We start from the raw sequence: 72,089 nt of genomic DNA on the forward strand, positions 1-72,089 counted from the left end.
TTGACTTGGCCAAGGTCACACAACCATTAAGTAAATGAGAAAGGATTTGAACTCAAGTCTTTCTGATTCCATCCATTGTGCCACCTAACTCCCTGTTTTTTTCCTCAATCCATTAAGAAAAATTTGCTCAATTTTAAAGGGGGGGAGAGGCAACTACTTCTTACCATTCGGTATATCCCATGGCATTCCCACTAGTTAAACTCCACACAGAAAGTAATAATAACAGTAGCAAGCAAGCATCTATATATTTTCTAAGGCTTGCCTGATATTTTGTATATGTTCTCTCATTTGATCCTTGCAACATCTCTTTGAAGCAAGGGTTACTGTTATTATTCCCATTTTTCAGATGGAAAAAAAAAAACTGAGGTACAGAGAGATTGAGTGACTTACCCAGATTCACAACTAGCTAGTAGTTGATGCGGTATTTGAACTCGAGCCTTCCTTATAATATTAGTCAGTGACCTCATACAGGGCAAAGATCCCAAAGTCAATAGGTAGCATTAGGCTGTTCAGTTCTCCTCCCTCTCCTCACTTCCAATCACACTATATAGCCCCTTGCATGTTCAAAAAAAAAGTATGGAAAGAAATGAATAATTCTTTTTAAAAGAGATCGAAATTTGCATAGCAATGGCACCGATAAATTTATAACAAAACAGATATTAGGGGCAGCTAGGTGGCTCAGTGCCTAGAGCACCAGCCCTGGAGTCAGGAGGACCTGAGTTCAAATCCAGCCTCAGACACTTAATAATGACCTAGTTGTGTGGCCTTGGGCAAGCCACATAATTCCATTGCCTTGCAAAAACTAAAATAACAAACAGATATTGTTTGGAAGGCAAAATATAAAGAGTTTGTGGGTTAGGAGTCAGGCACCAGGGTTTGTCAATCAGATGTTTCAAAACTAGCTCTATGTGACCTTGGATAAGTCAGATATAACATCTCTGACCATCAAAATCTAAATTTGTAAAATGAAGTAGTTAGTCTAGAAAACCTTAGCAGGGCCCTTCCATTTCTACGTTGGTGTAGTTTTCTGAGTTAGAAATAGGAACCCAGCCTGAGGACATACACCTTTCTCAAATTATCTCCCATCAGTCTTTCCACATTTTCCCATGCATTTTTAATTCTGAGATGTTTTTCTCTGGAGCATAGTTGTTTTAGAGAGCTACTGTCTGCACTCTAAGAAGTCTGCTCCCAGAGTTCACTGAGCACAAACTTACGTGTAGAAGCAAACAAAACAAATCCAAAAAAACGAAACTTCTTCCACTTTTAGCTTTAGCTTCTGTCTCTAGGTCAAGGGCAGGGCGGCCCACATAGCCCAATTTATAGAAGGAAAAAGAGTCACTCTTTGACTCTAGGGGATCCTATGAGACCTGGGCTTACCCTTAAGCTTTCAACCTCTGTGACTAGAAAATGTCCAGTTGATCCTCCCCCCTCACTCATAGTAGCAAATAACCACCAGCATTTGCCAAAGGCCTCTGGCTAGAAGGAACTTCCACAGGTTATTGAGTCCATCTCTTCCCTAGATGTTTTTCAGGGAAGAAAAATCATCCAGTTATTAAATTCCCTCAAGTAAGTCCCTGATGTTCTCTTGTAAACTCAAGTCAATACCTAAAACCCCTCAATGTCAAGAAATTCTTCTTTTCATTTTGCAGCTCAGCCTGGTTTGCATTCCAGTGGTGGTGGTGGGGAATAACAGGTCATCATACTTTGAATAATGTACCACAGTGATCGTTATTAAGGACTGGGCGTGAGGAATTTGGGTAGAATACTGTCCTTATTTTCTACTATCTCTTAAAAAGAAGAAGGGGGAATATTTAATTAGCTCTATAAGCACCACATTTTTTTTTAGGTTTTTTCAAGGCAAATGGGGTTAAGTGGCTTGCCCAAGGCCACACAGCTAGGTCATTATTAAGTGTCTGAGATCGGATTTGAACCCAGATCCTCCTGACTCCAGGGTTGGTGCTCTCTATCCACTGCACCACCTAGCTGCCCCTTAACCACTACATCTTTCACCATATCTTATTAAGTCTGCTATAGCCCACATCTACTGAGAGCTGGTACTCAGGATATTTGGGGCATTAGCCTAGAAGAGCATTTGGAGCATTGAATACTACAAAATAAAGATTGAATTTTTCTTCAGGGAGCAAGAGAGATATTTAATGGGAACTATAAGCCACATGAACTTCAGGGAATATTCTTAGCCCAATAATGACCATACAAGCCCAGTATAAATTGACACATATTAAACAAATGTACTACTATCCAGGGAAAATCCTAGCTAGGTACAAATGTACAAATCTATCAAAAAATAAATGAATACAATTCCTTTTTTAAAATTAAAATCTCTTTTTGCTATTATGAACTTGACAGACATCAATAAATGTAATCACTTCCATATACAAGGGAAATAGCAGATTATATATGATACCATATATCTCTATTTTTTAGAAAAGCTCTTTAAGAAGGCATATAATAAATTTAGCACAGTTGTTCCAAAACTTTCTGAGTTACTTTCCTAATTTCCTTCAACTCTTTTTTGTGTGTTTTTAAATGTTTTATTGGCCCTTTTCTTCTTCTTTTTTTTTTCCTTTGGCATCATGATCTTTCCTTCCCCTCTCTTCCTCCACAAAACCTCTCCCAAAGTAACAAATAAATATGAATGTGCAATCAAATTCATAATTGGTTATCTGAAGATGCAGGTCTTATTCCACTCTTCCAATCCACCACTTCTCTGCCACCAAATGGGAAATACATCCCAACACCAGGATTCTGAAGTTGTGATTACTCATTGTTACATCTTTCAGGGAATGTATAATTCTTAACAATCATAAAAATGTCAAGCTTGGCATTATTTCTGCAAGAGGGATGGCAATGAGTTGCTTCTTTAGCTTAATTGAATTTCACTTGAGACCCTGTAGACTTCCCAATTCCTAGTAGAAAAAGAAAAAAGGGATGGAAGAAAGAGCCTGCTGGCTACTGCTTCACCTTCCAACAGAACAATTTTTTATTAACCAATATCTACAAAGAAACTTAGGATCTATTCTCCAAACAAGAAGAGAAGCTGGGCAAAGAGAGATGAACCAAAATGGCCCTTATTTCTTGACCTTTAGACTTAGGAGAGAGAACAGATAACCAAACTTCTGATCTGCTGAAATACAGGAAGAGAACAAGGTCAAAATAAAGATTGAGACTTTTGCCTTAAAATCCAGTCTGCTGTTTCTGATCTTGGGATGCTTTTCCCCTCCTTTTCTACAAGGGAGGCAATATCCTGCTTTCTGAATTCTAAACCCTTTTAGCCTTGAAGGTGAATGGTGGCAGATTTCTTTTTCCAAGGAAGGAGTCAGATTTGAGTTGAAGGGATCCCAATGTGTGTGAACAAACAGAAAATGGTCTCCTTAAATCCCATCCTCATGTCTCTTTGCAGATTACAATTTGAACCAAGTTAGGATTTGACTTTAAATAAATAGAATAGCTCCTCCCTTGATCCATGACCCATAGAGAAGTATTCTTTCCTGAATGCTTTGTCTTGGTGTCAATTGATTCTCCTCCATACAGCCAATTAGGAGCCTATTGTTAACTCCTATATTGCCAAAGATGACTGAGCAGATGCTCAGAACATCACCTTCTATCAAAAAGAAATAATTCTAACTCTTTAAATATTTCCTCAACTTATTTTTAAGACTCTTCTAAACATCTTTGGTGACTAACCTTACAACTCTCTTAAGGTCTGCACATCCTTCTTTAGTTTTATAAGTGATTCATAAAGATACCTTTGTGTCAGTATGTTCAATCAACACTCTAAACGATTTAAGCACTTGGTTAGCTAGGTGGCTACAATGCCCGGCCTAAAATCAAGAAGATTCATTTTCCTGAGTTCAAATCTTTTCTCAGTTATGTAACCCTGGGTAAAGTCACTTTACCTCAGTTTCTTCATCTGTAAAAAAGACCTTAATGGCAAACCACTCAAATATCTTTGCTAAGAAAACCTCAAATGGGGTCATGAAGAGTTACACAGGACTGAAAAGAGACTTGAATGTGTACTTATCGTGTACTGAACATTAGCTGAAGATCATGAAAGGATTATTTATGACTCTTCCACATTATTTTTGATTCTCCATATGGAGCCCATGACTAGGCTGGTTTTAGTAAATAGAAATATTGTTTTATTGAAAAATGGTGATCTTTTTCAACTCTTGGATCTCTCTCAACCACTTGTATAGCCATACACTACTTTTCCTTTCCCTATTTAATTTCATTTAATGTCTCCTTTTGTTTCTCCAATTTCCTAAAGCTATTTGGAATTCTACTCTTAAGAGGTGTCATTGGTGGAATTCTTCCTTTATTATCTATCATCTCCATCACCTGATAAATACACTTGGGCCATAATCAGAGTCCTTTGTTAGTATCTTCCTTATGATAGTATGTCCAACAAATTTATAAGAATGTTAAATCATTCCCTTATTGATAAATGGTCAAAGGATATGAAAAGGCAACTCTCAGATAAACAGATTAAAGCTGTCTATAGTCATATGAAAAAATGCTCAAAATCAAAATTGATTAGAGAAATGCAAATTAAAGCAACTCTGAGATACCACCTCATACCTATCAGTTGGCCAATATTACTGAAAAGGAAAATTAACAATTTTGGAGGGGATGTGAGAAAACTGGTACCTTGATGCTTTAGGGGTGAAGTTGCAAACTTGTCCAACCTTTCTGGAGATCAATTTGGAATTATGCTCAAGGGGGAAATAAAACTTTGCATACCCTTCTGATTCAGCAATACCTTTATTAGGTCTAACCCAAAGAGATCATGAAAAAAGGTAAAAAACCCATGTACAAAAAATATTTATAGCAGTTTTGTTCATTGTGAGGAAAAATTGGAAATTGAGGGAATGCCCATCAATTGGGAAATGGTTGAACAAATTGTGGTATCTGAATATAATAGAACATTATTGTTCTATAAGAAATCATGAGAGACAGGACTTGAAAATAGTCTGGAAAGATTTGCATGAACTGACTATTAAGTGAAGTGACCAGAATCAGAACACTGTACACACAAACAGCAACTATGATAGACATTCATTTCAGCAGCTCAAATAATCAAGACAATTTTAAAAGCCTTATGATGGAAAACACCATACATATCAGAGAAGGATCTTTGAAGTGTAAAATGCAGACCAATACTTACTATTTTCAATTTTTAAAAAGTTGTCTTATCTACTTTTTTCTCCATTTTGATATAATTCTTCTCTCACAACATAAATAATATGGATCTATGTTTAGCATGGTTATGCAAGTATGACCTATCTTGGATTGTTTTCTGATAGGGGAGAAGGGAGAGAAGGGAAGGAGGGAGAAAAAGATAAAAACTCAAAACCTTGCAAAAAAAGAATACAAATAACATTTTAATACATTCAATAAATAAAACAATTTGACTTTAAAACAGATAGCATAACTAAAGGAAATAACCATGATACAATAGTATATTTCTCAAGGGACACAAATCACATCCATAATATGTAATGTATTAGAGGAAGCTTGGTGTCTTGGTGAATAGAATGCTGGATCTAGGATGAAGGAGATCTTAGTCCAAATCTAACCCTAAAAACATACTAGTGGTCTGACCATGAACACGTCACTCAATTTCCATTTTTGTAAAATAGGGATAATTTACTTCTCAGGGTCCTTATGAAGATAAAATGCTTTGCAAATCTTAAAGTCCTATATTAAATGCTAGTATCAGTAATAATAGTGAAACAATAATAAATTATGTAATCCTTGATTTGCATAGAGACAAAACAGTTAACTAAAATGGTAAAAGAAAATAAAAAACATCCATTAAAGAATTATCATGAGGATCTAATGTGATAAAATATATAAAGCATGGTGTAGACCTTAAATTGCTATATCAATGCCTGCTGTTAGTTTTATCATCATCAACATCATCACCATCATCGCCATCATAATCATCATTATCGCCATCATTATCATCCTCATCACTTTCTTGAGTTCACTCCAAACATCTTAGCCACAGAAGCAGCTCAGCAACACAGAGGATAGAGAACTGGGTGGAGTCAGGGAGACCAAAGTACAAAAATAGACTTTTTGTTTCAGATTCAGAAATGCCTCAGACATTTATGAGCTAGGTGACCCAAGACAAGGCATTTAATTTCAGCATCAATTTCCTTAGCTGAAAACTGGAGATAAAGATAGCACCTACCTCACTGGGTTGCTGTGACAATCAAATGAGATAAAAATCTGGGAAGTGCCTAGTAAATAGTAGGCATGTAGTAGTAGTATCACTATCATCTTCACCATCATAGTCCTCCAGACCTATGTTGCTATTTATTCAGAAAGTAGCAAATTTCAGACTTCTGATCTAAAAGTTTTTCTGCCCACATGATGTATTAGAAGCATAATAAAAAGAAACAACTGTTTCATAGCAACATTGTCAGACAATGCCATGGCTACCACCTAGAAATTATACCTAGAACTATTTTTTCTCACTTCATTTCTTCCCATTGTATTTCTATCCTTTCTTTCTCTTCTCCCCACCTCCCTCATATTATTCTCTTCCCTTCTTCTCTCTAGCACTCTTCATATGTTCTCCTCTCTAATAGATCATGGTATGAAACTGAAATGTATTTACTTTTTGATGCATTTATTTAATGAATGAAAAATTCATTTTGTGTTTTGAATTTAAAGAGTAAGTTGAATTTTTATATTTTTAATTTTTAAAAATCCACTCAATAATAAGCATTGTTATATGTTTTTCTTTCCTTTTTTCTTTTTTTTTTGTGAGTGGCCATTATGGGGTAAAAGGTCTCTCAACCATTACCAAAAATGATGGAAGGTGGATTATTGTTACTGTTATATCTGATCTATCCCAAACTCTTTCATAATACATAATTAAATTAAATTTCTCTTCCTTACTTCTCAGAAGCTAGTTAAACTTATCCTTAGACACAGTCTTTTTCAACAAGCAGATGTTTTCATTGACTAGTGTCCTGCGACTATTTTCAGATGACTTTTTTGGTCTTTTGCCACCAGTAAATATACTTATAGGACAGAAAGTTCCTTCCTGCTGGTTTAGAGTTCACCAGAGGGCTCCTCCTAGCAACTTCTGGGCTATGTAGTGATAGCATCATACATTTTTTATATTCAAACAGACGTAGTGCTTATTTGGAAAGCAGCCTAGGGTTTTCGGTTCAAACCGCATTTCCCTAGTAATGTCATCCTCTTTCAAGTTTCAGACACTTCTGTGTCTATACTGCTGAAATGTACACAAACGACAACAATTTTTAACCTGTGTGTGTGTGAAGTCTCAGCCACATTTGTGTTTTTGGTTTGACAAACACTTTGTAAGTGATACAGAGAGCATAGTTTTGATTTTGTTGACAGCTGTGTGTGAATATTTTTGCTATTTTAAGATGTGAACAGGTTGAAAATTTGTGTACACAGGCAACTGAGTACATTGTTATTGGCAAAGTAGCATTTCCTTGTAACTTAATAATAGATCTTCAATTTAATTCTAACTTATTTTCAGTGATACTATCAGCTCAGAGAATGTTATCATAATAAATATATCAAACCAATAGCAACAACAAAACGATATTCAGTTCTTGGGTGCATCTGTGATCTTGTCAATATGAATATTCCTTCCAAAGACGTGGTTCACAACCCACCTTTTCTAGTCTTGTCCAAGTTCTCTCAAGTTCAATTCCACCTATCTCTGTGTGTACTGGGGGAAGGGTTTCTCTCTGTCTCTTGACTCCACAAAGATGTACAGTGGAGAAGGGAGACTATTCATTGATTGCCCTTAATTTTCACCACATCACTAGCCCTCTTCTTTTGTTCATAAATTTCATTTATGACCATTTATTTATACTACTTCTCTTTCATAATTTCTTATTTGTAATGTACCACAGCATACTAACTAATATACCATTGGTCTGTGGTTGATCCTTGATTTCAACAAAGACTATAATATGATTTTTCAGCTCCATAGCAACAATGAAATAATATTGGTGCTTGCTTCAGAGGAGAACCTTATAGTTATTAAGGAAATCTCAGGTCCTCCTGACTCCAGTGCCAGTGCTCTATTCACTGTGCCACCTAGCTATCCCCTATCTCATTCTTTTCAATTCTGCAACTAATTCATTTTTATTGTGCACACACAGGAACACAGATGTATATATAAATGCATTTATATAATACATATATACTTTTACACACACATGTATTTATAAAGAGAGCATGTGTATGTAAGTTTGCAAATATATGAATGTTGGTTGTCCTATCAATTGTGCATAAGAGTCTAAGAAATAGGCTTTCTTCTTCCACATTGCTTTTCCCATGTTGATAGTTGTCGAATTAGCTGAAAGTGGTGATAAATATTATTTTCTAGGGCTTCCACAAATAGGAGCATCTGGAAGGGAGGTTCTGTTCCTCTAAGGACTCTCACCTCAATTTGAACTTTGTGTTGTATCTTCTCCATGATGTTATTACATCTTCAGTGAATTTGCATCTTCCTGTGGCACAGTGTCCTGAATATAATAGGTGCATAATAAAATTGCTTGCTGACTGACTATTTTATTCTTCACTAGATATTAATAATCATAGACTCATAAAACAAAGATATTTCTGTTATTGCACCATTTAAGGAATCTTGAGTAATTCTGACATATGCTTGGGAGACAGAACACAGAAGGAAAGTCTCTAAAGAGGTTGTTTGCTTTACTGAATCAAATGATTTTTAAAAATAATTAACAAACAATAAGCACAAGTGAGATCCTACATTCTCTACAATCTTTCATTCAGTTGTGTGGTTGTGTGATGAAAGGCAATAGATTGAAACACCTACTTTGCATAGTACTGTGCCAATACTGGGAATACGAATAGATAATCCCTGTCTCAAAGACATTCTGATGGGGGGAAACAAAATGGAAGGAGTGTCATGATTCAGGGTTAGGTTAGATGACAAAATATGTATATAGAGCCTTCAGGACACAGAAGTAGGTTACATAAGTCCAGTGTTCCTCTATCTTACCAGAAGAACTGTAGTTATGACTCTCAGGACACAAAAGGGTATATATAAATGGTCGTATTACTCAAAAAGGGGAGATTCTGCTGAGCTCTGAAAGGAAGAGTTGGAACCAACATTAACTTTTTCAGATTGTTGAGAGCTTATTATTAATCCAAATTTAGTAACACTAAAATGCAATTTTCTAAATGATTGCGGAATGACCTAGATTTAAAGGAAATTTTACCCAACAAAGAGAGTTGGTACAGATAGGAAATATCTTAAGTACTTGCAGGACCAAGCTCAAATCTATTTGTTGAATGATTTGTTGAATTCTGAACAGGGCCAAGCCCCAGCATGTAGTTTCAGACTGAGCCAGTGTAGACTTGATGTAATACATACTATGAAGCCTGAGAATACAACAACCTTCATGTCAGCTTCAGTTCACAGCATGGATTTCTATATCTGTCCTTTATAATAGTACTAATGAATAAGCATGCATCATGTGTATCTGTGGCCAGAAGGCTTGATGAAAGTGAAAGCTACTTTAAAAAAATATGGAACTGGGACTTCCTAGGCAAAACTAGGAAGCTCCTGGAGCTTTTTCTGATACAAATTTAAATGAAGGCTCTAAACAGACCCTAAAGTGACAGAACTCACAAAAATACAGAGTGAAACAAGCTTTCAACTCAAATTATCAGGGAAGAATTTTAGAAAATATCTGTCTCATGTGAGTTAAAAAGGAGTATAGCTCAGAGGAGGTGAGAGAACTGGAAGCCAGCAGGAGAGTCTAAATGGACCAACAGCAGTACAGCAGGCCAGCAATGAGGGTCCCAATCCTAGCTCAGAAGGCAAAATTGAAGCCCAGAAATGCTGGTTTAGCAGGCAAAATATGAACATTTGAGATGCCAGAGGAACAGACCCCCTGACCTCTGGCACAAAAATCTTGGGACTATACCCTCTGTGCCCAGGAGCAGAGTTCAACTATCAAAATAAGTAAAAATAAAAAAAAGTGCTAATAATAGAAAGCTACTATTCTGATAGCGCTGATAAAAAATGCCATCTTAGAAGAGGAAAGCAGTGACAAAATGCTTATATGTGAAGCCTTGAATGATTTAAAAAAGATTTTTAAAACCAAAGAAGAGAGAAGAAAAATGGAGAAAAGAAATGAGTCATGCAGAATTATGAAGAATTGACTGAAGAAAATAATATCTTTAAAAAGTAAAATTAACTATATGGAAAAAATAAATCAACTCCTTTAAAAGTAAAATTAGCTAACTTGAAAAGGAAGTCAATTTGCTAAAAAAGTAAAACTGACTTGAAACTACTAATTACAACATAAAATCAACCAACTGGAAAAGGAAATGGAAAAGCTAACTGAAGGGGAAAAAAAACCCTAAAAATTAAAATTGGACAAATAAAAACTAATGATTGTATAAGATAGATACCAAGATTCCATCAAACAAAAACAAAAGTTTTAAAAATAGAAGAAATTGTAAAGGACCTCTTGTAAACAATGTTGACCTGTAAAATAACTTCAGAGAGATAACATTCAAATTATTGGTGTGCCCAAAAGGCACAATTAGAAAAAAGATTCTGGACAATATCTTGCAGGAAATTATCAGGAAGAAGTCCTAATATCCTAGAACAAGAAAATAAAACAGTTCCTTGAAAGAATCCATCAGTAACCCCCAGAAAGAGATCCCAAAATGAAAACTCTAAGGAATATTATGGTCATATTTCCGAATTCTCAGCTAATGGAGAAAATATTGCAAGAAGACAAAAAGAATCAATTTAATACCAGGTAGCCATAGTCAGAATTACACAGAACTTATCAGCTTCAACATTAAAGGATCAGGATATGATATAACAGAGGGCATTAAAGGCCTGGATTGTGATATTACAGAGAGCAAATGAGTTTGGATTACAACCAAGAATCAATTACCCTGCAAAGCTTAGCATAATCTTTTGGGGGAAGAGATGAATTTTCAAGGAAACAGAGGACTTTCAAATTTACCTGATAAAAATACCAGGACTGAACAGAAAATCTGGTCTTCAAATACAAGATTTAAGAGATGTATAAAATGATAGACAAAAAGACAAACAATATTAGTCAATAAGATTTATCCATCTACATCCCTAAAAAAAGAAGACAATACTTCAATTTTTAAGAATTGCATTTCTTTTGGGTCAGTTGAAAGTAGCATACCTAGACAGAAGGTGATTAAAATATGAAGATACTTTAACTCAAGTAGTTTGTGTTTCTATAAGGGCAGTTGGAGGGAGTATACTTGACCAGAGCATGTGGGTATAAATTGATTATAATTTTAGGATATTTTAGCTTATGAGGGTTGTACTTCTTCTGAGACATTTGGAAGGAGTTACTGGAATGGAGAGAAAGGGTATAAATTGATTATGATGTGATGATTCTTATGGCTATTGAGAGAGAATATGAAGTGACTATGATGTGCTGATGATTATCAATCAATCAATTAATCAACCCTTGACAATTGCCTTTGTAAAGTACACATGAAAAGAGCATACTTTGAAAGAGGGGATGGGTTCAAGACAGGTATAAAACAATTAAGTAATAAAAAAGAATTGTTTTGGGAGAAGAAGATGGAGGCATTAGAGGATAAGTAATGAAGTGGCATAAAGAACCTACTATGGTAGAGGTAAAGAAGGGAAAGTGTGAAAACTTAGTAAATCTTGTTCTCAACAGATTTGACTCAAAGAGGGAAAAATATACATTATCAATTGGGTTTAGAAATTTATCCTAGCCAAAATTTAAAAAAAATGGAAAAAATAAAAATTTTAAAAACACCACAGAATCTGAATGGATACTAAGTTCTAAGTTCATTTTTAAAATCTTCTCTTATGTTTTTATTCCTATCCCATGTTTCTTTCTTTTTCCTTAGTTCTAATTACTCATACAGAAAATGATTAATACCTAAACATGTTAAACACAACTGTACATGCAAATTAACTGATACATGCAAATTAATTTGATAAATTTTATCAGATTATTCACCATTGAGGGGAGGGGGCGGGAATGCGGGGTGGTAGAAAAATGTGTAACTTTTAAATATACATATGAATGAATTCTGAAAAACTTTCAAAAATGTAATTGGACAAATAAAATAAAATATCGATTAAAAAAGAATTTTATCCTAGTCTATTGGGTAGTAGGAGAGGAAAGGGAAAAAAAGGGGAAGAAAGGAAAGAGAAAAATAAAAGTAAAGGAAAAAAGTCAAAGGGGAAAGGGGGAAGGAAAGAGAAGAGGTGGTTAGAAGGAAGGGCAGATTGAGGGAGGTAAAAGAAACAAAAAAAATTTGAGGAGGGATAAACAGAAAGGAGAGAGAAAAGAACAAACAGGGCGAAGATAAGATGGTGGGAGTTACAGATTTAGTAATCATGACTGTGAATGTGAATGGATGAATTCTCCCATAAAATGGAAGCAGATAGCTCAGTGGATTAAAAAATCAAACTCTTTCAATATTTTGTTTAAAAGAAACATATTTGAAGTGACGTGTTAAAAAAAAAAAGCAGAGATAGGAATCCTAATCTCAGACAAAGGAAAAGCAAAAATAGACCTAATTAAAAGTGATGAGGAAATCTCATCTTGCTAAAAGGCACCATATATACTGAAGTAATACCAGTACTATGTAGTGTAGCATCCATATCCTTAAAAAAGCTAAATTAGTTACAGGGAGACAAAGACAGCAAAACTATATAAATGGGGGGGGGCACAACCTCTTCTCTCTTAGATTAATATAATAACAAAATAAACAAGAAGGGTGTTAGGAAGGTGAAGAGAATTTTAGAAAAGTTAGATATGGTAGAGTTCTTGAGACAATTGAAAGGGGATAGTAAGGTACATACCTTCTTCTCAGTGGTATATCACACCTACGCAAAAATTGACCTTGTATTAGGGCAAAAAATCCTCACAATCAAATGCAGAAAAGCAGAAATTTTGAATGCATTCTTTTCCATTTATAATGCAATAAAAATTACATATAATAATTTTAGAACAATAAACTAGAGATTTGTTGGAAACCACATTAGAAATACTCTAATTTTAAAGAATGAGTATAATTTACAACTCCATTTAAGATAATAACAAAGATGAGATGCCAAATCAAAACATATGGGATTCTGCCAAAGCAGTCAGTAGGGGAAATTTTATATCTCTTAATGCTAACATGAATAAAATAGAGAAAGAGGAGATCAATGAATTGGATATGCAATTAAAAAGCCAGAAAAATAACAAATTAAAAATTCCCACTTAAGTTCCAAATTAGAAATTTTGAACATCAAAGGAGAAATTTATAAAATTGAAAATAAGAAACCTATTGAATTACTAAATAAGACTGAGCCTTGCTTTTATGAAAAAATAAAATAGATAAACTTTTTGTTAATCTGACTAATAAAATTACTAGTATCAAAAATACAAAGGATGAACTCACCACTGAAGAGGAGAAAGTTAAAGTAATAATTAGATGCAATTTTACCCCAACCATATGCTAATAAATCTGACCATCTAAGTGAAATAGATGAATATCTACAAAAATATAAACTTCCCAGAATAACAGAAGAGGAAATAAAACACTTAATGATCCCATATCAGAAGAAGAAATTGAACAAGCCATCAATAAACTTACCAAGAAAATATCTCCAGGGCCAGATGGATTTACAACTGAATCCTACAAACATTTAAAGAACAATTAATTCTGATTCTAAATAAACTTTATGAAAAATTAGATGAAGAAAGAATTCTGTCAAATTCCTTTTAGGACACCAATATGGCCCTGATACCTAAACCAGGAAGAGCCAAAACAGTCAAAGAAAACAATAGACCAGTTTCCCTAATTGATGAAAATTATCACTAGGAGGTTACACTATGACCATGAAGGAGTTATGCTAGGTGTGCAGATACCTGAATATTTGAAAAAATATCAGTATAATTGTCCATATCAGTAACAATATTAAAAAGAAATCCTATATTATTTCATTTCATGCTGAAACATCCTTTGACAAAATACCCCACTAGTTCCTATTTAAAAATACCAGAGATCACAGTAATAAGGGAGGTTTTTCTTCAGATGATAAACATTATCTAACTAAAACTATCAGCCAGGATTATATCAGTGGGAATAAAATAGACTGAGATAACTTAATAAAAATGACAATACTACCTAAATTAAACTACTTGTTCAGTGCTATAGCAAACTACCACAAAATATTTCTTTTTTTAAGAAAGATTTTTATTTATTTTGATTTTTAAAATTTCCCCCCTTTGTTGCTACCCTCCACCCCACCCCCCACAGAAGGCATTCTGTTAGTCTTTACATTGGTTCCATGTTATACATTGATCTCAGTTGAATATGATGACAAAGAAACCATATATCCTTAAGGAAATAAAATAAAGTATAAGATAGTAAAATTTCATAATAATACAACTTTTTTTTTTCTAATTTGATGGTAATTGTCTTTGGTCTTTGTTCAAAGTCCATACTTCTTTCTCTGGATACAGATGATATTCTCCATTGCAGATAGTCCAAAATTGTCCCTAGTTGTTGCACTGAAAGGATGAGCAAGGCCATTAAGATTGTTCATCACCCCCATGTTGCTGTTAGCTGTACAATATTTTTCTGGTTCTGCTCATCTGGTTTGGCATCAGTTCATCTAAATCTTTCCAGGCTTCCCTGAATTCCCATCTCTCCTGGTTTCTAATAGAACAATAGTGTTCCATGACATACATATACCACAGTTTGTCAAGCCATTCCCCAATTGAAGGACATTCACTTAATTTCCAATTTTTTGCCACCACAAACAGTGTTGCTATAAATATTTTTGTACAAGATACCACAAAATATTTCACAGAACTAGAAAAAAATATTGGAATAGAATGATCTGGAGGAAGAATAGGTCAAGAACATCAAGGGAACCAATGAAAAAATGCATAAGAACATGGTCTAGCCCTATCATATCAACACTATATTATCAAAATGTCAAAACTATGTGGTTATGGTTAAGAAATGTACAAGTGGGTTGATGGAATAAATTAGGTAGAAAAGAAACTATTAAATGTATATTTTGATAAACTCAGAAACTCTAATTTCTGGGATAAGAACTCACTATTTGACCAAAAAAATGGGGAAATTGAATATAGAATGGCAAAAACTCTGTATAGACACATATCTCATACCCCATCCCAAGATAAGGTCAAAAAATGGGTATAGGATACTATTAGTCAATTAGGAGAAGAAGGAATATTCTATTTGTCAGACCTATGAACAGGGGAGGAGTTTATGAATAACCAAGAGATAGAAAAATAATAAATTGAAAAATGGATAATTTTGACTAAAGTAAATTAAAAAGTTCTCACTTTTATTGGTTTTAATAAACAAAACAAATGCAAAAGTTTAGAAGAAATGTGGAAAGCTAAGAAACAGTTTTCACAATTAGTGCTTCTGATAAAGGACTCATTTCTAAAATATATAGAGGACTGATTCAAATTTAAAAGAATGCAAATGAGGGACAGAGTCTAGATAGAGGAGTAAAGGCAGAAACTTGCCCAAGCTCTACCCCAAACCTTTCCAAGTTACTTTAAACAATGACTCTAAACAAATTCTATAATGACAAAACCACAAAAAAAGACTGAGTAAAAAAATTTTCAGTCCATGGCAACTTGGAAAATAGGCTGGAAGGATCTGTTATACCAGAATGAGAGAGGAGCATAGTGCAGAATATTTGCTCTTCAGATATGATACTCAAGTGAAGTATAAAAGGGTAAATAGGAAAAGCAAATCATAAGGGACTTAATCATGTTGAATTGCTTATATTCCTGAATGGGGAGATGATATTGATAACTGATATGAACTTTCTCATGTATTAGGGCAGTTAGGAGGAATATCAATAAAGAAGGCATGGGTGGGAGTTGAATATAAAGGGTTAATATATTAAAAAGATAGAGTGAAGAGGTGAGAGAAGAATGTCCTGGGAGAAAGGGAAAGGGGAAGTAGAATGGGTTAAATTATTTCATATAAAAGAGGCAAGTGATATTTTGCTTTTTCTTGGAGTGGTGGGGGAGCTGATGAGTGAGTGAACCTTACTCTCATCAAAATTGGCTCAGAGAGAGAATAACTTAAGCACTCAAGTGGGCAGAGAAATCTATCTTACACTAGAGAAAAGTATGGGGGAAGGAGATGGGAGAAAGAGGTGAGAACTGATAGAAGAGAAGATAGATTGTGGGAGGGTGTTGTCAAATGCAAAACACTTTTGTGGAAGGACAGGGTGAAAGGAAAGAGAAAATAGAATAAAAGAGGGTGGGGGAATAGGATGAAGATAAATACAGTTAACAATAGTAACCCCAAGGGAAAATATTGAAACATGTTTCTCTGATAAAGACCTCATTTCTCAAACATAGAGAACTGGACCAAATTTATTTTAAAAAATAAAAGCATTTCCCTTATTGGTACATGATTAAAAGACATGAACCATTTTGAGATAAAATTATCAATGCTACACTTGGTCATTTAAAAGAAAATTTTTAACTCTCTATTAATTGGAGAAATACAAATTAGAACAATGCTGACATACTACCTCATACCCATTGGGGTAGGCTAATAGGACAGAAAGAAAAAATTATAAATATTGGAGGGCATATAGGGAAAGTGAGACATTAATGCACTATTGGGGGAGTTGTGAAATAATTCAACAATTCTGTAGAGCAATTTGAAATTATGCTCAGAGGACTCTAAAACCATAACTACCATTTGTAGCAATGTCACTACCAGGTCTATATTCCAGAAAAGATGAAAACCAGGAAGGAACAAGACAAAAAATATTTAAAGCACTACTTTTCTGGAGGTAAGGAACTGGAAATTGAGGAGTGTTGACAGCCACTTGAGTGAGTTTGGGCTAGAAAGTCAAGTTATGACTAAAATACCCAGGCTTTGGTGACCCTTAAGCTGAAGGCTCTCCATAGAACTCTGCTGTGACAACTGTGTCATTCATGGTCTCACTTGTTGATAGCTCTGTTCCTCAACGTCTTGACCTGGGTTACATCCTGCAAGGTTACATCCTGTCCAAGTTAGAGTTACATCATTTTTTTTATCTTGGTTCTAATTTCATGGTTTTCCTGCTATAAAGAACTGTTTGATACTATCAATAAATGGCTCTGCTAGTTGTCCTGCTAGCATCTCCACCCAAGTATATTCATGTTTCTTTTTTCTCCTGAGCTGAATTAATGCCCTGGTGGATAGGGGAATTCAACAGAGGAGATGCCCATCAGACAGGGAATGGTTGAACAAATTGTGGTATGTGATTCTGATCTCTTAGAGCAGGATGCCCTAAGTAAAACCTGGAAAGGTTTACAAGAGCAGATACAATGGGAAAATATACTATTTACAGAGTAACAGTGTTACTTTGCTACATTAGAAAAAGTGTAGGAGGATCATCTGTGAAAGACTTACCTTTTTTCAACAATACTATGACTCAAGACAACTCTGAAGGACTTATGATAAAGAATACTATCCATTCCTAAACACAAATGATGGTGTCTGAATACAGATTGAAGTATAATTGTTTTGCTTTATTTTTTGAGAGATTTCTTTTTTGGAGGGTAGGAGGGGACTATGTTTACTTTAACATTTTTAACCTATATCAAATAATTTGCTTTCTCAATGAAAGAAAATGGAAAAGAAAAAAAGGGAGAGAATTCAGACTCAAAGTTTTAAAACTGAGTGTTAAAAATTTCTTTTTATATGTAACTGGGGAAAATAAAATAAAAAATTTTAAATAAGAATATAAATCATTCTTCGATTACTAAATGATCAATGGATATGAATAGGCAATTTTCAGATGAAGAAATTGAAGCTATCTCTAATAATATGGGAAAATAAGATACCACCACATATCTATCAGATTGGCTAAAATGGAAAATAATAAAAATGATCAATGTTGGAGAGGATGTGGGAAAACTGGGACATTAATGCATTATTGGAGGAGTTGTGGACTGATCCAACCAACTGATTCTGGAGAGCAGTTTATAACTGTACCCAAAGGACAGGCCTTTGATCCAGCAATACACTACTAGCTCTATAATCTCAAAGAGATCATAAAAGGGGGGGGAAGACTCATGTACAAAAATATTTATAGCAGTTCTTTTCATAGTGGCAAAGAATTGGAAATTGAGGGGATGTTCATCAATAAGAAGATGACTGAACAAGTTATATCATTTGGATGTGATGGAGTACTATTTTTCTGTAAGAAACCATGAACATCCAGACTACAAAAGTCTGGAAAGACTTGCATGAACTGATGCTGAGTGAAGTGAGTAGAACCAGAAGAACATTGTACACATTAATAGCTACAATGAGAAATGATCAAATAAGATAGATGCAGCTCCTCTCCACATGTCAGCACTCAAGGACAATTCTCAGAGACCTGTTATGGAAAATTCCATTCACATTAAGAAAAAGAAAATAAAACAAAAAAAAATATGGAATCTGAATGCAGAGCAAAGCATACTGTGTTCACTTTTTGAAATTTTCTTTAATGATTTTTCTTTCTCTCTCATGATTTTTCCCCCTTTGGTTCTAATTCCTCTTTCACAACATAACTAATATAAAAATTGATTAAGTAAGATGGTACATGTAAAACTTGTTCACTATTTTGGGGAAGTGTGAGGGAAGAAAGGTAGTAGAAAAAGTCTAACTCAAAAGCTTGCAGAAGAATGAATGTTGAAAACCACATTTGTATGTAATTAGAAAAAACATGAAATTGAGTGAAAAGTCAGAAGATAGTTCTATTCCTATTTCTACAATAGAGATGTTTACTATTATTTTGATTTAATTTCTCCAAAAATAAACCTGAAAATGATAATTCCCAGCAAAGTTTTACCAGTAAAAGGTGTCAAGATCTTTCTCTGAAAGGTACTGATTATTAGAGTATTTATAAACATTGCCTCACCCTATTCTTGGAATGGAAATAAATATCTTAACACTGAAGTCTGTGACTGCTCACTAATGAAGTGTTCATTCTCTTATTTATACAAGTTTTGAGTTTATAGCATTGAGCACATTTCTTCAAATATTGATCTGGAATTTTGTCTTATGAACTTAGTCTTGGGAGAACAAAGCATCATATACTTTATATTCTCACTTAGTTGGTATGAGATTATCTTTTGCAGTGACTCACTATGGTCTGCAATGTTGATGTTGTGTGTCTCCAAAAAGGTTTAGCTGAACTCTAACCTGACATGGGAAATTTGGAGCACTTTTATTCACTCAAGACACAGGGGCAGAATTGCTGCCAAATTGGATTCTCACCCCAGCTACCAATTGTTGATGTGGCTAAAACACCAGCTGCCATCAGCAGAAATGTCAGATGTAATTGTGAAGCCCCAGGATGTAGCAAACCAGAGCAAAGCTGCTCTGTATGAGGCAGGTGCATTAGTTAATTTCATATGCTAGGGAAAAGTAATCTATCTTCTAGTTATCAAACTTAGAAACTCACCCAATATTATGAGTTTTCTATACTATTCTACAGTGTTAGACACTTAAGTCTAAGAGATCACTGAATCTCAGTGGTATCTTGCCACATTCAATGCTTCAAGTCATGGTCCCACTATTTGTTAGCTGTGTGACTTTGGGTAAACTATTTACCCTCTGAATTTCAGCTTTCTTATCACTGAAATAAAGATAATAATATTTATACTACTTATATGAGAAATTATAAGGATTACTTGAACTACTTTATATGAGAGTGCTTAATAATCTGCAAAACACTAATATATTATTATAGATGATTAATCAGTAATCCCAATTATAATAAATTACTTAATGAAATTGATGAGAGATACAATTGATAAAGGCACCCTAAAGGTTATAATTATTAAGGATTGAAATCATTGAGGGCAAATAAATTCATTTTGGAGAGCAACATGGATATTCCCCCTTTTACCTTTGTATTTACTCATAGTCAATGTGTTAGAATTTTTCAATGTTGATTACCATTTGGTGCAATCCTTCCATTTTAAAGATGAGGGATCTGAGGCCTCAAGAGGTTCTTATATTTGTTGACATACATAGAGCTGGAAGAGATCTCAGAAAACATCTACTCCAATGCTTTTATTTTACACAAAGGAAAACTGAAGTACATAGTGTTTAAGTGACTTCTTCCATTGTATTTTTGGACACACTGATTAATTAGCCTTTTATGACAGGAAGAACTGATGCTTCTTCTGCTAATAATGTGACTTTAGGAAGTAAACAAGCATTCACATTGAAATTATTGTTGGTACCAGGACAAGGATTCACATCCTGTCTCAGATATACACTAGGTATTTTACCAGAGTTAAGACATAATCTCTCAGGAAACATTTAAAGACCATAATAAGAGATGAGTTACTAGGCTCCATTATGTTAATAGAAGGGAGTAACTTTTATACTAGAAGTTTTCAACCTTGGAAAATCACAGGAATAAGAAAAAAGAGGTAAACATTAAAATTGAATTTATAGCCAAAATCATATTGAGATAAATAATAGTCAATTTATTATTATTATTATTATTATTATTAACAATGAAGTTTTCTATGTTATTTTCATCATCTCTAAATAACCATAAAGTCAGTTTGCATTATGAACATACCAGTTCTAGATATGTAGTACTGGTCACTGAGTTTCCATTGTTCCTCTATGATTAAATCTGGTAACATGGACCTTTGTCTTTCTTTTTTTTCAAATTCATATTTCATAGGTTATATACTGTCATCATTTCATTAATAGAAATGTGAGATTTGTAGGTGTGGCAAAGTTTTTTTCAAATCTATAGAGTTTCTTATCAAAATGAGGGTTTCCATGATGTTGGGGAGACACAAACAGGACTTGGAGACTTGATGAGCTTAGGTCAAAACTCTTGGCAGGATCCCAGAAGCAGTATACAAAAACAAGATAAGGGAGCCAATATTGCATTTGGGAATCCCAATGTTAGGTAAGGACAACAGAGAGGTATCATAAGATTATAGGATTTAGACACCATAGGGATTATCTGGCCCAGCACCTTCCTTTTATAGAGGAAGAAGCTATTACATCAGGGAAGTCCACTGGGATGGAGGCTGCAGGTGAATGCTCCAGATGGCTGGCAGAAACACAAAATAAAATGTAAGAGGAACCTTTTAGTAGACAGTCTGTCAGTCTCTAGGAGGCTGTTCTTTCAGTAGGTAGCATACAACCAACTTTGGTGATGGAATTTGGACAGAGAAATCCAGATCTTAAACTGGAGTCAGAGAGACCTGAGTTCAAATTTGGCCTTAGACTTAGTAATCCTACCTTTACTATAATACAGTTTTCTAAACTATAAAATGTAGATAATATTAGCATCTATTTCCCAGAGTTGTTAGGAATGAATATAATATTTGTTAAGCCCCTAGTGCAATAGATGGCTCATGGTAGAGGCTATATAAATGCCAGCTATTATAATGACTATTAAGTACCCAAATAATATAATTGGCATATATTACAGTATTTGATTTCTGGGAATAGGTTAATGGTACGGTTATTGGAAGTTGAAATTTAAAATCCGAAACAACCACTAGGAAGAGAGCCCTGATATTCAGTTGCTGAGTTTTGGATCCATATTTCCTCTGTACAAGGACCAGGGCAGTCCTAGAAGTAGTCTTTGGACTAAATCTATGGAAGGGTTACATTGTTCTAATCATGAATGATAATGAGATTCCAGGTTTAGTATGCCATATTTTACATTCAAGTAATCATTGATGACTTGGAACAGCTAATGCCTAAATACTACATGTCTATCTATTGTCCTTTGATTTTGATTGCCAGAGTTTTATGGATTTAATGGATAAGAACACATGTGAAACAATCTTGAAGCTCTTCAAGTTCAGTATCAGGTCAGCATTAGCACTGGCCACCAATGAATCCAATAGGGTTCTTTTTTATTTTTTAGGATTTTTGCAAGGCAAATGGGATTAAGTGGCTAGTTGGCAATGCTACAATAGCTTCTGCCCTCAATGGTGTACAATCTTCTGGGTTGGATAGACTAGCCATATACATAGAGCTAGGATCTAATTTCATGTGTGCTGAGGCTTCAAACCATGTATATCATTTGGGGGAAGGGGACAATCATTAAATAACTGATTATCTCTGGCGAGTCTATTGAGTTACCTTTTCCCATAAGTCTGAAATTGTTGACTTCGAAAAAATGAAGTATGACCAGAGAATATATGTCCAGAGAAGTAGGTCCAGGAGTTACATTTGTTAAGCACCTCACCTGTTATCTACTTTGTCTTATATTAGGCATCAGGGAAATAAAGACAAATACCAATGGTTCTTACCCTTAAAGAGCTTACCTTGTATACATGTTTACATGTACAAAGTCATTTCCGAGGAAGGAGAGTTCTGCCAGTCTGGGATAGATAAAAGTAAACGTATTTAACAAGGGACATTTTTTCTCTAGAACTATGTTTAAAGACCAGAAAAGATCTGAAATGAAATATTGTCCACCTACAAGGGAATGGAATTTACCTCCATTAACAGGGTGTTCATATCCTCCTAAGCCAGCAAAGACCAATTTTGTATAGGTCAAGTGATTAGAAGTTTCTTCTTATAGCAAACCCAATTTTGACTCACTCTCTATTTTCCTTGCCATGGTCCTATCACTGCCTTCTGGAGAAAAGGAGAATACATCTAATATCTCTCTCTCAAAGGATAGGAATAGAAGTTAGGTCTGATAGTGAATTCCCATATGGGAGGAAGCTTCATCTACAATGCAAACTATAATGCAGAAGGTGTTGACCTTCTCTGCAATTTATGGTCCCAAAGAGTTGCCTGGAGCATTGGAAAGTTGAGTGACTTGCCCAAGGTCATGTAGGTAGCATGTGTCAGAAGTAGGACCTGAATCCCAGTTTTCCTGGCTTTTAGTCTAGCTCTTTACTTTTATCATGCTACCTCCATATTTCCAGAGGATTTTTCTTCAAATACTTCATCTGCAAATTGATTCAGATTCAAACATATTACCTATTATTCTTGTGTTAATTTGTTTCCCTTCCATAAGCATTTATTAAGAAAAAACACTGCTAGCTTACATTCCCTCTCCTAAGTTTTCCTTTCCTTAGTCCAAATTGTCCCAAATTCCATTAATCTAACTTTATATAGAGTGGTTTAGAATCCCTTTTTGCCAAACTAGTTGTCTTTTCAAAATCTCTTCTAAAACATGCTGCCCATAAATGAACACAATACCAGAGATATATATCTAAGGCAGAATACAATGGAATGACCATTTTCTTCATTCTGGAAACAATACTTCTATTAATATATACACTAAAAGTACATTAGTTTTTTTAGCTATATCACATTATTGACTCATAGTCAGTTTGCAGTTGACAAAAAACCCTCCGGTCCTTTTCACACAAACTGTTGTCTAGCTCTATCTATCTATATTGTCCTATACTTATTCCGGTGATTGTTTTTTTATTCCAAGTATGTTTTCTTTTTACTCCAAGAATTATCACAAATAAATTTCATTTTTCATTTATCATTTTTTATTATCATTATCATTATTTAACATTTATCATCTTTTCCTCTGATTCCAACTAGCTGAAGAAGCTAGGTGGCACGGTAGATGAGTATTGAGCTTGGAACCATAAAGTTCTGCATTTGAATCCTTTGGCAGCCACTTAACTGCCATCTGCCTCAGTTTCTTCATATGTAAAATACTATGCAAATACTTATAATTTTTGTTACTATTACATTATTATTGTATTTTAATTCATAAAGTAACTAGTTCTTTTTTAGCTTTTAAACTATTTATCTAAAGCTTGTCATCAGCAATCTTAAAAAAGTAAGAAAATCTTAAAGTCCTACATAGATGCCATTATTATTGTCGCTGTTTTTGATATTATTACATATGCCTTCATTTCAGATATCAATAAAATTATTGAACATAACAGGTAGAGAGAGCATTCTATGCAATCTACTGGCTGATTTCAACCAGCATTTTCTGGATCTGATGTATCTATTCACATAACTCTTTCTATCTTATCTATAAGAAATATTATAGATGTCAGTTTTGTGGAAACCCAGATATATTTAGTCTATAGTATTTTTCTGATCTATCAACCCCATCAAACAAATGATCAAACAAAAGAAGCTAGATTCACTTGACAGGACTTTCTCTTTATGAGTTTATGCTGACTTCTAGTTATTATCACTTCCCATTCTTAGGGCTCACAAACCCTCCCTTTAATCATTTCTGGGATTTCACCAGAAATGAACATGAAAGTTGCCACACCATTGCAATAACCATCAACTATCTTCCTCTTTTTGAAAACCAATAAATGTTCCAATCTCCAGTCCTCCATCTCCACTCCCATTTGTCACAGTGTTTTTAAGATGTAGGAAGAGTTTATCAATGACATCTTTACGTTCATAGAGTATATAGGCTGGAAATACTATCATCTCTCTGACCATGAATTTCAATTCCCCATTAACCATCTTTCTCCTTAGTAAGCAGGACAGTAATAAAATAGGAGATGAGGAGTTCTGTCATTTATCTGTCATTTGTTTTCAAAATTCTATAATCTCCAAGAAGTTTCAGTAGAGTAACATTTACTCTGTATAGGAATGGTTCATAGTCCTATAGGTAAGGGAGGTGCTCCAGTCACAATGTAGTTTCCTCAAATGACTCACTTGTTGATGTCTTCAGTGGGTATTCATCATCTTTGATAGCCACTTTTCAGGCATGTTCAACTTTTTGTGATATCTTTTGGAGATTTTTGGCAAAGATACTAAAATGATTTGCTATTTCCCATTCTAGTTCATTTTGCAGATAAGGAAACTGAGGCAAAGAGTGTTAAGTAGCTTGCCCAGGGTCATTCCACTAGTGTCTGAGACCAGATTTGAAGTCTACAGGCCCAGTGCTCTATCCACTGCACCACCTACTTGCCCAATGTATTCTGGAATTTTATAATTCCAAAACTACATTTCACCACCAAAATAGCCAAGGGAAAATCACATTCCCTTGCAACCTAATTTTGATACAGAGCTATAGGAAGAAATATTCAGTCCTTCTTTAGACAGCCTCTACTTTAGAAACTTAGAGTAATTCTCCTGATAGTCTTGTGCCTCTATTTAGGTGTTATGCAAATTTCACTGAAAGGCATTTATTTTTATTTGCCTTCCATTCATTTAGCTTCCTTTGGCAGTTGTGGTTTGAGCACTGTGGATGATTTGTCTAATTTATGTTTCCCTAATTGGGCAGCTAAGTATTCTTGTACATATTAATTTTGCACAGTTTCTAGACATTTCCAGAGGAGTCAAATAAACTAATTAAATAAACTAACATTCCCTCCAATTATGATTCTTCCATCATTCATCTACTTCTGATCCCAATACCCCCATGTTCCCTTGGCATGCATGACTTAGCAGAATAGGAAAGGGGGCAAGAACAATACTTACAAAATTGGAATGTAATGTATTGAATTATGCTAATAAGGCTGATAGTGTGGGCAAATGGTGCTGACAACATGGAAAGAATTGGACACTAACCAGTTTTGGATCACTTCTTTCTATCTCCCTGTTTGAGGTAGGGTAACATGAATACTATCACTCATTTCTCAGAGGTCTTAGAAGATTCTTTGATTCAGAAGCAAGTATTTAATTTATTTTCTTCTGATTCTAGTATCTCACCTGCCTGAAGGCAGTTAGACATTTGGCAGGTACCCTGTAACTTTTACAAGTTTTTTTTTTGTTTTGTTGGGGAAGTGATAACAATAGTTTATCTCACTGCAGGAAACTGGATTTAATAGCTAGACAGTATTGGGGTTTTCTTGCTACCAAACCCTTCTTATAGAGATTGGCACAGGGTACAATCACATTTCTCATACAGGAGTCTTAGTCATGACCATGAAATTTTTTGACAATCATTTCCTCAATATATTCTCTAAGCACAAAAGTATAAAGTGAACATAAAGTAGGTTTTACAACTAAGGAATATGTGAAATCATGGATTCTCCGGGAAGGTGGAGAGCTCAGAAGACAAATAATCTAACCTAAAGGAAAAAAAAAATAACCTGACAAAATTCCAAACAAATTGTCCGAGTGAAAGTGTGTTGAGAGCAAGGACTCATTGTGTCTCCAGCAAGAGACATCAGGTGGAGTAGTAGAGGACTGGCAGGAAGACTGTGGCTCAGGTCTTATCTTTGCCACAGGCTGTCTGTGCCCACCAGCAAATCATTTAGTCTCTCACATATCCCAGCAAATTCCCTAACACACAATTGTCAAATGTGGAGTCAGAAGTTAAGCAGGCCTCAAAATTCTGGCCAGATCTCTGGTTTAAATGTAAAATGTATAACAAAATAAATTAAAACATAATAGAATGTAGAAATATTTTTTCGGGTTTTTAATTTCAATTTGAGGCCCACAAAAATACTTTTCTATTTGTGAAGGGCAACCCTACTCTAATACTTTGTTTTGTTTTGGAGAGGCAATGGGATTAAGTGACTTTTCCCAAGGTCACACAGTCCGTAAATATCAAGTGTCTGAGGCTAGTTCTGAACTCAGGTCCTCCTGACTCCAGATTGGTGCTCTGTCTTACCACCTAAATACTTCTTACTCTAAGCACTTTTAAGTTGAAAACAAGTTATATATTTGTTTTAGTGAAGGGTTTTTCCCACACTCGTATTTCCATACTTTTTTTTAAAAAGCAGGTTTAGATTATAGAGAGTAGATATTTAATAAATGTTTATAAAATTGAAATTGAACTGTTCTGTTAGAAAATCTACAAAGAAAGAATCTGTAATTCCTAAGGTAGCCCATTCCACTCCACAAACATTCAAATTATTAAGTTTTCCCTTATGATAATCTGCTTCTCTGTGATTTTCACTCCTGAGTTTTTAGAACTGCTCTCTGAGTAAACTGATAAAGCAAATTAACTCATTATTCTTCCACACACAGTAGTCATTCATAACCTTTGCCTTTAAATATTTAATGATTTTTCAGGTACTACAATCTTTTCAGAACATTCAAAATAAAAGACTTTCCTGGAAAGTAAATTCAAAAGGAAGAAGGATTCTATTAGGGGAGAGAACATCTGATAATTTTAAAAGTACTTTGCTTAAGAGATAGTCATCAAGTGATTAAAAAAGTCCTAATATTATACTCCTCCTTCACTGGAAATGTTGATGGATGAAATATGCTTACTATCTTTTATCCACAACTCAGTTATGTTTTCCAAAAGCACTGGATTCTACCCAGGTTTTGGAAGTTTCACTTCCATGCTCACTACCTGTATGCCTTTAGATAAATCACAACACCTCTATGAGACTCAGTTTCCTCATTTTGAAAGGAAAGGGTTAGACTAGATGACGTCTAAGTTCTCTTCTACTTCTAAATCCTGACTTTTTCCCAAAACAATTAATCCACAATCTTCATGCTCTCTCATATAAACCAGACACCCAAAAGGAAGCAATGGAAGTCTATGTGTTGCCACCTGCTGGTTAGGTTTCTGTGGTTTTACTGGCTTTATTTCAATGTTTGAAGGTCATATTCAAAATAGAAATAGCCATAAATCAACTCAGTGTGAGAAGATAGGAAATGATCCATTCTGTTCATTTCTCCACTTCAACTTGTAAATTGGAGTATTTAGCTCTGCCACTGGAACTGCTTTATTAAGTGCCTTGTTTATTTTATCTCATTGATTATGCTATTAATTTAGGGATTGACTGCTAAAATGAACAAAGAGGAGAGAGAGAGAGAGAGAGAGAGAGAGAGGAAAAGAAAGGCAAAAGACTACTGACTGGTGTCTACAGGGGGAAGTGACACCACTTATGAGACATACACCTTGAGGCATCTCAAATTAGTCTTGGCAGGTGCATCATAAAGGGGGAGGGAGGCAGGGACCAAGCCTCTGCTGGTGCCAAGTTTCTTGGCCATTGTAATTAAAGTTACATTATAAAAAGCTCCTGCTGTTTCCTTCTTTTGGAAAACGCTGACAGAGACTTCTTCAGACAACTATGACAGTGTTTCCAACACCTCTGCATTTGCTATTCAGGTGGTGACAACCAACAGTATCTACCTTTGCATTAGGGATTCTGTAAATGAGAGAGGGGTAGAAAAATGCCCTAAATGTGAGAACAGAAGGTAGAAAGGTATGTCCTCAGTTCCCAAGTCAGTCTTTGCAAAAGGTAACAAGGCATTGAAGACACTTTAGGTCAAAGGTGAGGAGGTAGGATTTAAGAATGACTTACTCATTTGGAGAAATTCAAAGATATATCTCTCTGTCCTAGGACTGGTCAAAAGAGAAGGGTTTTAATGTAAATGTCCACCTATTTACACTCACTTACTGAACCAGACTCCTAGAATTAAATTAGAGATGTTGTCTAGTTTCACTTCTTTTTTTAGATTTTTGCAGGGCAAATGGAGTTAAGTAGCTTGACCAAGGCCACACAGCTAGGCAATTATTAAATGTCTGAGGCCGGATTTGAACTTGGGTACTCCTGACTCCAGGGCTGGTGCTCTATCTACTGTACCACCTAGCTGTCCCTCTAGTTTCATGCTTTACTGAGAAGGAGCCCCTCTCTAAAATACTGTGGCAAAGTTCTTATCCAGTTTCTACTTAACCATATCACATGATATCTCCCCAAGTCATACTTTTCTTTTCTGAATAGATCCAATTGTTAGAAAACTCTTCTTTTGGACTGAGCTAACAATCTGCCTCAGTGGAAATTTTTCTGCTGTTTTTACCCCCTGGAAGCAAATAGCAGAAGGCTCATTTTCATTTCTCATGCTGGCCCTTGAAATATTTGAAGATAACAATGATCCCTGCTCTCCCTCTCTTAGATTTTTTTCTTCCTTCTTCCTCCCTCCCACAAAACTTTCTACTCTGGGAACTGTCATCCCACTTTATAGAATCACTCACTCAACAATATTTATTTAGCAGCAACTATGTCAAACTAGAGAAGGAGAGAGAGAAACTTAGAGAAGGAAATGGAGAAACCACTTCAATATCTTTGCCAAGAAAATTCCATGGGCAACACTGGCATGCTATAGCTCAGGATCCAAAAAAGTCATTCAGAATTGAACAGTAACAACAACAACAATGTTAAACTGTTTCGTGTTACATGTTGGTGGAAACTGTGGAAGGGAATTCTGCCCTCAAGAAGCTTAGAAGCAAGGACTATTATGTGGCAGGTTCATAAATCTATTTATTCTCTCTCTCTCTCTCTCTGTCTCTGTCTGTCTGTCTCTGTCTCTATCATTTATCTATCTATTCTTCTATTCCCACCTATCTATCTTTCTGTCATCTATCTCTTCATCCATCCACAAGTTTATCCTATCTATTCCAGTCATCTATCTATCTATAGCTATCTATCTATCTATCTATCTATCTATCTATCTATCTAATCCAAAAGGTAATATTGAGCAGGTTAACTCTTTGGGAGGGAAAAAAACAAAAAATATCCTTTCCAACTCTATCTAAGAATCCTTAAGCATAATTTTGAAAAAAGGTCTATCATTGATTAAAAGAACTAGGCCTCAGGCAATTGCAAAAATTTGGTGAGATTCAGATGTTTGAAATGGCAAAGGATTTGCTTTACTGACTTTCAAGAAGAAAAATATTTATTTGAATGGCCCACATTTGAAACGGGGAGTGACATACTTTATTTTGCCCCAGAGGGACAAGGAACTATGGGTTGAAACTGTAAAGAATTCAATGTAGGTTTGATTTCAAGGAAAATTTCCCAACAATTAGCCCTGCCCCAAAGTGCAACAGGCAGCCTCTAGTACTGGTAGGATCCCTCTGCTTGGAAGACAAGAAGAAACTGGAAGATGACCATTCAGGTACTGTTTTTTTAGGTTTTTGCAAGGCAAATGGGGTTAAGTGACTTGCCCAAGGCCACACAGCTAGGTAATTATTAAGTGTCTGAGATTCAGGTATTTTTGATGTGTAAGTTAGGCCAAATGGGCCCTGAGGACTTTCAACTCTTAGATTCTAATTCTTTGATTCTGTATTTGTAATGGCTATCCTGTTAAATCACACAATCTAGGTTTAGGAAGGAAACCAGTTCTGACTTTTTCTTTGACTAGTGACCTTAGATCTATCATTTACTCTCTCTGTGTTACATTTATTCATTTATGCTTTTTTTAAATGGGGGGGAGAATAATAATGCTTCCCCTTTGCAGAAATTATAGGGATGCTTTGAGAGATGTACTACTCATCTTGTAATAAGGAAGATAGAAGTAGCCTAGAATATTCAAATGCAGATGGTAGTTGAAAAGATGGCTTAGCTCCATCCCAAAGAGCTCCTTCCCTCTGATCTGGAACATAGCTAGCCATTCGCTCATTAAGAAATGAGTTGTATGGGGCAGCTAGGTGGCACAATGGATAGAGCACCAGCCCTGGAGTCAAGAGTACCTGAGTTCAAATCTGTCCTCAGACACATAATAATTGCCTAGCTGTGTGGCCTTGGGCAAGTCACTTAACCCCATTGCCTTGCAAAAAAGAAAAAAGAAAAAGAAAACAAGACAAAATGAGTTGTCTAACTTATGTTTGGAATCAGCTTTGGAGGAGAGACTATTATTATATAAATGAAGAAAATGTTATACAAAGGTGACTTCCACTTCCTGGGTGCAGCCAAGATGATGGAGAGAAGCTGGGAAGCTTCAGGTGCTTTTCCCAATTTCCCTCTAAAACAACTTTAAGTGATGCCTCTAAATAGACCCTAAAGTGACAGAACCCACTAAAGATAGAGTGAAACAACTTTTCAGTTTTAGATATCTTGGAGGAACTTCAGGAAAGCTCTATTGCATGTGGGTAAAAGAGGAGTGCAGTCTAGTGTAGGTAGGGGAAATGGGAAGCCAACAGGAGGCCCATAAACCACAACACAGATCCCAGCTTAATGAATCAGTTATACAGCAGGCCTGTGGAGAGGGTACTAGGCTCAGCATGGAAGACATAATACAAGACCCAGAAGGCTAGTGTATCAATCAGGACTAGAGTAGGCTACCCTAAGGACCCCAGTGAAAAAAGCCAGGTACCAGACCCTGGCCCCCAGCACAAAAAAGCTTGGATCTGTGCTCCTTGAGTCCCAAAAGCAGAACTCAACTTTAAAATTAACAAAAAAAAAAAAAAACCATAGAAAGCTACTATGGTGACAGGGAAGATCAAAATACTCTGTTTAACTCTCAGATCTATGGAAAGGGAAGCTGATTATGACCAAGGAAGAGATGGTGAACAGCACTGAAAACAAACTAGATAATTTTAATTACATTAAATTAAAAAGCTTTGCACAGACAAAACCACTGTAACAAGATCAAAAGAAATGTAGTAAGTTGGGAAACAATTTTAACAACTAGTATTTCTGACAAAGAACTCATTTACAAAATATATAGAAAACTGATCAAATTTATAAAAAACAAGCCAATCCCCAATTGACAAATGGTCAGAAGATATGCAGAGACAATTTACAGATGAGGAAATCAAAGCAATCCATAGTCATATGAAAAATTGCTCTAGGGGCAGCTAGGAGGCACAATGGGTAGAGCACTAGCTCTGGAGTCAGGAGGATCTGAGTTTAAATCCAACCTCAGACACTTAATAATTACCTATCTGTGTGGCCTTGGGAAAGCCACTTAATCCCATTTGTCTTGCAAAAACCTAAAACAAACAAACAAACAAAAATTGCTCTAAATCATTATGGATTAGAGAAATGCAACTTAAAGCATCTCTGAGATAACACACCTCTCAGACTGGTCAATATAAAAGGAAAGGACAGTGATCAATGTTGGAAGGGATGTGGGAAATCTGGGACACTAATGCATTGCTGGTGGAGCTGTGAACTCATCCAGCCTTTCTGGAGAGCAATTTGGGATTATGTCCAAAGGACAATAAAATGTGCATACCTTTTGATCCATCAATACCACTATTGGGTCTATTACCCTAAAGAGATCATGGGAAAAGGGTAAAAACATCCCTTGTACAAAAATGTTCATAGCAGCCCTGTTTGTGGTGGCAAAAATTGGAAATTGAGTGAATGTCCATCAATTGGGGAAAGGCTAAACAAATTATGGTATATGTATGTTATGGAACACTATTTTACTATTAGAAACCAGGAGGGATGGGAATTCAGAGAAACCTGGAAGAATCTGCATGAACTGATGCTGAGCGGGATGAGTAGAACCAGAACAGCTATGTGGGGGTGATGATCAATGCAACAATCAGGAACAATTTCAGGGTATATGCAATGGAGAATACTATCTATATACAAAGAAAGAATTGTGTTAAAAAAAAAAAAGAAAAAGACTATTACCTTTGATTTAAATTTTCAAAAAGGTATCATATAATTTTCCTATCTCTCTCATATATAAATATTTACATTTTCCTTAAGGATATGATTTCTCTCTCAACACATTCAATTTTGATCCATGTATAGCATGGAAACAATGTAAAGACTATCAGACTGCCTTCTGTGGGGGGGTGGGCGGGAAGCGAGATTGAGGGAAACTGAAAAATTCAAAAAACCATAAAAAATAAGTAAAATTAGGTGCGGCTAGGTGATGCTGTGGATAGAGCACAGGCCTGGGAGTCAGGAGTACCTGAGTTCAAATGCAGCCTCAGACACTTTCTAATTACTTTGCTGTGTGGCCTTGGGCAAGCCACTTAACCCCATTGCCTTGCAAAAACCTAACAAAAAGTAAAATTGAATAAATTGAAAGAGAAAACAATTCCTTTAAAAATAAAATTGGACAACTTGGAAACAGAAATGCAAAACCTAACTAAAGAAAATAAATTATGAAGAATTAGAAGTAGGCAAGTGGAAGCTAATAACTCTATGAGACATCAAGAATGTATCAAGAAAAACCAAAAGATTGAAGAAGAAGGAGAAAATGTTAAGTTACTCTTAGGGAAATAAATCCTAGAAAATAAATCCAGGAAAGATGCTTAACAAATTATTGGTCTACCTGAAACTCACAATCAAAAAAGAGCCTGGACAATATCTTTCAGGAACTTATCAAGGAAAACTCCCTAATATTCTAGAACAAGAGAGTCAAATAATCCTTGAAATAATCCATTGATCACCTCCAGGAAAAGATCCCCAAATAAAAACTCCAAGGACCATTGAAGTCAAATTTCACAATAACAGCTAAAGGGAAAAATACTGCAAGCAGCCCAAAAGAAACAATTCAAATGCCAAGGATCTACAGTCAGGATTACAAAGGGCTCAGATACATCAACATTAAAGGATTGGAGGGTCTGAAACATGATATAACAGAAGGTAAAGGAACTTGGATTATAACCAAGAATCAACTGCCCAGAAAAATTCAGCATATTCTTTCAAGGGAAAAGGTGGACATTCAAGAAAATAGGAGAGTTTTCAAATTTACCCAATAAAAAGATCAGAACAGAACTGAAAATCTGATCTTCAAATTCTAGACTCAAGAGATGTGTAAAAAGGTAAATGGAAAGAAAAGAAATAAGACTAAACTGATTACAAGCTTATATGGGAAGATAATATTTCCAACTCTTGAGAACTGTATTTCTATTAGAACAGTTGAAAGGGCTATATTTAGACAGAACATGTGCTTATAAGTTGATTATCATGTAATGGTACCTGTTTTTTAAATTTTATTTATTTATTTATTTTTCTAGCTACATGAAAAGATATTTTTCTTTTTTTCCTTTTTGTTAGTTTTTTTTTTTTTGCAAGGCAAACGGGGGTTAAGTGGCTTGCCCAAGGCCACACAGCTAGGTAATTATTAAGTGTCTGAGACAAAAAGATATTTTCAAAAAAACTTTTTCTGGTAAGATTTTGAGTTCCACATTTTTCTCCCTCCTTTTCTTCCTTCCTCTAATCCACTAGACAGAGCATAATCTAATATAGGCTATACATAAATAACTATGCTAGTCATAGTTCCAAAATAATCATATTCTGAAAGAAAAAATCAGAACAAAAAGAATAAATCTGAGAGAAAAATCGTAAAACAAATTTTAAAAATTGAAAACAGTATGCTTTGATTTGCCTTCAGACTCCATAGTTCTTTCTCTTGATGTGGATGCTATTTTCCATCATAAGTCTTTTAGAATTGTCTTTGATTATTTGATTGCTGAGAAGAGCAAGTCCATCATGATTGATATCTTAAAATGTTGCTGTTAATGTGGATAATGTTCTTTTGCCTTTGTTTACTTCATTAAGCATCATTTCAAACAAGTCTTTCCAGGTTTTTCTGAAGTCCAGCTGCTCATGATTTCTTACAAAACATGAATACTTCAGATGTGATGACACTTGTAATTTGAGAATTGTATTTTTATTAGGACAGTTGAAAGGACAGAGGATATATACATGAATACAATAGAGAAAAAGGAGAATAATGAATTTGTCTTGCAACTAAATTGATATTTGTAATCAATGAATTGATGTTTGCAACCAAAACTAAGAGTTTTAGGGGGTAAAAGTCCAATAAAGTAGATAAACATTTGGTTAATTTGATTAAAAGAAAGAAGGAAACCAAATTATCAGTATCTTGAATGAAAAGCATAAATTCATGACAATGGAAAAAAATAAAGTAATAGGTCAGAACTATTTTGCTAAGTATATGCCAAAAAATCTGACAATCCAAGTGAAAAGGTTGGATATTTACAAAAATATAAATTGCCCAGATTAACAAAAGTGCAAATAAAATACTTAAATAACCCTAGTTCAGAAAAAGAAATTGAACAAACCATCAATGAACTCCCTAAGAATAAAATCACCAGGGCCAAATAGATTCACAAAAGAATTCTATCAAACATTTCAGAAACAATTAATTCCAATTCTGTAAAAAGTATTTGAAATATATAGGTGAAGAAATTCTGTTAAATTCTTTTTAATGCACCAATAACATGCTGATAATTAGGAAGAGGCAAAACTAAGAAAATTATAGAATAGTTCCCCCTATGAATATTGATACAAAAACATTTAAATAAAATATTATCAAAGAAGTTACAGCAACTAATCATTAAGATAAAACAATATGATCAGACATACAAGGATGATTCAATATTAGGAAAACAATTGTTATATTTGACTATATCAAAAAGAAAACTAACAGAATCATATGATTATCTCAATAGAGTTTGAAAAAGGTTTTGACAAAATAAACACCCATTCCTATTAAAAACACCAGAGGTCATAGGAAAAAAATGGAGTTTTTCTTAAAATTATAAACAATATCTAAAACCATCAGTGAGCATTAAATGAAATGGGGATAGCCTAGAAGCATTCCCAATAAGATTAGGGGTGAAGCAAGGATGTACATTATCATCATTATTATTCAATATTGTATTAGAAATTTAACTTAATAATAAGAGAAGTAAAAGAAATTGAAGGAAATAAAATAGACCATGAGAAAAGAAACGTGATCTCCAGATTGGCTAATGTGGTAAAAAGAGAAAAATGATGGATGCTGTAGAGGATGTGGGGAAAACTGGGACATTGATGAATACAATAGTTAGTTGAGCTGTGAATAGATCCAGCCATTTGGAGAGCAATTTGGAACTCTGCCCAGAGGACTATATAAGTTTGTATACCCTTTGATCTAGCAATACCACTGCTAGGTCTGTATCCTAAAGATATTTTTTAAAAAAAGAGAAAAGGATCTATTTTTAATATCTCTTTTTGTTAAGATTTGGAAATCTTAGGGATTTCTAAGGGATGTCAATCAATTATTTGGAAATTGGCTAATCAAGCTGTGGTATATGATTGTGATGGAATCTTATTGTGCTATAAGTAATGACAATCAAGATGATTTCAAAAAAATCAGGAAAGATTTACATGAAATGATACAAAGTGAAGTGAACAGAACCAGGAGAACATTGTACACAGTACCAATAATATTGCAGCATGAAGAACTTTGAATGACTTACTTATTCTTAGCAGTACAATGAACCAAGATAATCCCAAAGAATTTACGGAAAAGCATATATGTGCCTCCAGAGAAAGAACCGATTGTTTGAATACAGACTTTAGCAAGTTGTTTTTCACTTTCTTTTGAGTCTCCTTGTATGAGAGGACTAATATGGAAATGTTTTCCATGATTGCACATGTATAACCTGTATCTGATTGCTTTCTATGTCAGGGAGGGAGGAGAAGAGGGAGGAAGACAGATATAGAATTTGTAACCCAAAACTTTTTTAAAATATTTAAAATCGTATTCGAATTTTATTGGGGGAAAATACTTTTTTAAAAAAAGCAATGTGATCTCAGAGATTAAGGCATCACTGTAATGACTTCCCCTCTCAAATAATCATTCACCTACTTTGGATCTATCAGAAATGTACCTAAATATTTATCTTTTATCTCCCATATTTGAATCTAAATTACAAGGGGGAAGGAATAGTTTTTTAAAATTTTTTTGGCATGCTTAGCTCTTAGCACAGTGTCTGGAACATATTAAGAACTTAATTAACGTTTGATCACTTGACTTGACTATGGTTACAGGTCGGTTTCATTAGGCCTAGCAGTTGTTTTATATACATCTCAGCTAATTTTCCTTTTAAGTCTGATTTTTTTGTGTGCTTTTTATTTCATTACCCACCTAGTTAATCCTCCCAGGAAATCAGCTGATTCTTCAATCACTGGGCAAATTTGTCTCTTTTGTCTCTTCCCTGGTCCATCACTCTACCAAACTTCAACCTTTCACTTTTTTGTCAAAATTAGGGAGCAGTTTGTGACTAAAGATTCATTATTTGAATTGACAAGTTTCCACAGCAGATTGCAGCATGTTACTATTTTTGCAACTGGCTTTAGCAGACAGGAATGCTTCATGGGCTCTATTATTAGTGGTTTTAGAAATAGCAGGTGAGCAACTCTACCTCTGGTGGGGAACAAAGAAGACCTTTCATACTGGGACATTTATGGGAATTGCAGGGGATGGATGGAGGCAGGAGGTACAGTGAAGACACAGATACCATAGAAGTAGCATAGACCTGGAGAATGAACAAGTATTAGTCACAGATTAAAAAGGAGAATTTTATATCTTCTCCCCACAAAAAAATCTCCTGTAGTGTTCTGGGGTTTTTCCTAGCTCTTTGTTGTGTTCCCCGAATCACAGGTTTGGGATTGGTGGAGGAATCTTGGAGGCCATCTACTTCAAATCACATGACAATAGGAATCCCTTCTACAGAATCCCTGATGAGAAGGTATACACCCTTAATTTGAATACACATAGTTATTGGGAGGAATCTACTATGACTTTCCAAGGCAGATGATTCCACTTTGAAAAACAAGTCTTCCTATGTCACCCAGGACAGAAGTGCAGTGGCTGCTCAAGAGCCTCACTAGCCTAGGTTGACTCATCCCTCCTCCAATTAGAGGGACTTAGCATATAGGTGCAAAGTCCCCCCAAAAAACAAGCTTACAGGATAACTCTGTAGATATATGAAATAATTATTTTGTGACTGATAATTTTTGACATCTATAGGCAAATCATTCTTAGTTCCTTTAACTGATCCTACATTTGCATAATTTCAAACCAACACACCACCTTCATGAACAAAATACTCTCACTAAACCAGGGCATTGTACTGTGGGATTATCAATTCTTTCATTCAGTGCATTCTGCTTTGTAAAGTAACTTACTATTTTGTTAGCGTTGTTGCTAAAATTTTGAATTTATATTGAGTGGTATATTTTAAAATCTTGGGTTTTATTTTCCATTATTAATTTTTATCTTGTCCTCTCTATTCTATAATTCTACAGAAAATTTGTACTTATTGAACATATGTTGGACTTTACATTTATATCTATTAAATTTCTTATATATTCTTAAAATTGTTATATTAGATCTAATGTTATAGTTTGTCAAAAACGTTTTGAATCCCAATTTGGTCATGCAACAATCTAGTTATATACACCAGCTTTGTGTGGAATTTTCAAATTGCATAAGTATCTCATTAATGCTTTCATTCAAAATAGTTAAAATAGATGTTGAACAAAAAAGGTCAGGATCAGATCTCTGGGTTGTTTCACAAGATACTTCCCTTCATATTGACATTAATCCACTAATTAACACTCCAATGGGTGCTATCCCTCAAGTGGCTACAAATCATCCCCACTCTCCCTTCTTCCAAATAATTAATAAGTATTTATTAGGGACCTGTTTTGGCCAGAGATTGTTAGATAATATGAAAAAGAGAAATGACACAGCCTCTGGTGGGGCTTATATTTATTGGAGGAGATACTGTATACATTTGTTAGTATGTATAAAATATATACAAAAATAAAGTAGTTTTTGGATTTGAAAGGTTTTTGGAAAGACTTTGTATAAAAATTGGGATTTTAGCTAAGAGTTGAGGAAAAGTAGGAATCCTAAAAGGGAGAGGTTAAAAGGGGCTTCATTTCAGGCATGGAAGACAATTTGTCTAAAGGTATATTTTTTCATCCTAGCTACCAGGACATCCTGATATATTATGTCTAAATCTTGCTGAATTTCAGTAATAAATGAGTCAATAGGCATTTATTTCACTTTTGCTCTGTGCTCTGGCCTGGAGAAAGAAAGTAAAAGTAAAAGTGGTCTTTACACTTAAGGAGCATACATATTAATGAAATCAGATCATGTATCAATGAATACATCCAAGATACATGCTGAGCAGGTGAAAGTAGTGGTACTACCATCAATACTATTATCATTGACTGTCTAGAAACTCTATCACAAGAGGGAGTGCAAGTTGTCCGGCATGACCTGTTCTTGATGCACTCGTCCTGTCTCTTAGTGATTACTAAATTTGAAAGTAATGTTGAATTTGTTGTTGATGTTATATTGTCAAAGAAGACCAATGACACCACTGGAATAGTATCTTGACTTCATGTGAATTGGATTTAAGTGAGGCAAAGCTGGGCAGTCATCAGCCTCACTCTCTCTTCCAGGGTCATCAAAGTTTAATGGCAATGTCTGGTGATGGACTGGGAAGAAAGAAATGTGCCCTCTATTTGAAGTCATTTTTCCTTTTTTAGGACCCAAATTCACTCTAATTCTGTTAATTCTGTCTCAATAGCCCAAACAATAAGCCATAATCCCATTGCCACTGCTAAAGATGCCATAAATCAAAAAATGGAAAGTACTCAGCTTGCCATTTGGTGATTTTTCATGTCATGAATGTCCTTTCCTTTGTTCCAGTCTTGCCCTTCTTATCCATTCTCCTGTTATCCTTAGATCCCTTACAAAGGAGTGATTGAACCTCCATTTCACCTAAGTTGGCATCTTGTGAACTCCTTCCCTAGGAGGCTAAACATCTGTTCAGGTATTTCTACCTGCCTTTCTAGGTGAAATAAGATGCTGCCTAAAAGATGTATTCTACTAAACATCTTGTTAGCAAAATTAGCTTGACAGCTGGGCCGAGCAATCAGTTGTCCCAGGTCTCCAATGTACTGCTCAGAGCTCAGGTTAGCCATGGATGAATATTCAGTTTAACTGGATTGTTTCTAAGTATACCTGCTACCACAGTGGCGATACCCCACCAGATTTTGATTCTATAGGCTATTCAGGTTGTTATGTTAGCAAGGCAGTTAGAATTCAGGAAAAATTGGTTCAGTGATAGCATGGAAGTTCCTTAAATTAGCCCTGAAGTCAAATCTTCCATAAGAATAACAGATGCAGTATTGTATTAACTATGGAGAGACTGGTAATGGAAAGTGACTAGAAGTCTAATGAATTCTTTTTTCTCATAAATTTTCCACCTTGCTATTCACAAATATTTTGGAAGTTTCTAGGTGCGTAAGCATTGTTCTCTTTTTTTTCATTGCTTTTTATCCAAAGGGCAAGATTAAAAAAGGAAAACAAGAAAGCTGTATGCTTCCATAGAAAGCTTCCAAAGAGCAAAGGAGTTGGGGAGGAGGGCTTTAATTAGCATGATTAATCAAAAGATAATTATAGCTTTATTCAATTTCTTTTTCACTATGCAATTGTATTGCAGACTTCTCTAGAAAACCAAACCTTATAAAATAAAGTAAGACAATCAGACATTCGCTGTAAACTTCATTTTTAATGGTCTCCTCAGAATTAAAACAATTCAAACAATTCATCTGTCAAAGAGTATGTGTTAATGGCTTAATTTAGACCTCCAAGAAGGTAAAACAAAACAAAGGATGTTTAGCAAAGTACTACCTTTTTTTTAAAAAAAAAAAAGGTATTTTAATTATACACAGCATGAATGTGTGGGTGTATATATATGTGTGTGTATGCGTGTATACATATATGAGTATATGTTTATTTATATGTATATATAAATATACATAAATGTACATAATTATATGTATATACATATTCCCCAGAACTTCTGGGGTAGGATCCTGGGTGAGATGAAAAGTTAGTCTTTCGTGATTTTAGTGAATATGCCTTACTCAAAAGACCAATTTATTCAACTATGGTCTAATTTAGTTATTTACTTGTTGAACTATACCATAGGACCAGGGTGCTTGAAAAAATTTCTGACTTCTGATTAGAAAGTTCTTTTTTAAATATAATTGAATTCAATTGAAGTCTTTATGTTATTTTCAGCAAGACACTATATATTAATGGCAGGGGGAGGAGTTCAAAACTCATATTGTTACCTGTTTGTTGCCTTCTCAGCTCAAAAGAAAGATCCCAGTGATTTTTGTGTGCAGTGGGCCAAGGGATCACTGAAGGTGGCAAATTCTGATCTAGCGTCATCAAGAAATGCCATGTGACCTTAAGGGGATGGCATCTATGACCAGTCATTTTCCCAAGACCCAGCAGAGTGTTGCTGACTCATTGTAGCCCAGATTTCAATATAGCACAGGTCTGTCTTGGGTCCTATCCAAGGGACTTTAATTATTTTTTTGTCCTGGATGGACCAGGACATCGAATGAGCACACTTATAATCCAGTTCTATGCATTGAACCTTGAGCTAGCATTATAGCATGGTTCTAGTATGTTCATATAGCAGTGGCTCAGTTTTTTCTATCTTCCCCAAGTTTTAGCTAACTGGACCATTAGATCATGCCCCAAGCTGATATTCCATCTCCTTTTCCCATTCCTTCACCAATCTTCCCCTGTGCCTGGAAAGCATTTTCTGATTGATTCTCTACCCCTTTGAAAACCCAAGCTTGTTTAACAAAGTTTAACTCAGGTGCCATTTCCTATAAGAAACCTCTATCAATTTCCCCAAGATGTTTGTCCTTGTTCCCTCCTCAAATTCATGTATATTTCTTTATTTGGGTGAGAATCATTCATTCTCAAATACAGTTCAAGTTTCTCAAGGCCAGAAGGTATTTTGTTTTTCATTTGGTATCTTTGGTACCTTAAGTAGACAGAGTGGAATTTTTGGTGGCACCTTCATTGAAATAAAGGCACATGATATCTATGTCTCACCTTATAGGAGTCAAATATATTGGGTCCCTTTGCCCTACGTGCTCTAGTTTGTAGAGAGTCTTGTTTTAATGCTGAATTACTCAATTTCTCCCTTGAGGAATTCTAGTGAACCAACTGTCCAACTTTTTCTATCTCTTAGGGTGTCGACAATTCCTACCTTTCAAGTTGAACATTCTTTTATTCCTCTCCAAATTTCAGAATTAAAAAAAATATTATTGTTTAAATATATATATATATTGTCTTCAAAATAAAATTTAACTTTTCATGAGCATATTTCATATTAATTTACCTTCCCTAATGTCAAAATGGATATCTTGAGGCAAAGTCCATTTATTCTATATCAATATGCTCATTGCTTCTCATTTACAAATGTCAAATCTTATCATGCACCACTGTCTCTGGTTGATACTTCCAGAGATTTGAGGACTAGTCCCTTGACCATCCCATTAAGGTGTGGTGATAGATGATGGTCTCGAAATGGACTTTAGGACCAGAATTAAATTCAGCAATTCTCTAAACACCATAAATATGCAAATGCTAAAAGGAAAATCAGAGCCATAATAAACAAAGAAAAATATAATGACTATTAAAAATGAAAAGACTATAATAGAACTTTTAGGAAGACATGGAAATTGATGGAAAGAACTAATGAAATAGTTTTTCTGAGAACTCATTGGCCTCCAGCTGACATTTCTCCCCTTGCTCCTTCCAGTCTATGAGTTTACCACATGGAGTAAACAGAATCTAAGTGTGTGGACACACCTGCCAGGGTGATACCCCAGAGGATCCATACTGAGATGACTTGTGGGCTGACTGTTAAATTATGGAAGATCTCAAAATTGTTTGGAATTAGAATATATAGATAAAAACACCAAAATTCCAAATTATCCAATAAATGTACATCTCATAAACATTTCTTTCCATGAAGCCAAGGGAGTTCTTTAGGTTCTTTGTAAAAGACAAATCAACCCTGTCCCTCCCTCCCTCTTCCTTGCCCTCATCCCAAGCCATGAATGTCAGATATCTAAATATAAAGAGTTGTTGACAAAAATATTTTGGAATTTGAAGGTTTGTAGTTTTGCTTTAAAAAGTTAACCAAGTAATCATTGACTGTCAATTCCATTCCTAGAGCATTATGACATATTTCTTCTGTGCTATCTTTACTCCTTATTTTGTATTGTACTTCATTTTGCATGTATTACTTTTGCATACTCATCATCAATGTTGCTATTGCTATTATTATTATCATCATCATCATCATCATTATCCCTAGTAATTTGCACATAGAGGTCATTTAATAATACAGTTAAAACAAAAAAAAATCTCTTTAGCTGCATCTGTTCAAGTAGAATGGAAAGTGGAGCTTTTATCTGAAGGAAATTAAATGACAAGGTCTTTGTTATTCCTCTTAATTGTTAGAGCCTTTCCACCTAAAGTAACCTTGAACAGGGAAGGTACTGAGGGGGAGGCAGAGGAGGAAATTTCAACTCTTATTGTAAAGGGTTGAACACATAAACCAAGACTGTACCAGGTGTATACCCCCAACCCTTCACAACCAGAGGTGATGCAGAGGTGAGGCACATCTCTGCCCCCTTTCTGTTCATGTCCTTGCCTTATACCTTATTTGTATATTATGTCAACATTTATCTGTGAACAAAGGAGTGCATGTCACTTGGTATAAGAAATTATCTTGATAGTTTCATTTCGTGATCACTGGTGAAACATCTATGCTTCTACTGACCCTATACAGAAATCTAATATTGATCAAATAAAACTAATCTAGCCCTCCACAGAGTATCAATTGGACTCTGATTTTGTGCCACCATGCACATTTCCTCTCTCTCTCTCTCTCTCTCTCTCTCTCTCTCTGAAACACGAAAATGATTTACACTCTTCAAAAGTTCAAAAGCATATTTCAGCAGAGCCAGGATTGTGGCACAAAGCTAACAAGCTTACCTACCAAAGGTGAATGAAGCCTCTACTCTGACACTCACACTATAGATCCCATCAAGTAAAAGAGAAGATTCAAAGAAGTTTTCAACTGCAGACATTGTGGAGGATCTTCATTGAAGGTTTGTCTCTGGGGCAAAAGGGGAAGAAAATTCCAGGAGGCAGGCGAGCAGGGAAAGCCAACAGGAGGTTTTAAGCCACAATGCAAACCAGATCCCAACAGCTTAATAAATAACAGAGGTCTTTGCAGCTGGATAACAAGCCACCAGGGAGGATCCCAAACCCAAACAAAGTCTGAACCCTGAAAACATTGGGGTAAAAGAGCATTGGGTCTGGAACAATCCTCTGTTAAGTCAGGACCTGGACATGGGGGGGGGGGACCTTTGCAATGGCAAGACCTGGACTGCATAGACAACATCTTGGCCAACAAGAAGCCAGGGATCAGACCCCAGCCCCAGCAAAATAAAAGCTTGGGTTTATACTCCATATATCCCAGGAGCAGAAATACAACAACAAAGATGAGCAAAAAAACCTAAAAGAACACTTACTATAAAAAAACTACTTCACAGATATAGATGACAGCAATACCATGTCTCAAGAAGAAAGCAGTGAAAAATCATTCCCAGGAGTAGTATCAAAACAGTCTGTAAACTGGATTCAAAAACAAAAGCTCATCGAAGAGCTTAAAAAAGAATTTAAAAACCAAAGAAGAGTAGAAGATGAATAAAATGGAAAAAAGAAATGGAAGTCATGCAGGAAAATTGTGAAAAATTAACCAGAGAATTCAACACCCATAAAAAGAAAATACAAAAGGCAATTGAAGAAAATAAAATCCTAAAAATTAGAATTGAATAACTAGAAACCAACAAATCTACAAGACTACAAGATTCCATCAAACAAAACAAAAAGACTGAAAAAGTTGAAGAAAAAGTAAAATACCTTCTAGGAAAAATGAAAGATCTGGAAAACAGATCCAGAAGAGACAATCCACAAATCACTAGACTACTAGAAAGTCTTGACCAAGAAAAGAACCTGGAAAACATCATGCAAGAAATTATAAGGGAAAACTGCCCCAATCGACTAGAACAAGATAACAATATAACAATTGAAGGAATCCACAAAACCCTTCCAGAATGAGACCCCAGGATAAAAACTCCAAGGGCTGTAATAGCCAAATTGCAGAACCCTCAAATAAATAAGAGAATATTGCAAACAACAACAAAAACCCAATTCAAATACAAAGGGAACACAATCAGACTAACACAGGACCTATCAGCCTCAACATTGAAGGATCGGAAGAACTGAAATAACATATTTCAGAGAGCTAAGGACCTGGGATTACAACCTAGAATGTAATACCCTGCAAAAGTCAGCATATATTGTCAAGGAAAAAGATGGATGTTCAATGAAATACAGGACTTTTCTGACACAAAGACCAGAAGTGAACAGAGAATCCAATCGCCAAATACCTGACTGAAGAGTTACATTAAAAAGGTAAGTGAAAAAGGGGACTGAAAAAGGAAAACTGCTTTAAACAAATGTTGGTCCCTAAACAGGAAAATATAACAATTCTACCTTATCAGAACTTTACTTCTCTAAGGATAATTAGAGGGTAGAATATAATTGAAGAGAATGAACTTAAAGGATATGGGTTTAATTGGTTCTTGTCTCTCAATTGAAGAGGTCCAAGATCACATCACTCTGTCTGAGACAAAAATCCCTGAATAAAAAGCAGGAGTGTCAATTTTCACTTAATTATCTCATTATACCTTGACTCACTTTAATCACAAGGTTCTAAGCACCTTGTCTAATGAGGACTTCATAAATGGCAGGACCTGAGATAGTGTTTCTGTTACTTACAAATCATTTGAAAAGTTCTCAGTGAGACCTCCAGAGCCTCCCAGTACTTAGAGATATTCAAGATTCTTTCAGTTAATTAGTTCAGGTTTTGGATTAACTGGGGGCATCACTTAATCAGGTGTTAAGTACCTTGGGCGGGGGAGTGTAAATTAAGAGAGAGAGAGAGAGAGACAATAGCCTCTGGACTACTTAACAAGGTATTATTTACCCTGGGTGGGGTGGGGGGAGGTAAAATAAGAAAGAAAATAGGCTTGTTGAAGAGGGTCACAAATCTTTCAAGAAATGATTTGACTTTAGATTATACTTTGGCTTGTGAGGAGGAGTATGTTTACTTGAAAGATATTTGAAAGTTTAAAAATGATTATAATTATAATTTGATGGAATTTTAGTTAATAATGCTTATCAAGCAAATAATCTGTGAAATATTGATAAAATAGGAGCTTATCAAGCAACCAAATAACCATATTGATACCAAAATCTTAAATAAAGTATAAGCAATGAGACTACAGCAAGTTATTACTAGGATAACACACCATGATCAGATAGAATTTAGACCAGGTAGAAAGGGATGGTTGAATATTAGGAAAACACTCAACATCATTGAACACATCAATAGCAAACCCAACAGATATATGATTATTTCAATAGATGTTGGAGTTTTCATTAAAATAATAAATAGTATCTATCTAAAAACCATCAACAAATAGTATATTTAACAGGAATAAACTCAGAGCATTTCCAATAAATTCAGTGATGAAACAAGGTTACTACTAGCAGTAACAATAAGAGAAGAAAAAAGAAATGGAAGGAATCGTAATTGGCAATGAGGAAGCAAAACTTAAACTTGTTGCAGATGATATGATGGTATACCTAGAGAACCTGATAAAATCATCTAAAAAACTCCTTGAAACAATAAATTCAGCAAAGTAACAGGATATAAAATAAAACACACAAATCATCAGCATTTCTATATATGAACAACAAAACCCAAGATCAAGACATAGAAAGAGAAATTCCATCTACTAAATGTAGTCAACATTAAATACCTGGGAATCTACCTCCCAGAAACACCCTGAAACTGTATGACCATGATTATAAAGCTCTCCTCACCCAAATAAAGTCAGATCTAAATAACTGGAAAAATGTCAAATGCTCATGGTTAAGTTGAGCTAATATAAAAAAAATGACAATTCTACCCAAATTAAATTACTTTTTCAGTGCCATACCAAACTACCAAATAACTTCTTTACCAAGCTAGGAAAAATAGTAACAAAATTCATCTGGAGCAATAAAAGGGATAAAATAGCAAGGGAACAGATAAAAAAAATGTAAAGGAAGGTAGCCTAGCACTACCAGATCTAAAGCTATACTATAAGGCAGCAATCATCAAAACTTCCTGGTACTGGATAAGAAATAGAGTAATGGTTCAGTGGATTAGGATAGGTTCAAAAGAAAACATAGTAAATGACTACAGTAATCTACTATTTGGCAAACACAAAGGCATCAGCCTCTGGGATTAGAACTCACTATTTGAAAAAAATGTTGGGAAAACTGGAAAATAGTATGGCAAAAACTAGACATAGATTGACACCTCACACCCCTATATTAAAATAAGGTCAAAATGGGTATAGTATTTAGACATAAAGAGTGATACCATAGATAAATTAATAGACCAACATTTATTCTATCTATCTGACCTATGGAAAAGGGATAAATTTATGACTAAACAAGAATTAGAGCAGATTATAAGCTATAAAATGAAGAATTTTGACTATATTAAATTAAAAAGGTTTTACACTAATAAAAATCAAAGCTGCCAAAATTAGAAGAAAAATGGAAAGATGAGAAACAATCATCACAACCAGGAGTTCTGAGAAAGGTCTCATTTCTAAAATATACATAGAATTACATCAACTTTATAAGGTTACAAGTCATTTCCCAATTGATAAATGGTCAAAGGCTATGAACAGACAGTTTTCAAATGGAGAAATTAAAACTATATACAATCATATGAAAAAATGCTCCAAATCACTTTTGATTAGAGAAATGAAAATTAAAACAACAATGAGGTAACATCTCACACCTATTAGATCTTCCCAGATGAAAAAAAGGAAAGATGTTGGAGAGGTTGTGGGAGGATTGGGAAATTGATGCATTGCTGGTAGAGTTGTGAATGGATTCAGCCTTTCTGGAGAGCAATGTGGAACCACACCCAAAGAGCAATAAAACTATATTCATACCCTTAGACTCAGAAATTCCAATTCTAGGACCATATAGATGTGAAATTGAAAAAAAATGGGAAAAGTCCTACATGTTCCAGAATATTCATAGCAACTCTTTTTGAAGTGACCAAAAAACTGGAAATTGAGGGGATGTCCATCAATTGGGGAATGGCTAAAAATGTTATGGTACATGAATACTATGGAATACTATTGTTATATAAGAAACAATAAATAGTCAGACTCTAGAGAAGGATGAAATGATTTATAGGATCTGATTCTGACCAAAGTTGAATAAAATCAATAGAACAGTTTACATATCAACATTATGAGATGAACAATCTTGATGGAAGCAACCCCTCTTGGAAGTCCAGAGAGCAAGGACAACCATATTTGACAGATTATGGACTATATTATCCCCAATCAGAGGAAGACAAAACAAAACAAAACACAGAAAAAAGCAACCCTACCAAATCGAAAAAAAATTATCTCTTAGTATCTTTTTCTCTAAATCCTAATTCCTCATGCCAAAAATTACTAATTTGTAAATATGTCTACCAAAATATGTATATAAAATGCTTACCTGACTGTTCCCAACTGAGCGGAGGGGGTGGGTAGGGAGGGTTGAGGGAAACTTTGTAACTTGAAAATATATATGTAAAATGGATGAAAATAAATAAATAAAAATATCAAAAAAGAGTAGATTTTGATGACTGTTAGAGATAGAGCAATGAGTGTTGTAATGAGGAATTTAAACATTTAAAGCATCATTCAAAATCACAATGAAACAGGATTAGTCTCACCAAAAACAAAGGAAAGAGGAGTTTTCCGAGAGCTTACAAACTATAGTATTATTACAATATATTCCTTAGAAAATAAGCAAAGATATTCAGAAGGTCATGGATAAGGGGATTTCTTTTTGCTCTTCAGAGTACTGATTCCAATTAAAGACTATTGAGACCAATAAAAGAACAAAACTGGAAGAACATTGAAAGCATCTGCTTACCTCTGCTATGAAGAAAAAAATTACTTATCATGGATGAGAAAATACAAAGATAGAAATGCTAGAGGTTGGGGGGGGTAATTTTTACTGATGAAACCATTTTTCCATTCATCTTTGCCCAACATGTTATCAGAAGAAATCCAAGTGAAGCTGTAAGATGAGGGCTGATTTCAACCCTATTAAAAACCTATATGCTATAAACAAGGCAAAGTTTAGGAAAAATGGACCATTCACCAAAGTTATACATAATTTCCATGATATAAGTAGGGTAGTATCCAATGTGATAGAAGTATCATTTCATGATAAAGACTGAAAGAATATATATCAAAAGATTTTAACTCAATGCCGCTATTTAATGCAAGTTAATACAACAAAAGCATATTGCACATTAAATATTTTTAAAGATATAAAAAGTTGTAAAGTTTATTGAATATTAATAAATTTTGCAATTTACTTAGTCAAAAGAAAGTCACATAACATCAAATACATCTTTCTTTATATAAGGTTTTTGCATGTAAGTACTGTTTTTATTTTTGTCCTTTTATTTCCATTGGCTAGCACAGTGCCTAGTACATGTTAGATACAATAGAAACTTTGTGATTGTTTATAATTAACAGTCCAACTTTCCCCTCCCAAAAAAGAGAATCTTTTCTTTCTTTGAGGAATAGCTTGCTGACTTGAGTTAATTAGATAAATCCCTTTGTTTTCTCAGTGTACAGAGCTGAAGTCTGACCAAGATGGCAGAGAGAAGCCAGGCACTGTCTTATTCCCTCTTAGAATTCCCTCAGAACTAATATGAACCAAGCTTCTTAATTTTGATCCACAGAACCCAGAGAATAACCTAGGAGATGAACATCTACCAACAAGTTCTCTCCTGAGGGTGCATGGGCGAGCCAGAAGCAAATAGCAGGGAGCCAGCACAAGAGTGGCAGGGTGAGACCTAGTGACTAACCTGAGAACAGAAGCTTTGACTGTAAGCACAGCAGTTGGGAGAGCTCCAGAGCAACATCTGGTCAAATTGATTGATCTGTAGGAACAGGGCTGCCAGCCCCCTGTCCCTATATTTCCAGTTGAGATCCCTCCCCCCATTCCTATGGGACAAAGTGACTCTTCCAGAAAAAACACAGGAACAATCCTCCCCCCACCCCACCCTCCAGGCTCAGGTGAGGCTGGCAGATCTCCCCTAGTGCTGATAAAGGATTGAGGAGATTAACTATTTAGTTTTAGGGCCCAGCCCACTTTGTTCAAGGATAACCCAGATCCTCATGCCTCCCCCACAGCCCTAGGGAGTGGCCACTAATCAAAGTCACAGACATTCCAGAGAAGTGATTAGTATGCCCTACTGGCTGACCCAATTGGGGTTACTAAACCCAGTGAGCAAAACCTCTAGGGATTTCAATACCAAAGGTCCTCCCCCAAACAAATCCTAGGAAACAGCCCCTCCCCCAAAACAAGATCCTAGGAAAATGAAGATACACTATCAGAAAGCAGGGTGTCCATTGAATGCTACCTTGAAAATAAGGATTCTAACTCAGAGCAAACTAGAACTTCAGAGGAGAATATGAATTGGTCTACAACCCAGAAAGACTTCTTAGGAAAGATCAGGAAGGAGTTTAAAAAACAAATGGAATAATTTGGAAAAGAAATGCAAGTGAAAATTAATACTTTGCAAGAGAAAATTAATATCTTGTAACAAGAAAGCAAATTCTTTGAACATACAATTGGACAAGTGTAAAAAGAAAATAATTCTCTCAAAACCACAATTGGGCAAATGGAAAATTCCTTCAAAAATAGAATTGATGAATTGGAAAAGGAATTGCAAAAGGTAAATGAAGAAAATTCTTTTAAAAAGAGATTAAAATCTGTGAAAACTAATGACTTCATGAGATGACAAGAATCTGTTAAACAAAACAAAAAAATGAATAGAAGAAAATGTAAAATACCTCATCAGTAAAACAACTGAACTGGAGAATAGATCCAGGAGAGCCTTCTCTTCCAGGGGAAAAGATGGATATTTGATAAAATAAGAGACTTACACCTTTCCTGATGAAAAGACCAGAGCTAAATAGAACATTTGGATTGCAAACTAGAGAATCAAATGATATATGAAAAGGTAAAAGAGGGAAAAGAAAAAAAAACTTGTTCTCTAATTCGATGAAACTGGCTATATTCCCACTTGGGAGAAAGGATTCTCATTACTTTGAGAATTGTTCCTCTATTAGAGAGAATATACTTATCCAAAGTAATGGAAACCCATGACTTGTCCATGACTGATAGAATGATTTAAAAATAGTATCTCCTTACAAAGGGGATGAACAGTAAAGAGATGGGAGGATCTAGGAGAGTGAATGGGGTAAATAGCATCACAGGAAGAGGTACAAAGGGCCTATTACAATAGACGGGAAGGAGGGAAGAGGTGAAAACCACCTGAATCTTACTCTCATCAGAATTGGCTTAAAAAAGGATTAATGCACACACACACACACACACACACACACACACACACACACACACACACATATTATTCAGTTGAGTTTAGAAGCATCTTACCTTTCAGGTATTAAGAGGAGAAAGGGGGACAGGGAAGAAAAAAGGAACTGACAGAAGGAAGAGAAGGAGCAAAGGGAAAGGGGAAAGAAAGGGAAGGGAGGTTGAATATAAGGGGGCAAACACACTGAAGGAAGTGGTGTTCAGAAGCAAAATACTGGGAAATAGGGATAATGTGAAAAAAAGATGGAAAATACAACAGAGGGAAGATAGCATGGAGGATAGTAAAAAATTAGTAATTATAACTTGAATGTGAATGGGATTAACTCTCCCATACAACATAAGCAGATAGCAGGGTGGATTAAAATCCAGAATCCTACATTTTGCTGCTTACAAGAAATTCATTTGAAGTAGAGAGATGCATACAGAGTAAAGGTAAAAGGTTGGAGCAAAATGTATTATGCTTCAGCAGAATTGAAAAGGGCAAGGGTAGCAATCTTTATTTCAATCACAAAGGTTGCAAAAATGCATCTTATTAAAAGATATGAGGAAGGAAATTATATCCTAAAACAATGAAGTAATTTCAATACTGAATACGTATGCACCAAATGGTTTAGCGTCCAGATTCTTAGAGGAGGAGCCAAATGGGTTACCAGAAGACATAGGCAGTAAAATTCTGCTAGTAGGAGACCTCAAACTCCCTCTCTTAGAACAGTTAAATCTAACCATAAAATAAAAAAGAAGGAAGTTAAGGAGATAAAACGATGTTAGAAAACCTAGACATGATAGACCTCTGGAAAAAATTGAATGAAGATAGAAAGGAAGATACCTTTTTTGCTACAGTACATGGCACCTACACAAAAAGTGACCATTTACTAGGAAATAAAAACATCATAATCAAATGCAGAAAGGCAAAAATAGTGCATACTTCCTTCCCAGACCATAATGCAATTAAAATCACATGCGATAATGGACCATGGAGAGATAGAATTAAAACTAATTGTAAACTAAATAACTTCATTTTAAAGAATGAGTGGATGAAGCAGCAAATTATAGAAAGAAATAATTATTTATCCTAGACAATGGCAATAATGAGACAATATATTAAAACTTAGGGGATACAGTCAAAGAAATTATTAGGGGATATATTATATCTCTAAATGTTTACATGAATAAACTAGAGAAACAGAAATCATTGAACTAAGTGCAAATAAGAAATTCTAAAAATTAAAGGAAGAATTAATAAAAATCAAAAGCAAGAAAACTATTGAACTAATAAATAAAACCAAGAGTTGGTTTCATAAAAAAATAAAAAGATAAACCTTTGATTATTTTAATTGCAAAAGAAAGAAAACCAAATTGCTAATATCAAAAATGAAAAATGTGAACTCACCACCAATGAGGAGGAAATTAAAGTAATAATTCAGAGCTATTTTGCTCAATTGTGCTCAATTGTATGCCAATAAATCTGATAATCTAATTGAAATAGATGAACATTTACAAAAATATAAGTTGACCAGTTTAAATGAAGAGCAAATTAAATACCTAAATAACCCTGTCTCAGAAAAAGAAAGTCAACAAGCCATCAATGAACTCCATAAGAAAAAATCTCCACGGTCAGATAGATTCACAAGTGAATTCTATCAAACATTTGAGGAAAAATTGATTCCAATTCTACATAAACTCTTTGGAAAAATAGGTTAAGATGAAACTCTGCCTAATTCCGTCTGTGATACCAGTACAGTGCTGATACTTAAACCAGGAAGAGTCAAAAGAGAGAAAGAAAAATTATAGACCAATTTCCCAAATGAATATGGATGCAAAAATCTTAAGTAAAATCTTAGCAAATGATTACAGCAAGTTATCGCTAGGATAATACACCGTGACCAAGCAAGATTTATTCCAGGAATTCAGGGTTGGTTCAATATTATGAAACCTGTAAATATAATTGAATATATAAATAACACACCTAACAGAAATCACATAATGATGATATTTTTTCAATCAGGGTTGAAACAAGGATGTCCATTATCACCACTACTATTCAATATTGCATAGGAAATATTAGCTTCAGCAATAAGAGAAGAAACAGAAATTGAAGGCATTAACACTGGGAAGGAAGAAACAAAAATCTCACTCTTTGGGGATGACATGATGTTATACATAGAGAATCCTAAAACATCATCTCAAAAACTACTAGAAAAAATTAGCAACATTAGCAAAGTTGCAGGATATAAAAAAATCCCACATAAATCTTAAGCATTTCTATATATTACTAGCAAAAGAAAGAGAAATCCCATTTAAAATAACTTCAGACAACATAAAATACTTTGGAGTCTAGCTGCCAAGGCACACTCAGAAACACTATGAAAACAACTATAAAACACTTTTCACAAAGTAAAATCAGAACTAAATAACTAGGCAAATAACAACCATTCATGAACAGGCTGAGTTAATATAATAAAAATGACAATTCTACTTAAATTAAACTACATATTTAGGGCCTTACCAATCAAACTATCAAAATATTACTTTAAATGAGATAGAAAAAATTGTAACTAAATTCATATGAGAAACAAAAAGTCAAGAATTTCAAGGGATTTCATGAAAAAATGCAAAAGAAGGCAGTTTAAACTTATGAGATCTAAAATTATATTATAAAGCAGAACTTTCTGGTAATGCTTTAGAAATAGAGTGGTGGATGAGTGAATAGACTAGGTACAAAAGAGCCAGCAGGAAATGATCATAGCAATCTACTTTTTGATAAACCCAAGGAGTCCAGCTTCTAGGATAACAACCCACTCTTCAATTAAAAACCGCTGGGAAAACTGGAAGATAGTATGGCACAAACTTGGATTAGAACAATATTTCACACCCAATATCTATAAGATGAAAATAGGTGCAAGATTTAGACATAAAAGACAGCTTTATAAGCCATCTATGTGAACAAGGAATAGTTTACCTGTTAGATCTATGAAAAAGGAGAAGTTTATGACCATGGAAGAGATAGGAAAACATCAAAAACAAACTGGATAATTTTGATTACATTAAATTAAAAAGCTTTTGCTCAAGTAAAAACCACTCTAACCAAGACCAAAAGAAATGTAGTAAAATGGGAAACAATTTTTTTAACTAGTGTTTCTGACAATGGACTCATTTCTAATATATATATATATATATATATATATATATATATGTATGTATGTATGTATGTATAAGAACTGAGTCAAATTTATAAAAATATAACATGCCATTCCCCAATTGACAAATGGTCAAAGGATATGCAAAGGCAAATTGCAGACTAGGAAATTAAAGCCATCTATAATCATATGAAAATTGCTCTAAATCATTACTGATTAAAGAAATGTAAATTAAAGCATTTCTGGGGTACCACCTCACACCTGTGAGATTGGCCAATATGAACAGAAAGGACAATGATCATTGTTGGTGGTCATATGGGAAATTTGGGACACTAGTGCATTATTGGTGAAGCTGCGAACTGATTCAACCTTTCTGGAGAGTAATTTGAAATTATGCCCAAAGGGCAATAAAAAATGTGTGTCCCCTTTGATCCAGCAATACCACTACCAGGTCTATACCCTGAAGAGATCATTTAAAAAGGTAAAAACAGCACTTGTACAAAAATATTCATAGCTGCTCTGTTTGTGGTAGCAAAGAATTGTAAATTGAATGAATATACTTCAATTGGGGAATGGCTGAACAAACTGTGGCATATGTATGCTATGGAACATTGTTGTTCTATTAGAAATCAGGAGACATGGGAATTCAGAGATGCCTGGAAGAATTTGCATGAAATGATCCTGATCAAAATGAGTAGAACCAGAAGAACATTGTACACCCCAAGAGCAACATGGAGTGATGATCAACCTTAATGGACTTGCTCACTCCATCATGCAATAAACAGGAGAATTTTAGGACATTTGTGATGTAGAACGCTATCTGTATCTAGAGAAAGAACTGTGGAGTTTAAACAAAGACCAAAGATTATTACCTTCAATTTTTAATACAAGTTGCCTTATTTACTACATAATTTTGATATCTATATCTATATTTTATTTATTCCTCAAGGATCTATTTTTTCTCTCAACACATTCAATTTTGATTTATGCATATCATAGAAACAATATAAAGATTATCAGATTGCCTTCTGTGGGGGATGGGAGGGGAAGGGAGAGTGGGGGGAAACAGTAAAAGTCATACCCTACAAGAAAATGATTGGTAGAAATTACTATTGTATATAATTGGAAAACAAATAAAATATTTATTTAATTCTTAGAAGTGGGCAGAGCTATCATTCTACATGATAACATATTCTGGATAAGGTACATGGTAGAATACTGAAGAGTATTAGTTACCTATAGACCTGATATTTTCTTGTCAATTATTAAACCATGAAAGGAAAAGGAATTTGGGTAGTCATTTGGGTGGTTGGATTTTCTGGATCTTTTCCACCTGACTGTACCCTTTGTTGCCTTTAAATAGCACAAATCTCACAACAGTAACTAGAGCAGATGGTGGGATAGGTAACAATGGAGAACCCTGGCACATTTGCTCTTTTTGATAGTTAGATACCGTACCAGAATGTTCTGTGCTTTGCCTGTTGTGTTGGTCACTCACTTTGGATTGTTTTTCATGGTGGGGAGGACTTTGGTATTATCCATTAATTCCCTCTCAGTCCTTTCCCTGATATTTACAATAATATGTATTCCTAAAACGGTAGATTGAGATCAATGATGAGGGCTATTAAATTCTCTCTCTCACACAATCTTGCCTTCCTTAGCACAGTGTCCGTATAAAGTCATAGACATAGCATGGAGAATTTTTGTAATTTCATTACATTATGAAAATAGCATTGAATGTAGAATCAGAAATATCTGAGTTCAAAAATGGATTTGATTGACCCTTTCTAGCTGTGTGAACCTGAACAAGTCACTAAATCTGTCAGCCTCAGTTTACTCATCTGAAAATTAAGATAATAATAGCACCTACTTTTCACAGTTCTTCCAAGAATAAATTTTAGGCTTTTTTTTCAAGGCAATGGGGTTAAGTGGCTTGCCCAAGGCCACATAATTAGGTAATTATTGAGTGGCTGAGGCTGGATTTGAACTCAGGTACTCCTGACTCCAGGGCTGGTGCTCTATCCACTGTGTCACCTAGCCGCCCCCAAGAATAAATTTGAATAAGATACATATATATATATATATATATATATATATATATATATATATATGTGTGTGTGTGTGTGTGTGTGTGTATATATATAATCACTTTACAAAGCTGAAAACACTACATAAATTATGGTTTTCATCCTCGCTCAAGGAAGCACACTTTGCCTTAATATTGGGGAGACAAACTGTCCAAAGAGAGCATTGGAGAATTAGGAAGACCTAGGTTTGAAACTTCCATCAAATATTTTTTTTCTGACCACGTCACATCCCATCTCTGAACATTTCTTTGTCATCTCTAATGGGGATAATATTCTCACAGCATTATTTGATCTCTCCTCTGCCACCCCCCTCCCCAAACACAATGTCCATTCCCTGCACTGATTAGAATCATGAATTCACGAACCTAGGGCTGGAAGGGACCTCAGAGGACACACAATCCATTCTCTTCACAGAAAACACAAGCATTAGGAACATGAATAGCCTTACCCAAAGTCACCTAGACAGTGAACATCATGTATCCATGTTCCCACTACATACCCATTATAGACTGTAAGATCATTAAGAAGAAAATAGAATTTTCTCTCATTGTAATCTTCACATTCCGAGAACTTTGCAAAGGTCCTTATACAATGGCAGGACCTTGCGAAACTGTTGTTCATTTTCAGGGAGCTTCTCTCCTCTGCCCTTTGAATGAGAGAAACTCCAACGTCCTCACAGAAGTGAGATAATCAGCTTGCATTTGAAGCAGGGGAGAGGAGCCTTTCAATTCGGAATCCCAAATAGATTTGGATTTTGCCTGACTCTTAATACCTTTTTTTGCCACTATCTTGCTTGGTTTGGACAAATTTTATGTTCACTCACCCTCTCTTGTCTTGCAATTTGCCATGTGGCTTTTGCTAATATTGAAAGTAACAATGTGTTTTTAATCTAATTACTTAATGTGGAACAGCTTTCTCCTGAATCACTGAGCCTGGTGTAACCATTGACAACCATGACTTTTGGCTCATTCTGTTGTAAGTGCGTAGGATCAGGAAACAAAATTTTCCAGTTTCTCAATCTCTCAATATAATCCCCATTGATCTTAGTGAATTAATTACCTAGTGGCAAATGCCTCCATATCTCATACAATGTGTATAGGTGCTATATGGCCTTGTCATAGTGCTCACTACCTTACAAGTTCAGACTTCGGACCCACTAATTCTTTGTATCATGGATTGATTCCTTGGTGCATGCCCTACAGTGAATTGAATGGAAAACATAGATCTTTCACTTCTCTCAAGCCCCTACTCCACTAGTCTAATCCTTTCTCTCTCTCTCTCTCTCAGGAGATAGCTTTTCAGAGAAGATTGAAGCCAATTTCTATGGAGTCCTAGTTCACTCTTCCTTTTCATCTCAAAGCATATCTCCGCACACAGTCCTCAATATTACATCAGAGGAAAACATCCTCTTTTTTCTGAGCTACTTCCAGAGACAGACAGAGAGAGAGAGAGAGAGAGAGAGAGAGAGAGAGAGAGAGAGACACACACAGAGACACAGAGAGAGAGGGAGACAGAGAGAGATAGAGCATAAGGCAGTACTACTATAACTATAACTTCTACAATGCCTACTACTATTACTACTAATAATAATTTATATAACATATATAATATAATAATAATAAAATTTATACTCATATACTCAAATATATATTTGCAAACACTTTGCATATGATATATCATTTTATCCTCAAAACAATTCTGTGAAATAGGTGTATTAACTCCATTTTATAGATGAGGAAACTCAGTCTAATAGAGGTTAAGTGACTTGCTGGATGTCACACAGCTATTTAGTAATTGAGCCAGGATTTGAAATTTAGGTTGTCCTGACTCTATCTCCTATACTCTTTTCACTACACCCACCTAGCATCTCTTTCATAATATTTTTCAGAATATGAAATATTGTCCTTGTTCTTAATCCCACCTTCTATTGATTCCAATACACCCAATTCCATAAGCATTTAATTCAGTGTTTATGATATGGAAGGCACAATGCCAGAAACGGGGATTACAAAGACAAAACAAACTAATAACTGACCTCAAGGAATTTACAGTCTTCAGTCTCTCACTCTGGTATTTTGCCCATTCAGCTATCCTCCTTATCTTTAGCCTCTTTAGCCATGTCCTCCCCTCTTACTTATTCTCCTACTGCCTTCGGAAAGCACTCATGATTTGAGGGGAAAGAGAAAAAAAGTTTTATTGACCCTCAGATGCTTAAGTTAATTTCTCAAGTGAGAGATATGGACTTCAAGCCACCATTTCTTCATTTCCCTTGCAAAATTTAACTGCCTGGAATTTTACTTTCATGGGAGTGTCACTTTGGGGACTACGTTAAAAATGCAGCCTCTGACTTCCTAAAGACTGTATTCAACAACTTTTTCTCATCTCTGCAGCTCTTGACACTGTTAGTCACTTTATTATTCTGGTTTTTCGTACTTTTCTGGTTCTTCTGCTTCTTTCTATCTTGTGACCCTTCTCCAAGAGTCAGATCTCTACCCTCTACTCTTCTGAAGAGGAGAAGAATGTGGGCACGCTCACCATTAGGAAACTCACTCCCATAACTCTAGTGATCATCACTGGGCAGATTATTCCTCAGTTCTCTTTTCTAGCCCTTATATCTCCTTTAAGTTTCAACTCTGTATTAAAAACAGCATCCTGGACCTATCCACTTAGAGGTTCAGCCTCTAATTTAACTTGTCTACAAGTAAACTCCTCACCATCTCCTCTAGTCAACTTGGTACCATAATAATAATCATGCCTGGCATCTTATGACACATTATGCATTCTGCTAAGCTCTTTTACAGATACTTTACAACAGCCCTGGAAGATATTATTATTATTATCTTCATTTTACAGATGAGGAAACTGAGACAAAGGTGAAGTGACTTGCCCAGATTCCAGATCCAAAGCTCTATCCTCTGCAATACCTAGCTGCCTCAAAGACTTGTTAGTATTTTATTAGCTAGGAACTTACTTTCATCTAATTGAGTGATTTAATATCTCAAAGTATGAGTGATCTCAAATATAGAATGGGGATGTTAAAAAAATAGTAATTAAAAATTAGTAGTGTTTTAAAATACCTTAAAGTTTACAGAGTTTTCAAAGATCATCTCCTTTGTCCTCACACAACACTGTGATGTAGGTACTATTATCCCAATTTGTAGAAGAGAAAAATGAGGCAGAGAGAGAGAGAGAGAGAGAGAGAGAGAGAGAGAGGTTTTATCATCTCTGCTCTACTTAAATATCTTCACTGACTTCCTACTGTCAACAAAAGAGAGTACAAACTTCTTTAGGGAGATGCTTGAATGCTAAGTCAAAGAACAGGTGCTTCATCTTCAATGCAGTTTGAAGTCGCTGAGACATTTCATCATACAGTAATATTTTGAAAGTTATATTTATTGTTTTTTGCAAGACAATGGGGTTAAGTGACCTGACCAAGGTCACACAGCTAGGTAATTATCAAGTGTCTGAGTGTGGATTTGAACTCAGGTCCTCCTGACTCTAGGGCCAGTGTGTGCTACCTAGCTGTCCCAAAAGTTCTATTCGAACGAGTTCATTTTATCAGAGGTAGAGTAGTATAGGAGTTTTGAACTAGGATCTATACACTTAAAAAAATTGATAAATATTTCAATATAATTGGATTTCCTTCCTAATTTTGTACATTTTATTTAATTCATTTAAAGATAGTATTCCAAGGAGGGGTCCATAGGCTTCACCAGACTTGTAAAAGGGTCCATGACACAAAAAATCAAAAGTCTCTTATGTTAGAAAGAACACTGGATTTGGCTTAGGGCTCATAGACTGGGGATAACGGCCCCTGTAACCAGTTACTAGTGAGATTTGAGCAAGTAACTTAACCTAACGTCCTCTTCTATTAAATGAGTGGGGGGCGGGGGTTAAAATTAAATGATCTCTAAACTAGGTGATAACAGTGAATAAAGCACCAGACCTAGAGTCAGGAAGACCTGAGTTCAAATTTGATCTCATACACTAGCTTGTGATCCTGGGTAAATCCCTTCACCCTATCGTCTCGGTTTCCTCATCTACAAAATGAATTGGAGAAGGAAATGGCAGACCACTATAATTTCCTTGCTAAGAAAACCCCCTAATGAGGTCACAAAGACTCAGGTATGACTGTAACAGCTGAACAACAACAAAACTCCCTCCCAGTTATAAAGCCTAAATTCTATTGCTCTGATAATAAAGGACAAAATGGAATAGATCGGAGAGGAGCTGAAATGGGAAAGCTCATTACTAGACTATTGCAGTAAGATCAGGATGGTCTGAAGGGACTGCACTAGAGGGGTCTCACAAATAGAAAAGAAGGAATGAATTTGAAAGGCATTTCAAAGGAAAAATCGACCCAGTTTTTGGGACTGATTATAAAGCATGATAAAGAAAAAGAAATCAAGGATGATTCTGAGGGTGAAGAGTTTGATGATTTAAAGAAATGACAGAACCATTACCATCAATTAAACAACAAAGGGGAACTGACTGGGGGTGAAGAGAAGAGATAAGGTTGTTTTGAGAACTGTCCCAATTGAAGTCATGATGGGACATTGAAGTCAAAGGGTCCAACCAGACAAGTGGAGTTAGATGCAAGAAGCAGTATCTTCCTTCCTCAGCCCACAAAGCTTAGATGTGGTCTTACTGGAAGAAGATACCTTAATTCTTCCTAGCTTCATGTCTCTATGATAGAACCATAAGGAAAGTATAAACCATATTCTTTCTTTAATTCAACATTATCTGGGAGGATCAAATTAAAGAATCTTTGAGGGAAAACTACATTGGATTAGATATCCTGGTGAATCAAAAATCAAAATACCTTTATCTCTGGACACGTTGTTATCTTCTTTCTTCAGGAAGATAGAATGAGGATAAAAGAGAAAAATATAAGGTGGAGAGAAGAGAGGATTTATTAATGTATTCTTATTATTTGTGTTTCAAGAAGTGTCAGTCCATTTTATTTATGATATTCACAGCTCAACACCCTTTCCACCCACTATCATTTTCCTTTGCAACTCCCCCATTTGATTTGTTTTTATTTTGGATCCAGAGTGCTAAAGATTTAAAGTATGACTTTTAAAAAGTAAGTACTTTAAATAAATCCTCAAAAGACAGAAAACAGTACCACTAGGTCCTAGGTGATAGATGCTTTGCAGATTTAGATCTGTCACCTTGACGGCACAGGTTTTCTTAAAATATATATGCACGGCTTCATACTATGATGTTGAGAAAACCTAAGCACCTTACCCTTGTCCAGCTCAACTGGTTCAGCTCCTTCTATATCACTCTCTAGAGAGCTGGAAGTCTAAGGCCAATGGCTTTACCTCAAAGAGATGACAGGTAACTCATGGCATCTGAGGTCAGGCAAAGAAACAAAATCCAAGGGTGCAGGACACAGTGATTGATGTTCCACAATCCTCTGCATTCAGAAGGAGAAAGAATATGTCTATGCATGAAGATCTCAGTTCTATCACATCTTGCACTGGCTTCCTGTTTTATGGTAACTTTCCTCTCTGGGGTTCGGAAATCAGAGAGAACTCCTTAGACATAGGATAGGATTTCTTTCACTTCAGACTTCCTCTTCCAAAGAATACCATCTTGAGGAGATATAACTTCAATCGGGCCCCCAAATATTCATGATCTTTTTTGGGATTTTTTTTCATATCATAGTCCCCTTTGACAGTTGGTGAAGCCTATGCCCCCTTCTCTGAATTATTTTAGTTCCCAATATTCACACACACACAACTGAAGAAGATATGTAAACTTTGAAGTGTTTGCTATTATTATTATTACTATTATCCACCCCACCCCATAGCCTAATAGAGAAGCTTTTATAGAGTAGGGACTTGGAAAACACATACTGAAAGCACAGGAAATCATAAGGAAAGACATCTGACTTTGAAGTCAGAGGGTTTCCAGTCCTGTCATTTACTACTTGTACAATTTTGGTTAAGTTTATATAAGTCACCATTCTTGATCTATTTTCTATCAAATGAAAACCCAGCATATGTTTGATCTCATATTCATTTGATCCATACAACAACCCTGTGAGAGAATTATTAGTTTATTAGTTTATTCATTTTGCATATGAGGGAACTGAGGATGAGAGAGGTTAAGTGAATTGTTAAGTGTCTGAGACCAGATTTGAACTCAGGAATATGAGTCTTCCTGACTCCAGGCCCTTCAGTCACTGTACTATGGCACCACCTAATTGCCTTTTCATTCCTTCTATTCCCCTGATAATCTTCCAGAAGCTATTTTTTTTTTCTATTTGGGTAAAAGTTTGAGAGAGATTGATTTTTTACTTTATGTAAAGGGAAGAAAAAACAACATGAGACTATTCAAAAGAGAAATGGAATGACTTGGAATCAGTGAGTTTCCCAACACCCACAGTGTAAACCTTCTAGTAAAGGCTTAAATGGACATGTTGTAGGTGTCATTTAGGGGATTGCTATTCATGGTATAGGTTGGCTTAGACAGCCTGTTATCTCCTTTTCAACACCTAGATTCTGTGATTCTGTGATTTAAGGTGTTAATAGCTGGTAATAGATATATGTGTTACCCTTCCCAATCACATTTGTAGCAAGGCATTAAACCAAAATGAATGGTGCAAGTAATGTTAGAATTTCAGGCACTAGAGAAGCTTCCAGTGTGGGAGGTATTTTGCAAAAGGGAGACTTGACTGCCTTTCTCAATTCACACCCTGTAGGTAGTTGCCTATCCCTACTAGCTATCTTCCTGTATCTCTCCTCCTTTTTTTCAGCTAAACTTTTCAAAAAGGTTATCCACAGTTGGCACCTCCACTTATTCTTCCCTCATTCTAATCTAAAACTTCTTTAGTCTGCTTTCCACCCTCATCATTCAGCTGGAATTGCTCTCTCCAAAGTCCCTGATCTCTTATTTGCCATATCCAAGGGCCTATAAAAAGGTCCCCTGCAGCATTGCCCCCTGCTGACCACTCTTTCCCTTGGATACTCTGTATTTGGTGTTTTTGTGATATTTCACTTTCTTCATTTTTTCCTATCTGTCAGATTACTATGTCAATCTCTCCTCCACTATGCTGTGTCTACTCCATGTGGGTGAATGTCTAGGCTCTGTCTTGGGCTTTCCTCTTTTCTCTCATTCTCTCTCAACTGGTGACATCATCAGAGCTCATAGGTTGAATTATTATCTATATTGAGATTGCCTCCAGTACATACAGCTTTATTCCTTCTGATGCTCTATTATCTTCACTAAGTATCCGTTGAGCTCAAACTCAACATGGCAGGCAGTCAATTAGGAGCACATACGATGTTCCAGACACTGCTAGGAATGAGGAAGGCCTTTCTCTGACAGCTCCCCACTCCCTCTAGAGACCACCCCACTGAAATCAATTTGTACTTCTTGAGTGTGTCTACTTGGCTGATTCTTGGCCTTCATTTTAAAAAATTTTTTAAATATATATTTTATTTTTTTCCAATTATATACAATAGTAGTTTCTACCTAACATTTTTGCAAGGTTTTGAATTTTATATTTCTCCCCTATGCTTCCCCCTTCCTTCCCTCCACCTCCCCCACACACAGAAGGCAGTCTGATAATCTTTACATTGTTTCCATGCTATACACTGATCAAAATTGAATGTTTTGAGAGAGAAATCATATCTTTGAGGAGAAAATAAAATATTTGAGATAGCAAAATTATATAGTGCGTAAGACACTTTTTAAAAAATTGAACATAATAGACGTTGGTCTTTGTTTAAACTCCACAGTTCTTTATCTGGATACAGATGGTATTCTCTACTGCAGGTACTCTAAAATTGTCCCTGATTGTTACACTGATGAAATGAGCAAGTCCATCAAGGTTGATCATTGCCCCCATTTCACTGTTAGGGTGTACAATGTTTTTTCTGACTCTGCTCCTCTTTGCTTGGCCTTCATTATTGAAGAAGACCAAAATGACACCCCAAAGTTAGAGATAAGATACACTTTTATCTAAATATGACTGATCAATCCAATGCAAACTCGGAATGTTCTATCATAGGTTGGGCACAAATAGCCCATGTGAACACTGGGGGTGGGTTCTCTAAACATGTAAGGATACATCCTGCTTCATTCCACTGGTGACCAATGTGATGTTCAATACTGATGAACTTCTCTGGGCAACAAAATTTTGACATAATTTTCCACACACCCTCATGACTGATAGTATCAGATGGTCAGATCTACAAATGTTGCGTACAGACCTCTGTTCTGCTCCTGGCATTTCTCCTGGAGTTGGCTCTCAGGGAGGTGACCCTCTTCCAGGTGCATTATCAGTCTATTAAAGAGGTCACTGACAAGAATCTTACCAGTAATGATTAAACGAGAAACACCTTTGTGATTATCACATGATAGCCCCTTTCTCAAATCAGGAGGTGAGCAATACAAACATTAAAAGGGCTGCTCAGACAGGGGGGTTCTGCTGAATACTACTGTTCCTTCCAGTGAGGAGATGACCCTATGGCTTAGACTACCAGTGACTAAACTCCCATTGTTTCCATACCTACTTGCTTGTCACCATGGGACTTTGAGATGGGAATGGAAAGAGGTATGAATGATATCTTTTGATTCATGTATAAATTGGATTTAAGTGAGGCAGAGTTGCATAAAGTTGACTTTACTCTCTCTTCCAAAGTCATTATAGCTCAGGGGCAAGACAGAAACAAGACAACTGGTGATGACTGTAGACACAGTCAATGACTTTGGCATCTTTGACGTTAACCAAACTCTAGGAGCTCCACAGCACCTGCTTCAACTGCGTTCATGGCTGGTGAAACAAAGTGCTCTCATCCACCATTCTACTAGGGGAAGTCTATATGCTTGGGTAGACAACTCCTCCCAACTCACCAATGGTTTTGAGATCTCCTTGCTTGCCTTTAACCTCATTTAGCCTGTCTACTGTGATTGGGACCACTGTGCATACTACAGTATCTTGGAGCCACTGATGAGAGTAGGTGGCTCGGGTGGACATCAAAGGTGGAAAGCAGCCCTGAAAAAGGCTGCCCTTACACCAGAGATACTAGTCTTCTTTGAACACATACTTCATCCTGTTCATCTTGTATGTAGCTCTATACCCTATATGTACATTGAGTCTCCCTTTTCAATGTAAGTTCCCTGAGAACAGGACCTTTATACACTAGAATATAGCACAGTGCCTAACACATAAATAAGCACTTAAAAATGGTTTTCAATTTATTGTGATTGATAATACTGTAGCTGAGCTAGATATACCATTACCAGATAATGAGCAGAATTAAGGCAAAAAGAATATCATTGGAAAATGGTTAATTTTAAGATAGCTGACTAGGTAAAAATAGTATTTTTATAGCTTATAGCATTTTAAGACTTGCAAAGCACTTTCCATATTAGCTCCCCAGGATCGTCACAATAGTTAGGTAAATGCCAGGATTATCCTCATTTTAAAGAGGAGAAAAATGAAGCTGATAAAGTGTCAGTGACTTGTCCAAGGTCACATGGCTACCAAGTATTGGAGACAGGTTGAACTCAGCTTTTCCTGAACTCCAGGTCCACCACTTAACACTGCCAGCTTAAAATCAGGAGCCCTGGTTCAAAATTCCAGCCCTGCCACAAACTAGGTTGTGACTTTGGACCAGTCCTCCAAGTTCTCTGGATCTCCATTTCCTCATCTTGAAAAGGAATGGATTAGATTATATCCATGATGGCTAAGGGTCTTTAGTAGCATTAACAATAGATGAAATCGATAATATTGTAAGTAGCCCCATAAGCTACCCACTGAGTTTCCCCTGCCTTTCTTATGCAAATGCACCAGAGAATGAAGTTGAATGAAGATTTCTATCTCTGCTAGTCATTTGAGATCAGTCTCTCACAGCCCCAGGAGTACAGTATGTCTTTTACAGACATTATAGTCACTCAGGGGCTTAAACACTAAGAATTCTTCCAGATTTCTGGGAAAATTTCATCCAACTTTTTGTGTGAATTTTCTTTCAAGTCTGTGTGTTCCGAGACTCCTGATAATTCATGCTGATCCTAAGAATGATCTGACCCATATATGCTTGTTGGCCAGGCCCCCTCTCCAAATTCCCCATTCTGGGGAAGTTTGTTGGTAAGTATTTATCTGTGGGGAAATGGAAAAAATAAATTTATATGCCTTAGATCTTACCAAGAACACTTAGGGAGAGGAAGTGATGAACAATGGTGTGCAGGTTTTAATAGACAATAGTATGTCTCTCGCTTTCTTATGTGGTTCTTTTAGTTGGTTCATTCTTGTCCTTTGTTATCTAAGAAGATCAAAATGACATCACTATGTTTGAGACAAATTATAATCTGTCTGGCTGTGGCCGATCAACCCAATAAGAAGTCAGAAGGCTCTACCACAAGTTGGTCACAAATAGTCCATGTGAACACCTGGGACGGGTTCTCTAAACTTATGTATGTCACATCATATCACATTAGTGGAGGTGTAGGGAATGAATTCTGGGAGCATAAATAAGGTCAGTAGTGTATGTAATTTTCTGCAGAAAGTCAGACCTGGGTATATGAGTAAAACTAGCTAAAGTATATATATGCACACATAACAGTAGAAAGGGAAAGCTGATAACATGTAATTTTAAAGCTAGACCTTAGAAGTCATCTAGTCTAACCCCCCTCTATTTGTTTTTTTAAAAGACATCAACTACTCCCACATTCTCATCTTATTTGTCTAATTAATTTGTTTTTTATGAGAAACAATCAATTTTTCTCCCTTCTATTCCCCTCCCCACCACTAAAATTGTATTTAAAAAGCCCCTTGCAACAAGTCAAACAAATCCCACTGTAGCCATGACAAAATCATATATGTGCCATTCTGCACCCTGAATCCATCATCTCTCTGTCAGAAGGTTTTATCAATGTTATTCCAGAATTATGATTGGTTATTGAGTTCTGTCCAACTTGTTTGTTTTTATGTTTCTGTGGACATCATACAGAGCTGTGATCAAAAGTCACCATTTCTCCCATGATGCAACAAAAGTCCTGGGTTGTCTAAGAATTATTTTTCTTGAATTTATGACTGTGTACCTGATTAACTGCCATTTGAGATGAGTGAGGTGCTTACAGGTGCCAGGAGCATTCCCCATTAAAGTAGCTAGATGACTATCATCATTACCTCTTTTTTTTTGCCTAAATTAACAAGGTTGTAAAGAGTATTTACTGTATGAATCCTGTTCAGTTGTTGCTAAATGCTAAATGGCAAACTGCCAAATAATTTTTAAATTGTTTAAAATGTTCTCCTATTTTTATCACTGTATTGTATATCAGTTCATAGAAATATTCCCAATTTTCAATCTCACCACTTGTTATGGCACAGCAGTATTCCGTCATTTCCATCTACTATAAGTTAACTTATTCCCCAGTTGATGAGTAGTCCTTTGGTTTTGGGTTCTTTGCTACTAAAAAAAGTCAGCTAAAATATTAATGCAGATATGGGGCCTTTTGCAAGTGCTTATCAGAGAAGCCAAGTAACTTACATATGGTGCGGCAGCTAATTAGGACCCAGATCTCTAGATTCCTCATTGATGACTTGCTATCCACCTCCTCTAGGCCTTTTCCCTTCTTTCTCCTACCACACATATATGCACTGCCCTAGAAAAGGAAAAGTAAGGACAACACCTGGATACTGAGCATTTCTGCACTTCTAAAATGTTTTTGTTGAAGAAGGCTTAAACATGGGTCTAGCTCTATTTCTAATTGGTCTACAACCCACCCATACCTAATACATATTTCAAGGCCTGAGTAGGAGAGCTAAGAAATTCTATATTTAGTATTTCCATGAAGAATAAAAAGGTTACAAATTGTAGGGATTTTCTGTGTTTTGGGATTTTTGGACATGAGAAGTCTGTTCAATTATAACAAACATGTTCCTCTTAGAAATGAAGAGAATGTTATTTACAGTTTCTGCTCTTGGAAAAAAAAGAAAGGGTAGAGTGGGAGGTGGAAACCATAGCCACCAAGCAATCAGAACTGCTGTCAAAAGTGACCATTTTCCCATGATGCAATAGATGCTGGAATGCCTTAATAATGACGATTTTTTTGTTCAGTTTATGGGTTTTGCACCTGATTAATTATTGTGAGAAAAGTGCATTCAGGTGCCGGCAAACTTTCTCCATTGACTAGATAGATGGCTAGTATCATTACTTCTTTCTGCCTCAGTTAATTAAAAAGATTGAAATGAGTACATAATGTGGACAGCATGCTTGCTGCTAAATGGTAAAAATATTCATTTTTACAGGTCTCTTCTCAGTGAACTTATGTGTGCACACATGCATGTATGAAATTATTTGAGAATAATTATATAATAGTGGTATTTATAAGTACATAATGATATAATGGTAATGGAATATGGAGGTGCTAAGAAAATGTTTTAAGAAGGATGAGAGGAATCATTTGATTCCATTTCTTTTAATAGGAGATAGCTAGTTAGCACAATTAATAGAGTATCTTGGAATCTGGAATGCCCAGATTCAAATTCTGCCCTTGATACGTAGTTGAGTGACCCTGGATATTTTGACTCTCTTGGGGTCAGATTCCTCAGATGCAAAATAGGCATGAGAATTGTATCTACTTCAAAAGACTTTTGAGAGGATCAAATGAGATACTGTATGTAAAGTATTTCATAAATATGAAAGAGCTATGTAAATATGAGCTAGCATGATTCCGTTAACTTGTGGCAAACAAAAATTAAAAAGACCCCGCTCTCAAAAAACTTGCATTGTATGGAAAGTTTGAAGGAGAAACAGCTGGGGCCTTGACCAATGGTGTTAAACTCAAAGAGAAACAGCATCCACAGCACATGAAAACCACATATTAACATTTTCTATGTTAAGATGTATTTTTTTATTTTAAGTATTTTGCTGTTATACTTTAATCTATTTTGAAACAATGTGGAGTGTTGTGGGCAGAATGATGCCTTTAGTCCATACTTGACATCTATTATGTTGTAGGGGGGTGGAGAAAAGAGAGAGAGAGAGAGAGAGAGAGAGAGAGAGAGAGAGAGAGAGAGAGAGATTGACCTTAAAGCCAGGAATATGCTGTCTCAAGTTCCAACATTAAAATGCATGGTGTTTGTTTATGTTATACTATTTGGGAGAAGCTGGACCACATCTGTAAGTTCCTTGCTTTAGGAATTTCTGATGAGGAAAGCTCATTACTAATGCAGATCAGTAAAAGGTTCTAAAATAGTACCTGGGATGTAGGTAATTGCCCAGGATCTCACAGACTGTCTGTGTCTAAGATAGGGATTGCCCTTCAAAATCCCTGCCTTCCAAAGCTGTTCTTCATCTACCACAGCATTCTGCTTTTCACTTGATACTTATTCTGTATATATTTTGTATTTATGTATCTGTGTCCCTCAAAGGTCATTTCTATTTAATTTTTCCCCTGGGTCCCCAGCACCTAGTACTTTGTAGGTGTTTAATAAATGCTTATTTAATGGGGTTGGATAAATATACAAACACACACACACACACACACACACACACACACACACAATAAGCCTGACTGGATTGGAGTAGTCTTATTAGTGAATACCAAAAGATAAAGTTAGAATAGATGTCTTACTTAATGGTGGGATTTAAATGCTGGCTAAAACATGTAGATTTATATTATTTCTTTTTTTTTTTTTTGGCAAAGCAATGGAGTTAAGTGACTTGCCCAAGGTCACATAGCTAGGCAATTATTAAGTGTCTGAGGCTGGATTTGAACTCAAGCACTCCTGTCTGCAGGGCCAGTATTCTATCCACTATGCTACCTAGTCACCCCATTAGATTTAAAATTGAAATAAAAATGCTGCTATTATTTCTGCTATCCTTTATTGGTAACTACAGGCAAACTGTTGACAATATCTCTTACTTGGTCTAATGGTGTGAACCAGGTGCAAGTTTCTTTATCAGTAACACTGACTTTCTAGGACACTAATCTAGGTTCCAGTGGTGGGCATTTTGAAGACATATTCTAGTCAGATTCTACAGGGTGTCCACAGAGGCATGCCATTTCATAATGAGTTATAAATCTATGTGGTACATCATTAATGAGAAGACTCTGAAGGACTATAGAAATGATCTTACCATCTCATACTATGGACTAGACAGGCGTAATTGCCACTACCTAAAACTCAATAAAGCAGACCAACAGAGTATCTTTTTTGACATCAACCAATAAACATTTATTAAGTGCTTCTATGAATCGAGAACAGTGCCAGGTATTAGGGATGGAGCATGAAAGAATGAAATATTCATTATGCCTACTCATGAACAAGAGTCATTTCATGAGTTGACTACCACATTGCTTTTATGAAAGAGGACATGAAGGGTGTATGCACTGTAGGTTAGTTGTGTTAAGAGTCAGAATTCTCCTAGTGATAGCTCCACCATTCTCTGTAGCAGCTCTATGCATATTCCTGGTGAAAGTTTATGGGGATCTTACTTCCTTAGACAAGATTCTCTTTAGAAAGTCATCCTTTTTTTCTCTTTGAAAATATCTGATAATATGATGAAAAGATTCTTGGCATCAGACATTCAGCCATATCTATGGACTAGTGGGATAGCAAGCTGAAGTTGGAGACTAGAAAGTTCTCATTTTGAAGTCCATTTCTTATGCTAATATTATGTCTTCGGCAAGTCACTTTACTTCTGTGTATTTCAGACTCTTATTAGCTTTGTGACAATAGATGTCACAAAACTTTTCTGAGTTTCAACTTCCTCACCCATAAAAATGAAGCTAATAATGTTTGTGTTACACCTCCCACAGGATTAATGTGCAGAAAATGGTCTGAAAATCTCAAAGAACTATATGCATGTATTATTAGATGTGCTCATTTTTCCATAAACTGAACAAGGTTCATATATGTTTCCTTGAAATTAATCAGCCAAAAATTTATTTGAATTGCTTCAATGTTAACATTGAAATCCTAAGACATGAATTGCAAACCAATTCATCTTCCTCAATATGTAAAATATGTAAAAGAATGTCTGTAAAATCTACCTCATGGCATTATTATGAGTCTCAATTGAGTTGTTTTATGTATAATGTTTTGCAACTTTTAAAGTGCCATACAGATATGTATTATTAATTATCATTATTATTGCAGCTCTGCCACTAATTCACTAGATGACATTGGGCAAGTCAATTTGATATGATGGGCTTTGGGTTCTAAATCTATAATAAAAATGATCTCTAAGTTCCTTTCCATCTTGAACATTCTGTGTTCCTCTAACCTGTTGTATTATAGATAATCTAAAAGTGGATGTGGCATGGGCAGGGGGAGACCCGAAAACTTGAATATGGGTGCTGCCTCTCCTACTTATAAATTGTGTGTGATCTTAGCTCTCAGGTCCTTCCCCAAGGCCTTTCTAGAACTTGTTTCTTCATTTGTAAAATGAGGGGTTAGACAAGATGCCTCTTGTTATCCAATCTAGCTCTGGAAGCTCAAAGCAAATTGTCAGTAGTCCAGTCTGGAAGTCTAGATGCCTTGGTTCAATTCCACTTGAATCAATAAATGAATAAATGAAACATTTACTGAGACCTTACTTTGTGTTAAGCTTACTGTGCTAAGTACTGGGGATACAAATAGAAAAGTAAGATCTCCTTTCACATTGATGAGAGAAATGATAATAAATAATTTATATGGCAAAAGGGGGGGAAATGAAAGTTTTGTTCCCCTTTCTATTTCTTCATCCAAAAACGAGCCCCTAGAGTTTATTTGGGCAGCTCTGAAGGACAGGAATGATGATAAATTTGATTTAACATTCACTTCGATCTTAGGGTGACCAAATTCAACTGGGAAAACTTATTTCTGATGAAAGGCCAAATACAGTCTAATCTAAGTGAATTCTGGTCCATTATTCAACTTCCTAAGTGCTCTGGGTGGAGGTGGGTCCCTTTGATCAGAGTCATGTCC

The sequence above is a fragment of the Macrotis lagotis genome, chromosome 7 (genome assembly GCF_037893015.1).
Source record: "Macrotis lagotis isolate mMagLag1 chromosome 7, bilby.v1.9.chrom.fasta, whole genome shotgun sequence".
NCBI lineage: Eukaryota > Metazoa > Chordata > Mammalia > Peramelemorphia > Peramelidae > Macrotis > Macrotis lagotis.